The 71,496-nt window shown below is 43.0% G+C and overlaps 4 protein-coding genes across 6 annotated transcripts in view; 2 read left to right on the plus strand and 2 right to left on the minus strand.

Annotated features, from left to right (window-relative positions):
* The first annotated feature begins 2,129 nt into the window (after positions 1 to 2,129).
* On the plus strand, positions 2,130 to 17,775 carry vps41 (VPS41 subunit of HOPS complex). Of its 2 annotated transcripts, XM_021562937.3 has the most exons (28): positions 2,130 to 2,354; positions 2,679 to 2,717; positions 4,428 to 4,535; positions 6,015 to 6,092; positions 6,188 to 6,262; positions 7,634 to 7,696; positions 7,831 to 7,896; positions 10,637 to 10,756; positions 10,983 to 11,196; positions 11,308 to 11,405; positions 11,517 to 11,646; positions 11,778 to 11,893; positions 12,095 to 12,151; positions 12,451 to 12,512; positions 12,654 to 12,735; positions 13,216 to 13,308; positions 13,449 to 13,576; positions 13,713 to 13,857; positions 14,170 to 14,211; positions 14,409 to 14,459; positions 14,600 to 14,737; positions 14,882 to 14,936; positions 15,090 to 15,230; positions 16,098 to 16,234; positions 16,337 to 16,436; positions 16,519 to 16,563; positions 17,261 to 17,340; positions 17,447 to 17,775. In XM_021562937.3, exons 1-28 carry the CDS (start codon positions 2,334 to 2,336, stop codon positions 17,525 to 17,527), a joined length of 2,565 nt encoding a protein of 854 aa, XP_021418612.3. In that variant the 5' UTR covers positions 2,130 to 2,333; the 3' UTR covers positions 17,528 to 17,775. The 2 variants fall into 2 exon arrangements, with proteins under 2 accessions (XP_021418612.3, XP_090055210.1); XM_090199084.1 differs by lacking the exon at positions 11,308 to 11,405 and having other exon boundaries at positions 2,147 to 2,354.
* Positions 17,776 to 19,315: 1,540 nt separating this feature from the next.
* On the plus strand, positions 19,316 to 32,411 carry LOC110489924 (uncharacterized). 2 transcript variants are annotated; one of them, XM_036944218.2, is made up of 12 exons: positions 19,316 to 19,399; positions 20,125 to 24,415; positions 24,534 to 25,517; positions 25,748 to 25,882; positions 26,174 to 26,261; positions 26,589 to 26,658; positions 26,752 to 26,860; positions 27,142 to 27,273; positions 27,507 to 27,596; positions 27,912 to 28,055; positions 28,788 to 28,972; positions 29,259 to 32,411. In XM_036944218.2, the coding sequence occupies exons 2-12, from the start codon at positions 20,126 to 20,128 to the stop codon at positions 29,425 to 29,427; spliced, it is 6,396 nt and encodes a 2,131-aa protein (XP_036800113.2). In that variant the 5' UTR covers positions 19,316 to 19,399; position 20,125; the 3' UTR covers positions 29,428 to 32,411. The 2 variants fall into 2 exon arrangements, with proteins under 2 accessions (XP_036800113.2, XP_090055932.1); XM_090199806.1 differs by having other exon boundaries at positions 19,335 to 19,914.
* A 2,100-nt stretch (positions 32,412 to 34,511) lies between these two features.
* On the minus strand, positions 34,512 to 48,481 carry LOC110489925 (uncharacterized). Its single transcript, XM_021562940.3, has 4 exons — positions 48,379 to 48,481; positions 44,178 to 44,836; positions 43,270 to 43,429; positions 34,512 to 42,799 (listed from the first exon to the last, which is right to left on the minus strand). The coding sequence occupies exons 2-4, from the start codon at positions 44,817 to 44,819 to the stop codon at positions 35,262 to 35,264; spliced, it is 8,340 nt and encodes a 2,779-aa protein (XP_021418615.3). The 5' UTR covers positions 44,820 to 44,836; positions 48,379 to 48,481; the 3' UTR covers positions 34,512 to 35,261.
* A 20,794-nt stretch (positions 48,482 to 69,275) lies between these two features.
* LOC110489926 (transcription factor Sox-17-alpha-A) overlaps positions 69,276 to 71,496 on the minus strand; it is a 4,678-nt gene continuing 2,457 nt past the window's right edge. Inside the window, exons 1-2 of the mRNA XM_021562941.3 lie at positions 71,164 to 71,496; positions 69,276 to 70,647 (exon numbers count right to left, since the gene is read on the minus strand). The exon at positions 71,164 to 71,496 is cut by the window's right edge and continues 2,457 nt beyond it. Coding sequence (XP_021418616.1) covers positions 69,755 to 70,647; positions 71,164 to 71,452 — 1,182 coding nt within the window. The 5' untranslated portion in view covers positions 71,453 to 71,496 and the 3' untranslated portion in view covers positions 69,276 to 69,754. The remainder of the gene's footprint in view (positions 70,648 to 71,163) is intronic.

The raw sequence follows: 71,496 nt of genomic DNA on the forward strand, positions 1-71,496 counted from the left end.
CGAAAAAAAACATTTACATCATCATTTGTTGCAATAAAGAAAGCTCAACAAATGAAAAATCCACCGCTGTCGAATGTATAAAAGTGTTGGCGATCTTTAGAACATTTCTGCTATATCTGCCATTGCCATTACACATATCGAAATGTTTTTTTTGCGATTGCTTTTGTCTAATAAAAATGGGTCAATGGAAACATGGCAGCAAAACTATTTTTAGATTTTTCAGTTATCTAAACTAATCATGGCCGAATACTGACCGGGCACGCAGGGCATGTGCCCAGGGGCTCTGACCTCCTTACTCTCACTCATATATCATTAACATGACATACGTCATGGCAAAATGTGTAGAATTGCATGAAATTTGCTTTAAAACTGCAAAAATGTATCTCTGCCCCATGGCAAATTAAGTAGAATTGCATGAAATATGTTATAAAAGGACAACATGTTCTCTCCACCACCTGGCAAAATGTGTCATCTGCAGAAAGCTTGCTTTAAAACTGAAAAAAAATGTAATTTTATAAGTAAAATTATTTGAATTGCATGAAATTTGTTATAAAATTGCAGCAAAAAAATCCGCCCCATAGCAAAATGTGTAAAACATAAATTTTTCTCTCCGCCGTCAAGAGAGGACACACAAAAAATGTGCCCGCTTGGTGGGGGTATCACTTAGGTATCCCAAAATGCTAGAGCAGGCCCTGATGTGGACCACCAAAACATTTCACAGGATGTCCCACTTGGTAAACATTTTATGGTAAACATCTTTGTTATGATCATGTTGTTTAATTAGCTTCTTGATATGCCACACCTGTCAGGTGGTTACTGTAGATTATCTTGGCAAAGGAGAAATGCTCACTAAGAGGGATGTAAACACATTTCTGCACAGAATTTAAGAGAAATTAGCTTTTTGTGCATAAGGAAACGTTCTGGGATCTTTTCCTTGAGCTCATAAATCATGGGAACAACACTTTACATGTTGTGTTTATATCTTTGTTCAGTATACATAGACTCAACACACAGACATTGATAGGCCTACCCTTGGAGAACCCAGATTTGCCAGCCTACAAATGTCCAGAACTGGATAGAAATATAAAAGGGAAATGTGTACTTATGAGGTGCTTTTAAGGCAAGGTGACAACAAATGTTCCTTCTCTGATACCTGCAGGGCCAAAGCCTCTCGTGTTCACAGTAGACCAGCATGGAGTATTGATTTGTCCAGAATCACTCAGATCTGAGAGAAATGTGTTGATTGTTTCCCAGCAGGTCCCTCTTCTAGTGATGCGGTGGAATAGAAGAAGTAAGAGGCAAAGCCATCTCTGCCAAGATGCAGCTCGATTTAAGGGGTTGGGCCCTAGTGATATAGAGGTTAAAAAGGCATACCACAGCCACAGCATACACAGGTAAAGTTTTCACTTCCTCACCTCGAAAGATGGAAGACCAATGATAGTCTGATAGTCTTGATATCACACCCATACCTGTATTCGACATTACAGAGCACAAGTATTTTAGTTTAATACATTGGGGGAATTAAGCCCTATATATGACTATTTGTATTAGACAATTTTCAGTATTATAGAATTAAAGGAATGGGGGATACCTACTCAGTTGTACAACTGAATGCATTCAACTGAAATGTCTGTTCCGCATTTAACCCAACCCCTCTGAATCAGAGGTGGGGGGCTGCCATAATCGACATCCACGTCTCGGCGGCCGGGGAACAGTGGGTTAACTGCCTTGCTCAGGGGAAGAACTACATCTTCTTTTAGTAGTAGTAGTAGTAGTAGAAGAAGAAGAAGAAGAAAAAGAAGAAGAATTGCAGCAGCCATACAGATGTTGTAGTAATAGCAGCAGCAAATATGTGGTTGCAGTAGGCTATGCAGTGGTTCTCAAACCACTTTTCGAGTCCCCCAGACATTTCACAGTTGTGTTGTAGCCATGAGCTAGCTCACCTGATTCAAGTAGTCAAGGGCTTGACAATTAGTTGACAAGATGGATCAAATGTGCTAGCTCTGGAATGGTTAAATACATGGAATGGCTGGGGATCACTGAGCCGAGGTTTGAGAACTACTGGGCTAGTAAAGACTGGAGGAGGTGCAGTCCATTTGGCAACAAAAAACTCTGAGACCCATAATGCCACACGTTTCTGGTTTCTGTCTTCTGTCATGTGATTTTTTCTTTTGACTGGCACAGTTACGTTTGTCAACAAGGGGCTGCTTTGTGAATACACTGGTATTTGGTGAATTCGTTCAGTTTTCTTTTGAGCAACATTAGCTCAATATCTAAATTGACTAATGGACAGTTGCAAATAGAACGCTGTTTTGCTTTCTCTTCCAATCATCATGGCAGAAGTAGAGGAGAAGGTAAGCCTCATATTGTCTGTCTGACATTACAGCAATGTTTTGCAGTCAATTCGACAATCGACTTTATCTTCATGTATCGGTTTTCCAGGAAATAATTCAAAAATGTAAATGGTTTAATTGCATTTGCGACCTCGTGTGCAATCATGCATTGTAATCGAGAATGCCTGGACATGGCTAAACAATGTAAACAAAGACAACATAACACTTAACAGTATTTTCCTAGCTAGCCACTCTTGTACTCTTGCTCTATTATGTATGTAATGAGTTTGCTCTAGCAGATTGTAAAGGCTTGCCCCTGTTCATTAATAAACACGTGTAATTTAGGGCAGGAAACCAAGTGAAGAATCCACAGATGAGTCTGAGGTAAGTGTTGTGTGCAAACAATAAGACATTTCATTAATTTAGGCTGAAGTAACTGTAGCAAACTTCTATGCTGCCTGCATTGATGCTATCCCAACCTGTAAACATAATACAACAACCTCTTATTTTACAGAAAAAAAACCCGGCAGATTTAGAGAAATGTTCTCATGCAATTTTCTGGATGTTTTCATGTTGTGAAAAAAAAGTCTGGATCAACAGCAGAATATACCATGTCTGACTATGTCAGAGATGCATGCAGTTGTGAAATACACTGTTGCAACAAACATTTAGATTTTTTGGATATGTTTTATAACATCCAGCTCCTTTAATTTTGTGTCTGTGAAGCGCTAAATCAAATATAGCATGCCAGACTGCTAGGGTGACGAGCAGCCTGTCTCTAAATGATACAGAGAATGAAATGTCAGGAATAGCCAGTACATTGAACAATTCCATCCCTACTCCCCAAAAGGGGAGGGGAGGGGGGGGAAATCTCAACCAGTAAATGAAAAGTCTGCTGCCCCCCTATCACCAGTCCACAAACAGAATCCACTCTACTACTTTAACACACAAACACTGACAGGCATCAACAACAAACAAAAAAGCACCTGGGACTGCATGATTGTATGTCCCCTTTGAATTGTTACAAGGCCCTGTTTATTTAGTTATTGTGTTGTAGCTTGCCCGTTTGCTATTCGCCTGACTCTGACGCTGGGTTGTCAGCAGACAACACTCGATGAAGGCAGTGAGAGGGCAGCCGGTGTGTTTAAGGCTTTGCCAGAGATTACTAGATAGGAACCAAGTAACATGCTCCCACCAGTCTCTTGGCCCATGCTCCGTTCACTCAATTTTCTCCCCTCGTGGGTTGTTGAAATATACATTTTCTGTCAGACTCCTAATTTAGCATGCCCTACTGAATATTTATTAATTGAAAAATGTGTTCATGTGGTAGAGCCTCATCAGCCTAAAAAAAAAGAAAAGGAAACTTACCACACTAACAAAAGTCTGCAAAACAGTGCATGTCGTCTCTGTATGGGGCACGAGTTTGTTGTTGTTCTGTGTTATGGCTCTGTAAACCGTGACAAATGCCCATGCATTAGAAATTTCACAATGGGAATAAACAGGAAATAGACATGGTGTGGTGTGGAGTGGGAAAGGATGGTTCTTGGAAATGACATTCTCTCCACACATTGCCAGCCCTCACCTTCTCCCATAGTGCTCATAAAAGCAGTCTTTGTTTTGTGTTGATGCACCATATAGGCGGCCACAGTCTGTGCAGCATTGGTTATAAACTGGGTTATGGGGAATATTCAGGCTGTGACCGCAAATGTACACAGGAGAATATGGCAGCAGTGCATATTCTCTGGATTCTAGGGAGGGCTGTAATCCATTTCAGTTCCTGGGACAGTGTGTGAAGCAGGCAGTAGAGAGGTTGGATGATCTGGTTACAGGTGGAGAGTTGACTGACCTTTGCATTTGTGTGACTGTGTATATCTAGAATCATTTACCTTGCTGATAAGGGAGTGAATTTTGAATGAGATGTATTGAATTCCCTACCTTGCTGATAGGGAGTGGGAATGGAAATTCTATAAATTCCATACAAAATTCCTATTCCCTGTCAGCAAGGTAAATGCATGAATCTGTGCCAGTGTAATAATCTGTATATTATAGATGAATCATGTTGTATTGTTTCAACTAAATCCCTATTTAAACTAGGAGGAGGACAGTGTGGAGGAGCCTAAGCTGAAGTATGAACGATTGGCCAATGGGGTGACTGAAATTCTCCAAAAGGATGCTGCCAGCTGTATGACTGTCCATGATAAGGTACAGATCCTAACCAACCAGGGCTCTTCAGGCTAAACTAAAATAGATTTTCAAATGTAATTGTTTGTGCACATTTGATATATATTCAACATTGATTGGCATTCTCTCTGTAAAGTATGGAGAGGCAGGCCACCACACATTAGCGGCCACCAGCCATTGTCATTTTCCCTTGTTCCATTTCATCCATCTTTTCGCTCCCCTCTTCTCTTTTTGAATGTTGATATTTTTCAGTGGGCCACTCTGAGCTGGATGGCTAATCGTCATGGCACCGAGTGCACTCATGCACGCCTGGACAGAGGACGAGTCATACCTGGTTCTGTCTGCTCACCTGATGTTTTATTAGCCACTATTGATTTTCATTTATTTATTTTTACTTTGAGGATTTTCTTCCCCTTTTTCTCCCTCTTTCATCCTACAAAAAAAAGCAAGTGTGTCAGAGTGAGAGACGAGACATTGCTGTGCTGAAATGCCAGATTTGATCTGACTCTCTTTCTTACCAGTGTTTTTGTGCTTGTGTACCTCTTGCCGGCTACAGTACCTGCACTGTCACACAGACCCCCGACTCAGACAACCCCCAGCACCTTCAAAACCACCAACACCCCGCATTGCCTGATGTTGCCTCATATTTTAAGTGCCTGAATTGGGATTTAATTTGAACAATTCCGTTCTGATAAATCCTTTTAAAAGTCACTCCGCCTCGCAAGGTTGACCCCTTTATTTATTTATTTTTGGTTATTTTATTTGGGGAGATTGCAGGGGCTCTGTCTGACATGCTCAGCTGTGCCTGTAAATATAAGCATTTCATTACAGACTGCACTGAAGCATGGTGGGCTCACTGCACACGCAGGCCTGGGGAGGGAGGGAGGGATTAGGGGGAGGGTCTGAAGCTGGGCCTGGGTGGAAAAGCGCACACTTAATCTAATGCCAAAAAGGTACCCAGTTTTTATAATTTCTTGTCCCAGCGGACCTACACACACACACACTCTCTCTCACACACATACTCAAACACACTCTCACACACATACTCAAACACACTCTCACACACATACTCAAAACACACTCTCACACACATACTCTCATACGTGGCAGAAGCAGGAAACATGGGGAACCAGTTTCTGCTCTGTAGAAAATAATAGCTTTACGGTGGGCAGGAGAGGCGGTGGTTGGGTTGTTGGCGACGCGAGGAGAAGCCAGATGTACAGTGCATTTATTATGTTTAACCCTTTTAATTTGAGAGACAAAAATACCATTTCACACTGTCTGCTTTAATAAATAGGGTTTTCCCTCCCCCTGTAATTTCACAGTTTTTGCCCCAGAGCAAACGGATTCCACCCCACTCTACCCGCCTCCCTCAGCTACGCTAGACAGGGTGCATTTTTAATCCTCTTGCCACAGCTTTCGTCAGTATAACATTTTTGCTAAAATCTTGGATTGTTCCCAGGTGTCTTAAAGATTAATCTCAGGTTCATTCCATTTCAGTTCCTTGCGCTGGGCACTCACTTTGGGAAAGTTTTCCTTCTGGACATCCAAGGCAATGTGACTCAGAAGTTTGAAATTGTAAGTACTCCACACAATCCCAAAAGAGTCACTTGCTCTCTGCCTCAGAACTTTCCCAGTCATTTAGTGTCAATGTTGTTGTGGTCTCTCCTCAGAGTCCAGTGAGGATCAACCAGATCAGCCTAGATGAGAGCGGAGAGCATGTTGGGATCTGCTCTGAGGACGGCAAGGTGAGAGCTCTCTGCTCAGAACTGGTGGCCATAAAGGAGGGCTGCGTCCTAAATGGCACCCTATTCCTATATAGCCCGCAGGGCTCTGGTCAAAAGTAGTGCACTATGTAAGACAGGGGTAGGCAACCCTGATCCTGGAGTGCCGCAAGCACTTCGTGTTTGTGATTTTTCCCGATCTGGAAGATCAGGTGTGTTGAATTTAGGCAATCACTGAACTGATCAATTAGCTCAGATGGTCAGGTGTGGTGCCTAGTTGGAACAAGATCCTGTGGCACTCCAGGAAAAGCATTGCCTACCGCTGATATAGGGAATAGGATGCCATTTGGGATGCATCCTAGATTTCTGCACCGTCATTAGGTGGTATGCATGACACATTCTGACATTCAACATCACTTTCCACATATCCCATGCAATTATACAATTTAATGAACTCATATCATTCATATTTAGGATTTAATAGAACCTGTTACCTGGAGAAAAGTCATTTAGATATCTGTGCCCAATTTCTCAAAGAGGATTTACAAACCAGAAGCTATGTCTTCCTCATACCTGTTTACTTTCATAAATCTACACATTTCTAGGGATTCTGAACAAGCACATGTTCGTGCTCGTGTTGTGAGGGGAACGACTCTCCCATCCATCTGCCTGTCAGTCATCAGATCTCTATGGATACCCTGTCAGTGTTCTCTGCCTTGTTGTTATCTCTCCTCTCCTGATCATTATTACCATCCTTCATGGATCCTGCAGTCCAGATGTGCTCTCTGATATCGCCCCCTCACACGCACTCCAGCAGCAAAACAAGATCTTGTCGACACCGAAAGTGGCGCCGACAATTAAAATTGCCGCCACCGCAGTTGTTCATCCTCGACCAATTCAGTTTGCCGTTAATCCATGTCAATCCTTTCAGATAATCCAGAATCATCTATGCGATTCAAGATGGAGAGTGCAAAGGCCGTGATGTTGTTTATGTTTGCCTTTTTTTGACTCGTGGACAGTCGAGCTGTGGTACAGTATAATTGTTGCATTAGATATTGCTGTAGCTACGCTAACTGCGGCTGTGGTAAAAACCTGGTATCAAAGCACCGGAGGGTTCAGTGAATCAACCTGTCCACTAATTGGTGACCCGGCAGATGGCTATCAGTGATCCAATCAAAGTCTTACTGTCCAGAACTCCCCCTTCATACACAACAGTGACTCTGTAACTCTCAGACTGCTCCCAGACAGCTGCAGACAGACATTAATTAGGGACAGAGATGTATTTTGCCAAAGGCCCTGGTCTATTCAATGAACCCTGTAACTAGGTTGGAGGAACAAGTTGGAAAAACATTTCTTGTCATCCTTTCTTGTCATTCTATCATGTCTTTATTGCAGGTTCAAGTGTTTGGACTCTACACAAGGGAAGGCTTCCATGAGAACTTTGACTGTCCTGTCAAAGTAAGCAGATTTCAATATTCTTTTGACTTCATACTTTTATGACAAGTTGAGAGCATATGTACCGGGTGGTATAATAATAGCCCACACCATAACTTGTATGCGTTCTAAATGGATCTAATTCCCATATTCTCCAGGTGGTGGCGTTACACCCTCGGTTCAGCAGTTCAAACTACAAACAATTTGTCACTGGAGGCAACAAGGTGAGATTGAAAGGGATTTTTCAATGTGGGTACAGTATACAACCCATCTCAACAGTGTTAGCAGGAGTGTAGTTGAAAACTGTTGCGTATTAGCTAATGTGGACAGAACTCTATATTCATGTTTTAGTTAACAAATATTCAGCATAAATTAGCCTTTGTTTTTCAAAAATTGTTCTTGTGAAACAGATTCACTTGACCCCCCCCCCCTGTGCTTGGTTGATGGCTGTGCACACACAGGCCTTTGTTGACTGGTGTGAAAGCCTCCTACTTTCCCCTGTCTCTCGTCTGGAGTGCACTCCGGGGCAAGCGGCCCATTTTCACAAAGTGCTGCTCGCTCAACAGTGTTTGAAAGGCAGTGCTTCACAAGCACACCAAATAGATGTCATTATCAGGAGGACCCATAGTCTTAGGGTCCCGGGTAGGCTGACACAGCAGTCTCTTCTCTAACATACCCATAAATGTGTCTCAGATTCAGAAAACACTTTATGTTAGGTACTAATGTTCCCTTTCCATTGCCAAAGACTGCAGTCTGCCGCAACACCACTTAGTGCAAATGACACAACAGACAAAAAAATCTGTACAGTACGGGACAATCCCCCCCAACAACACTGGAGAAAAAAGTTATATACATACTGTCCTGTCTTTGGCTTTGCTGGATTAAGTGATATGACATGCTATTCTATAAAATAATTTCTCCGTCATCAATATTACCTGATTGAGCTAATCATGTAAATGTAATTAACTAGAGAGTCGGGGCACCACAAAATAATATTTATAGAGCTGTTATCTTCCGAATAACCTCTTAAAGACCTAGTAATATTTTGCATCAATAGCAGTCAATATTAATCGTCATCTTAATTCAGTCTCATCTGAAAGTTGTACATTCTTGGTTATCTGCACGAACCCTGGCTAACAAGTTGAACCAGCAATAAAAAATTGGGTTTAATTATTTCTTTACTAAATACCTAACTAATCACACAGAATTACACAGGTTGGTGGTAGATGGAAGGCCGTGTTGCCCAACAGAGTCCTTTGAAGAATGTCTCTGGTGGTTAATTGGATACGTTGTAGTAACGTCGTTGTGTGATAGACGGGATACTCTGTCTGTTTCTTCCTAACCCTCGTTTGCATCTGCTGTTGCTAACTCAACGGCTAGGTGGTATCACTTCTGTAGTGAATAAGAGTTCAAAGTTCATACCATTCGCAACCAAAGCTCACGCTGATGTTGGCTTCATTCTGTAGTTATTATCTGAACCATTCCGACATCGGACCGTCGTCCTACATCCTCGGAACAGGAGGTTACATTGTCGTCAAGGGCTTATATAGGAAGGGAGAGGAGGGCGTGTTTGAAAAGTTTTATAGCCCATGTCCCTTCACAGGGGCGGGCCACTGATTGAGCAGAGCCCTATCTTATGAAAACCCAAATCTCAAATTTTAGAAGCTTAAATCACATTTCATCCCATCACGAATAATTTCATATTCAAACATTTAAATTGAACAACAATTCCATGTGAATCTGATAACTCTGATGTGTAGACTTTCCACTGTAGAGTTTGTCATCTTATCATTGATGAGAATGTCTCAGATGACAACCAAACTGACATCATATTCATTAAGTACCACTGCATATGTTCCATTGGTCAGATTACCAGAATATAGGTAATTTCCCCCCAACCTCTGATGTTCCCAGAACCTCTATGTTAACCGAGTGTTTTGCAAATGTAACTTCAGTAGGGTAGAGAGAGGAAAAAGGGGGGAAGAGGTATTTATGACTGTCATAAACCTACACCCCCAGGCCAACGTCATGACAATACCTACAACACTGGAGAAGGTAAAAGTGTTTAAGCTGCTCGGCTTATGAAACGCTCATTGTTAGTGTTATTTTTCCATTTTCTCACAATTGGTACTGATTTCTTCTCTCTCCGTGTGCTCAAGACCCTCCATAAAGCACCCTGTGAGGAAAATCAATAAGCCTCAAATGGAGCCACATCCTGTCAAAGGCAATTCAATTCTGTCTCCACAGTTCTTCCAGTGTCATATCCTCTCTTTGTGGAGAGAACTGTTAACATTTCCAGACTGTTGAATTAAAGGCCGGGGCTGTCTCCCTCTCGCCGCAACCCCCCCCCCCCCCTGTTCATAATAACTAAAGGCTATTGTACATCCATCTGTATGACTGTGACACTGAGAGATGCTTTTTATGTATATGGCCTTCTCTGAGGTGAAGCTACAGCCGACTGAAAAGAGGGACTACAGCCATCGTTATGTCTCAAAGCCATTGACGAGAATCAGTGATTCAGAGAAATACCGCGTAGGCCGTCAAACCTACGGAAATAATGAAGTTGTCGAGAATTGATTTTGTCAGTCTTGTACCACAATCTTTCATGCCATCTTTAGTTTACCCTTCCAGTTATTTATTCACATCATGTCATACATAAACATTGATCAGTTAGTTGAATCAGGTAAAGATGGCGTTGAAAGACAATGTCTGTTTTACTTAATATTTACGATAAAGCTCAAGTTGAATACAATCCTCCCACTCTGGGAGACCCACTGACACAACAGACTGTCCTCCTGTCCCTGTGCTCTACTGCCCTCTGTTGGTGGAAATACAAGAACCTCAAACCACTGCTCTAAGGACACGGGTCGCGTGTGCCTGTCTTGAATCCATGGTGGTAAGTTGGATATTAATGGCACGTGGTCCTGATGCGAAATGTTATTTTTTTTATGTTGCTCTCCCAAGCTTCTTCTGTATGAGAGGAACTGGCTGAACCGTTGGAAGACGTCCACTCTGCACGAAGGGGAGGGCACCATCAATAACGTCCAGTGGAGGGCCAATCTCATCGCCTGGGCCAACAATGTGGTAAGGACAGCAGTCAAAGCTTCAGATGCATGGGCTTTACAAGAAACATGGTGGACTTTTTATTGTGTCTGTTTGGAATGATTTTTTTATTATTTTTTTTTTGCATCATACAGCGTGTCATCTTTCAATAGACACCTTGACATGTCTGTCAGAAACATGAAATGCGAAGTGCCTTAGACATGCAAAGACTGAATATACTCTGTTTTTTTGTCTTGGTCTCTTTCAGGGGGTGAAAATCTATGACATCAGCACCAAACAACGAATCACCAACGTCTCACGGGATAACGTCAGCCTGCGGCCGGATATGTACCCATGCAGTCTGTGCTGGAAAGACAACTCCACCCTCATCATCGGCTGGGGCTCCTCCGTTAAGATCTGTGCCGTGAAGGAGAGGGACCACGCGGAGATGAGAGACCTTCCTAGCCGTTATGTGGAAATTGGTGAGGGCGGGGCATGCTAGTCACAGTATTAATGTAACGTCATGTTTTGTGGGGCTTTACTGCAACAGGATGTGGAGGTGATGTGGAGTCGTTTGGGCTTCTCTCTTGCAGTGTCTGCGTTTGAAACCGAGTTCTTCATCAGTGGCCTGGCGCCTCTAGCAGACCAGCTGGTCAACCTGTACTTTGTGAAGGAAAACTCTGACCACGTGGTACTGTTTGGTTAGATACTGTGTGATGGAATGGCTTAAGTGGTCACAGACATGATATTTAAATGTTGATCTGGTCGACATGTTTACGTGTGTGTGTGTGTATTTGATCAGGAGGAGGAGTTTAGAGCGCGGCCTCGTCTGGACATCATCCAGCCTCTCCCAGAGGGCTTTGAGGAGCTCTCATCAGACGCCCTGACCGTCCGCAACTTCCAGGAGAACGAGTGTCGAGACTACCGGCTGGGTGAGTCAGTCAGAAACCTCCCCCCGGCATGCACTACTCCGAGAGACAGTCTGCATTTCCACATTCTAGCTACTTTAACCTACTCTGCAGGATAGATCACATGCTCTGTCCTGTACCCTCGTTGTCAACAGAACATTCTGAGGGAGAATCCCTTTTCTACATCATCAGCCCTAAAGACATTGTGGTGGCCAAAGAGAGAGACCAGGATGACCACATTGACTGGCTGCTGGACAAGAAGAAGTATGAGGTCAGTGTTTTTAAGGATCAAGGATATCAAGCAGACTTGGTATGAGGATTTCAATATTTTTGCTTCGTTGTACAGTATCTTCTCATGTGATCAGTTGAGAGCAGATTTTCAGGAAATGTGTTGCATTGAGATACATATTATAAACCTTATAAGTCATTAGAAGATATGCGTGCTTATAACAGGTAATAATGCATTATACAGGAAGCTCTGATGGCTGCTGAGATCAGCTTCAAGAATGTTAAACGCCATGAAGTCCAGGTACTGTATAGGCATTGGTCATGTTTTATTCGTACCTTGAATAGTGCTATTCACTCTCTATTCTTGCTCCTATTTTACCTACACATGTATTTTACCGGATCCCACTATAAGTCAACCCGCTTTAGCAAATTAACGACGCAAAGGTTAGTAAAGTAACCTTTGTCTTTTCAGTTGGTTGAAATCACATGATACACACAAGATGAAACTACAGAAGATGCAACACTTGATGAAGTTGCAGAAGACACAGTCCATTACTCATGTTTTTTTCCCTAATGGACTTTCTCTTCTGTTCTAATCAGAAAATTGGGATGGCCTACATAAATCACCTGGTGGAGAAGGGTGACTACGACACCGCTGCCAGGTACTACCAGCCTTTTAGTTCTTTCAGTTGTGTTTCTTCTGCAAAATACCAGTACAAGGAGTAGATTAAGTGATTGTTCTCTCTCTCTCGTTCTCTCTCTCTCTCTCTCTCTTGTTCTCTCTCTCGTTCGCTTCAATCCAGGAAGTGTCAGAAGGTGCTGGGGAAAAACATGGAACTCTGGGAGAATGAGGTGTACAGGTTTAAAACCATTGGGCAGTTGAAGGTGAGTCAGTCCACCTTGTGATAGGTCCAGGACAATACCCGTATTCGTGATACTCCCTAGTATCGTGGCAAGGAAATCAAACCCAAAGCAGATTTAACTTTAGGAAAACACCCCTAATGTTGGACACAAACATCATTATGTTGTCATCCAGTCACATGTATTTATTTTCCAAGCTAGAGCACACAATATTTTACATACAGCAGGTTTTAAAGAACCAAAGAGTTTGGTCTGCTTCGTGTTTTCATTTTTGCCATGGAAGAAATATTGCGACACAGGTGTCATCCCGGCCCTAAAAAGTGATAAATCATGGCATTAAAGACTAAGTACTTTTTTAGAAGTAACAATACTCTGTGTTGCCCTCAGTATTAACTGTTGTTGTAAGTATCTCTTTATCATTTTCTCCTCCCCATATATACTCGTATAACTCTCTCTCGTCTCCTTTTGTCCTCCCCGCCTCTCCTCCGGTCTCTGCCTCTCCAGGCCATCAGCCAATACTTGCCCAGAGGGGACCTGCGTCTCAGACCTGCCATATATGAGATGATCTTAAATGAGTTTCTAAAGACGGACTATGAGGTATGTCTGCCTGTTCCTGATGTTATTCTTACTGCCGTGTTGTAGTATTATATCAAGTACTCAAGAAGAACCGAATATAGTTGCAGCAAATATGAACTCATTTACACAGCCTCTCTCTGCAACCTCTCTCTCTCTCCAAGGGCTTTGCCACGTTGATCCGCGAGTGGCCAGGAGAGCTCTACAATAACATGACCGTTGTTCAGGCAGTCGCCGACCACCTCAAGAAGGACCCCACGAACAGCACCCTGCTCACCACACTGGCTGAACTGTGAGTGACTCTCCGCTGGTTTCACAATTTGGATTGACATCACAACCTCTCGATTGTTGCAATGTCCATTTCCCGTTTAAATAAATTGAGAGCGTTTGAAGTGCCACTAAGCTGCGCCTTTGTAATGTCCATGCAGGTATACATATGACCAGCGGTATGACCGAGCCCTGGAGATCTACTTGAGACTGAGGCATAAAGATGTTTACCAGCTGATCCACAAACACAACCTCTTCTCCTCCATAGAAGACAAGATTGTGCTCCTCATGGACTTTGATAAAGAGGTGGGTAGCCGGAACATCATGCATAATCTTTTGAAAAAGTCAACTCCTTGCTGTATCATAGGACCTTGCACCTGTATTGCTGTGTTGTGTATACTTGTCCTTACTTGAATAGTAATATCATCTTGCCTTTTTTTTTTATTTTTTAAGTCTGTCTTTGGAGTGCTTTAAGCTGTGCAAAAGTCATGGAAAACCTTTGCCTTGAGTCATCGTGCCTCGCACACCTCTTAATGCATTTGGATTGGAAGACAACAAAGGTCATAAGTCACTTTGTGTTTATCCCTGTCTGAAGAATGGGTTTATTTGTGTTGTCAGAAAGCTGTCGACATGCTCCTGGATAATGAAGACAAAATATCGGTATGTATACCTTGCTACCCTTGATCTTTCATAGAATTATTATTTATATATATATATATATATATATATATATATATATATATATATATATATATATATATATATATATATATATATATAAAAAAAAATATATATATATAAATATATATATATATAAAAAAACTGCTAACCACGTTTCTGTCTTCGATGTGCTACAGACCGAAAGAGTAGTGGAGGAACTCCGGGACAGACCTGAGCTGCTACACATTGTGAGCCACACTTTTTTTCACTAGTCGAGTTATTTTCGTGATTTTAAAGTTTCTCGTTTCCTGTGATAATCTTGATTTGAAAATGGTATGACTTTAATAATGCAGCCCCCCCCCCCCCCCCCCCCCTCCCCTTCCCTCAGTACTTACACAAACTGTTCAAGAGGGACCACCACAAGGGTCAGCGGTACCATGAGAGACAAATTGGCCTGTATGCTGAGTATGATCGGCCCAACCTGCTGCCATTCCTCAGGGACAGCATCCACTGCCCACTAGAAAAGGTACTTAGAGACACTTTCACACTGCCCGCTCAAATACAAATGTCCATGAAGTACATTTCTTTGAGTTGACATTCATATGATCTTATCAAGTATGTCAGATATATTAGAACCATGATGAATCATCTTACGTGTACAATCCTTCAGGCTCTGGAGATTTGTCAGGAGAGAAACTTTGTGGAGGAGACTGTCTTCCTGCTCAGTAAGTGTCCCCGTACAGTTTATGTTCGTAACGCTCATGAATAAGCCATTTATAAATGGGGGGGCAAGCAAGCTGAACTAAACCACCAGCCAGTCAGGTAATTGACTGCATTTGGTCTGAGGAAACTGACCCACTGTTACTTGCCCCTCATAGGCAGGATGGGGAACTGTAGACGGGCCCTTCAGATGATCATGGAGGAACTGGAGGATGTGGACAAGGCCATAGAGTTTGCTAAGGAGCAGGATGATGTTGAGCTGTGGGAGGATCTCATCTCCTATTCTATTGATAAGCCACGTAAGTCACATGAACACACAAGCACTTTCAAACTAACGTGGTCCAAGCACACCAAGACAGTCGTGAAGAGGGCACAACAAAACCTATTCCCCCTCAGGAGACTGAAAAGATTTGGCATGGATCCTCAGATCCTCAAAAGGTTCTACAGCTGCACCATCGAGAGCATCCCGTTGCATCACTGCCTGGTATGGCAACTGCTCGGCCTCCGACCGCAAGGCACTACAGAGGATGGTGCGAATGACCCAGTACATCACTGGGTCAAGCTTCCTGCCACCCAGGACCTCTACCATGCCCAAAAATTTGGCAAAGACTCCAGCCACCCTAGTCATAGACTGTTCTGTCTGCTACCGCACGGCAAGCGGTACCGGAGTGCCAAGTCTAGGTCCAAGAGGCTTCTAAACTGCTTCTACCCCCAAGCCATAAGACTCCTGAACACCTAATCAAATGGCTACCCAGACTATTTGCATTGTCTCTCCCCCTCTTTTACACCACTGCTTCTCTCTGTTGTTATAATCTATGCATAGTCACTTTAATAACTCTACCTACATGTACATATTACCTCAACTAACTGGTGCCCCCACACATTGACTCTGTACCGGTACCCCCTGTATATAGTCTCGCTATTGTTATTTTACTGCTGCTCTTTAATTACTTGTTACTTTTATTTTTTTTACCCTTATTTTTTTTAACTGCATTGTTGGTTAGGGGCTGTTAAGTAAGCATTTCACTGTAAGGTCTACTACACCTGTTGTATTCGGCGCATGTGACTAATACAATTAGACTTGGATTTGTTTAAATAAGCAGGTCTACAACATAGTGTTTCCATCACTGTCATTTTAAGTTCCTCTTTGTATCCTCTTTCTCAAGCCTTCATTACTGGTCTCCTTAATAACATTGGGACACATGTGGATCCCATCTTGCTCATCCACCGCATAAAGGAGGGAATGGAGATTCCTAACCTCCGAGATTCTCTAGTCAAGATCCTACATGACTACAACCTGCAGGTCAGAATATCAGCCATCACATATTGCACCTAGAATATCACCGTAACAACAGATGAACAGTCCAGCCTCACCTCTTCTCTTATTTGTTTCTCTGTATCTCAGATCTTGCTGCGGGAGGGCTGTAAGAAAATCTTAGTGGCTGACTCCCTCTCCCTGCTCCAAAAGATGCATAGGACTCAGATGAGAGGAGTCCGAGTGGATGGTGGGTAGATGGTCAGATTGAATATGTGTTAATGTTTACTGCTTAAGATTGACTTAAACCTTGTTATTGTTGACTTTTTCAGAAGGGAGCATCTGTGAATCCTGTCACACGTCAATATTACCATCAGGTGGGGTTACCTTTAACATTATACAGTATTATGTTTTATATTGTTATACAGTGTCTACACTACAGTATCATAATTGGGACGCTTCTTACCATCATTATATTTTAAGCTGTTCAACACACCTCTATTCAGTAATGGCTCTAGCTAATAAACTCATCTGATGAGGCTTGCTGGGTGGAACTAGATTATTTAATGCTGAATTAGTCTCAGACATCTGTTTGTTATTGAAGAAATAACATAAATTGCACAAACTCCAAAGCAAATCAGGGGGAGAAAAGGTTTATTCAGAGAGGACAAATCAAGATGTTATGCTGGGAGGTAGATGATCAGATGTCAGTCTCCACTGTCCTCAGCTTTTCCCCACCGAACAAAGGAACAGGATGCCATTTATAACCCCCCACCCTAGCCTGGGGTTGCCAATCAGAAGTACTTGTAGTACAACTTGGCCAATGGCCAAATAACAAGCATCCTGCCCCCGACTTAATGTACAGACCAATGACAACGTGGCACATGCCGCTCTGAGTTCAGGAGTGACGTTCCACAGATCCCAAACAGATGTTGAACTGAAACCCAACTCCTATTTACAATTCGCTATTGACCATTAGTACTCTAGTTTTTAGTCCTCTCATCCTCTGCGTTGTGTATTAATCTTCAAAATATTCTTATACTTCCATTAATGCATTTGCTCCTTTTGCTGTAGATATGGCTCAGAACTTCAGTGTGGCTGTCTTCCACTGCAGACACATGTTCCACAAGGAGTGTTTACCTTCTCTTGGAACAGTAAGTATCTACTCCATCATCTCCCCTTCTCTTTCTAGCTCCATATGGACTTTCAGATAAGAGCAGCAGACTAGGGACTAATATGGCTTTTGCTTTTCACTTTCAGATTCCTGGAGTCCAGTTTTGCAACATCTGCAGTGCAAAGCGGAGAGGACCAGGAAGTGGGATACTGGAGATGAAAAAGTGACAGGAAATGCCCACCTTATCATGCCATCGCTTCGTCTTTCACCAGTTGGGATGAATGGCAGTCTCTGGGTTGATAGATTTGATCTTTCTCCTTTGCTACGGTGTGATCTTCTGAATCAATGCATAATATATCATTATATTAACTGTTACCAAAATAAAATAATAAATGTTGCACTATGACCTCTTGATACACTTCTTGCAATTTGCTTTGGAATCCAAATTCCAAATAAAAGGCTATTGAAATCTCAATGTGTGCTAAAAGTGATCTATGATTTTAACTGTAGCTCATTGAAGAATATATTTGGTCCTACAAGGAAAACATTACTTTTGGTCTTCAGTGACAACACATTTGTGGCTCAGTCGGTAAAGCATGGCACTTGCAACACCACAGGTTGTTGGTTCGATTCCCATTGCGGCAATCGTTAAAATGTATGCATGCATGACTGTAAGTTGCTTTGGATAAAAGCTGTCAGCCTCTTCAAACCTTCCATTCAGAGACTGGCTACCCCTGACCGAAACAGAGGCTGGCAGGAGCAGCCTAAACCAACTGACCATACCAAAGTCGAACTGAATGGTACCCATCCCATATTTCTGCTAATTAATGAATGTCACTTTAAGACCGCAGGACATTTTTGATTTATTAGGAGTTCACAGTGAAGCAAACTGGTTTGCGACTATGACTTCCCATTGTAGCCAATTCAACCGCATAATTATAAAAAAAAGATTGGTCAAATTACTCAAGCATAGATTGACATGTTTTTTTCTAATTTGGCACAGAAAGGCCATGAGTAACTTGGTCAAAAAGAATGGCACCGATTGGCCTATAGGTGGCAGTGTTATAAGCAGTCTCACTTAAACCTTCATATCTGTCACCCTTAGACAATTGAAACTTTGTAGGTGTCTTTTCTCATGCTCAACAAATTTGCCTAAAGGTCCTCAGGATCATAGAGAAGGATAGAGGCCTCTAGTAGCCAGAAGGCGGTGTTAGCATGGGCAGCACCATTGAGGGCTTCCACCATTATAGCGTCTGTGACGGCTATCTTCTTCAAGATTGGCTGATACCTCTTGATGACCAGTTGGACATGACTCCAACAGGGGCCCCAGGGATTAGCCAATGATATTGGAAGTCCCAGACAAAAGATTGAGGTCACTTAGAAATGTCCTTGTTTTCCATGAAAACATACATGAAATGAGTTAGGATGAATAGGAAAAAAATGAAAAAATGAATAGAAAATATAGTCAAGATGTTGACAAGTTTATAAATAATGATTATCTATTTGTGTATATATATGTAGATGTATATGTGTATATATGTATAAATATGTGTGTATATATGTGTGTATTTGTGTATATATATGTATATATGTGTGTGTGTGTATATATATATATATATATATATATATATATATATATGTATATGTGTGTATATATGTGTGTATATATATATCTATGTGTATATGTATATATGTATATATATGTGTATATATATGTGTGTGTATTTGCGTGTATATATATATATATATATATATATATGTATATATATATGTGTGTGTGTGTGTGTCCATATTGTTTACTTGTGGATATATCGTATGTTTCAAGAGAAAATAGCCTAATTAAAGAAAAAAGCATCTAATCAACAATGGCATTCTTTTCAATGAACTCTGTAACTCTCCCAACTATTGACTTATTTCACAACTGCGGTAACCCTGTCACTAAGGTATAACTAAGGTAGAACTGAGGTATAATGATTACGCTCTTAACACACCCTAGCCCCGCCTCCTCAGTTCCGGCATTTTTGCTCCGGAAGTACACCAAATCTTTGGTTCACAGGAAAAGGAAAAAAACAGCTGTTGTTGGGAAACAAAACAGTAAAGTGAGTTTTAGTGACGAATGTGTTTATTTTATAGTTTTACTATAGGACTACGTATCATAACAAATGACGAGACGTGATTTAGTTAAGCATTTTTGTTTCTTGCAAATTTTAGCTAGCTAACATTATTAGCTAGCTTGGTACGACACTAGGCTGTAGCCAATTCTTAAGTGTCAACGTTATCGACTGAAAAGCAGTGATTTGCTTGCAATCTATTCATTATCAACTAACTGGCGTCCTAATCTTTACCTGCATTGTGAATGGACGTGAGTTTGATAATTGGAGTAACTAGATAGGTGGCTAGATAGATAGCTAAGTAGCTAGCTTTCTTGTTATTGTTGCAGCTAACAACATTAGCTAGCTTGCTAACTGTCTAGCCATCCACTTAGCTGTTGCGCTCATTACAGCAGGCTAGCTAGTTAGTTTTCGTGCTGTACTTAGCTAGGTTACATATTCCAATTACTAGCTTTATAGGCTACAGTACAAGATTTGAGCAATAACCACATACCACGCTTCGAGTAAGTGTTTTAATTTGATAAATATTTCTGTCATTGGCTGCTTACTCTGATAGTTATGATTTGACACTGTCACAGAAGCACATACAGCTTACCAATACTCCATGTAGCGTGGTTATTATAGTCTCAATGGTATTGACTGTGTTATACTTTTTCAGTAATGACAACAAACACCGATTGCCATTCATACATTGCATCACCTTTTCTTCATAGAATGCCTGCCCCTAAAAGACAACAGACTTCTCAGGATCCTCAAACTAAGAGAAGAAAGTTGGATCAGAATGAAGTGGCCATGCCATCTAACAAAATGACACCAGCCTCTGCAACATCAAGCAAGCCCCATAGAGAAGGACCTTCACAGAGAAGGAATAAGAAAAAGTCCCCAGCACAACGAAAAGACAGAAATAAACCATCAAAGTCCGGCCGTCATTCCTCCAAGACAAGATCAGCCCAAAAGGCCACCACAAGGACCAAGTCCAATCCCCCTGTCAAGAATGCTAAGCTGCCGAAAGCCACAAGTACCTCATCAAATAATCCCAACTCTAAAGGAACCCTAAAAAGACCAGCCAAGATCTCAAAAACAGCTTCCACAGAGTCAGATGAGGAGCTTATCAGAACTCGCAAACCCGATTGCATCAGAAAATACTCTAATGGGGATAGAGGTAAGCGTAAAGGGGCACAGACTAACCCAAATGAAGCAGCCTTACCCTCAGACCCTGTGCAAATGGATCACAATTATGGTATACCCCCTGCATCTCGTGGTAGTCATTCTGAATGTGATCAAAGTCAAACGAAGGGAGTCGCAGAGTCCACCAGAAGCCCAGAGAGCCAGAGAGATGTAAAGATGGGAACTCAAGCATCTTCAATGAAGGCTTCAGATCCTGTACCTGGACAACCTGAGCAGGTGAACCAGAGCAGTGAGACACAGGAGATGCAGGGAAATTCTGTGACTACTCCTACAGATGAAGTTAATGAGAGTGTAGAGACCAAGCCTGACACACAAATAATGTCTCCCGCTATGTTAGCATCCTCTGAGAAAGCTTCAGACCCCATCCTTGAGCAGTTGAACCAGAGCAGTGAGATGCAGGGAGATTCTGGGACTACTCCTACAAATGAAGTTAATGAGAGTGTAGAGACCAAGTCTGACACACAAATAATGTTTCCTCCCGCTATATTAGCATCCTCTGAGAAAGCTTCAGACCCCATCCCTGAGCAGTTGAACCAGAGCAGTGAGACACAGGAGATGCAGGGAGATTATGTGACTATTTCTACAGATGAAGTTAATGAGAGTGTAGAGACCAAGCCTGACACACAAATAATGTCTCCTCCCGCTATATTAGCATCCTCTGAGAAAGCTTCAGACCCCATCCATGAGCAGTTGAACCAGAGCAGTGAGACACAGGAGATGCAGGGAGATTATGTGACTACTCCTACAGATGAAGTTACTGAGAGTGTAGAGACCAAGCCTGACACACAAATAATGTCTCCTCCCGCTATATTAGCATCCTCTGAGAAAGCTTCAGACCCCATCCCAGAGCAGTTGAACCAGAGCAGGAAGATGCAGGGAGATTCTGTGACTACTCCTACAGATGAAGTTAATGAGAGTGTAGAGACCAAGCCTGACACACAAATAATGTCTCCTCTCGCTATATTAGCATCTTCTGAGAAAGCTTCAGAACCCATCCCTGAGCAGTTGAACCAGAGCAGGAAGATGCAGGGAGATTCTGTGACAACTCCTACAGATGAAGTTACTGAGAGTGTAGAGACCAAGCCTGACACACAAATAATGTCTCCTCCCGCTATATTAGCATCCTCTGAGAAAGCTTCAGACCCCATCCCTGAGCAGTTGAACCAGAGCAGGAAGATGCAGGGAGATTCTGTGACTACTCCTACAGATGAAGTTAATGAGAGTGTAGAGGCCAAGCCTGACACACAAGTAATGTCTCCTCCCGCTATATTAGCATCTTCTGAGAAAGCTTCAGACCCCATCCATGAGCAGTTGAACCAGAGCAGTGAGATGCAGGTTGTTCAGGAAGGTTCTGGGACCACCCCTACAGTTCAAGTTAATGAGAGTGTAGAGAGCAAGCTTGATGCATGTATCAAGTGTGCAGACCCTGTATCTGAACATAGAACCAAGATGCAGGAAAATGCGACGACCACCCCTGCAGGTCTTGTTAAGGAACGTCTAGAGACTAAGGTCAATGCGGAAATATTATCTCCTCCAGCTAAAGGCCTAGTAGCATATAGCAGCAGTAGTGATTCCGAAAGTGAAAGTGAGGAAAATGAAAGGAAGGCAGTCGAAGAGTCAAGAGATGTGACAATGGAAACTCAAGTATCTTCAGAGAAGGTTACAGACCCTGTACATGAACAGGTGAAGCAGAGCTGTACGAGCCAGCAGATACAGGAAGATTCCATGACCACCTCTACATATGAAGTTAGTGAAGGTCCCATGACCGCCCCTAGTGAGAGTGTAGACACCAAGCTTGATACAAATATAAAGTATCCCTCTATAGAAGCGTTTTCAGAGGACGCTTCAGACCCTGTCCCTGAACAGGTTAATCAGATATGCATCGAAATAGAGGATATGCAGAAAAATTCCATGACCACCTCTCCAGATGAAGTAGTTGAACATTTAGATACCAAGGATGCAAAAATAGATATCCCTCCACCTCTAGAAGCGTCCTTTGAGGAGACCCATACAGTTGAAGTCAGTGAGAGTGCAGGGACCACGCTTGATGCACATATAAAGGGTCCACACCCTGCAACTGTACATGTGATGCAGAGCACTGAGATGCGGGAAGATTCTGCGCCCACCCCTGCAGATCAAGTTAGTGAGAGTTTAGACACCAAGCTTGATATCGAAGTAAAATCTCCTCCGCCGGTGGAAGTAGCCTCAGAAGAGACTTCGGACAATGTCTCAGAACAGGTGAAGCAGAGCGCTGAGAGACAGGAGGTCCAGGAAGATACCATGACCATCCCTACAGATAAACCTCTGGAAAGTTTAGAGACAATGTCGGGTGCTAAGATAAAGTCTCCACCCCTAGAAGCACTTTTCAGCGCTCTGAAGGAGTCCAGTCTTTGCAAACACCCCCTGTCTGACACAATGCGCTCAAATGTCAAAGAGTTTCTGGAAGTAGAGGATTCCTTAGAAATCATGAATACAGACTGTGACTTTGGTGTGACGGAGAGCATTGAGTGTACCTTAGACCTGGAGACCCCGATTATTGTTGAGGATATGGAGATCGGTCACTGTGTTGTGGAGGTGGTGGGAGAGAATGGGGAAGATGTGGATATGGATAGTGATCTGGAAATCATAGACAACTCTAAGGAGGTGCCAGAGAAGACAGTCCAGCTAACCAAAGGGTCTGAAGATGAGTGCCGTCTAGATAACAGTGAAGCTGGTACTGAAAAGAAAGGCACACATTCCTCTAACCAAGACAGCACAAATAGTGTCAAGAAGGAAGTTGTCAAAAAGACACAGTGTAGCCCGGAAAAACCTAAGAAACAGCAGATGAACCCTCAGGCCCGGACTAAAGCCCGACTAGCGGCGCTAGCTGAGCAAAAGGCCGCCGCCTCCAAAAAAGCGAGCAGGCAGCTCAACCTCCTTGCCTTATGTGAGGAAATAGCGGACGATATCGCCACGGACACCATGCTATTAAAGACGGAGGAAGAGGATGAGCAGGTTGTAACGGTTGAAGCTGAACCCAGCAAGGAGCGAGAATGCCCACAGCCTTTCACACAGACTGAGACTGTCCCTATCCCTCCAACTCCTGCCGGGCCCAACGAGCCCTCTACCCCAGTAGCACCCGTTGCTGCAGTTTCTGCTCCAGCCAAGCCCCCAGCTCCAGAGACACCACAGAGGCGCTTTTTCATCAGCCAAGTGACGGTGCCCCTCAAAATCCACGAGAAGAAGAAGCTTACCAGGTTCCAGAGGCTGCGGCAGGTGGAGCTGCAGCGAGAGAAGAATATGTCCTGGACCATGGTGAAGAAGCTCAAGTCCGATCAGGCCAATCAGAAGATGTTTCCGGAGACAGAGGCTAAACCTGCCCCCCCATTACTGTCCACTCCAGCAGTAGCAGCACCCATCCCAGTGACCACAACACCCTCACCCCCCTCAGCCAGTCCAGCAGCACCCACAGTAGCTGCACCCTGTCCTACCCCAGCCGCAGCCAGCCCAGCAGTAACCCCTAAGCTTGAGCCCCCCAAAGTTGAGCCCCCCAAAGTGACCCCAAGTAAGGGACCCACCCTTAGAAAGAGGACACTTCCAGCAGTACCCCCACCGATGCCCAACGGGCTGAAAGCTCAGAAGGCCAAGCCTGTGGCGGAGTATAAGCCTTACAAAGCCAGGCCCAAGTACTCTTTTGATGACTTTCAACTGGATGACGAGCCGAAACCCACAGTGCAGAAGGCAGTATTACCGACCGTGCAGAGGGCAGCATTGAGACCTACATCTACCACCATTCCGAGGGCAGCAGTGACACTTACGACAGCGGCCAAACATGAGGTAACTTTCTTGAATGATGATCTTAAATGATAAAATGCACAGGTTAGTTTTTGTGTGGCAAAAACTGTATTGAAATTAATTCTAGAAAATGCATTTCAAACCTGTTCTCCTTCCACAGGACTCAAAACCTACCGGCCAGAAGACAGCAGTGCCTACCATGCAGAAGCCAGGGGTACCTACCGGCCAGAAGACCGCAGTACCTACCATGCAGAAGCCAGGAGTACCTACCGGCCAGAAGACGGCGGTACCTACCGGCCAGAATACGGCGGTACCTACCGGCCAGAATACGGCGTTACCTACTGGCCAGAAGACAGCAGTACCTACCGGCCAGAAGAAGGCGGTACCTACCGGCCAGAAGACGGCGGTACCTACCGGCCAGAAGACGGCGGTACCTACCGGCCAGAAGACGGCGGTACCTACCGGCCAGAAGACGGCGGTACCTACCGGCCAGAAGACGGCGGTACCTACCATGCAGAAGACGGCGGTACCTACCGGCCAGAAGACGGCGGTACCTACCGGCCAGAAGACGGCGGTACCTACCGGCCAGAAGACGGCGGTACCTACCATGCAGAAGACGGCGGTACCTACCATGCAGAAGACGGCGGTACCTACCAGCCAGAAGACGGCGGTACCTACCAGCCAGAAGACGGCGGTACCTACCAGCCAGAAGACGGCGGTACCTACCAGCCAGAAGACGGCGGTACCTACCAGCCAGAAGACGGCGGTACCTACCAGCCAGAAGACGGCGGTACCTACCAGCCAGAAGACGGCGGTACCTACCAGCCAGAAGACGGCGGTACCTACCAGCCAGAAGACGGCGGTACCTACCAGCCAGAAGACGGCAGTACCTACCGCGCAGATCCCGGCAGTACCCACCGCGCAGAAGCCGGCAGTACCCACCGCGCAGAAGCCGGCAGTACCCACCGCGCAGAAGCCGGCAGTACCCACCGCGCAGAAGCCGGCAGTACCCACCGCGCAAAAAATAGTTGTACCTAACACTCAGAAGACCGCACCAACTGTGCAGAAGGCAGTTGTGACAAATCCAACAGTGCAGAAGGCAGTAGAGACACCGACCCTTATGCCCGGAAATGGCAAACATGAGGTAACGTTCTTGTTTTTTATTCTCCTTGAAGTAACTTTCTTGGTTTTTATACTATTGAAAACGACTTATAGTACAATGAGTGCATACAATTTTTTTATATCCCTGTGGGATTTGAACCCACGACCTGCTAGAGCTTTCCGCTAGCAATGCTCTTACCCACATCCTTATAATTGATCTAAAAAATATTGTCTTGTGTGGTACAAATGTCTTCATCTCCCCTCCTCCCACAGGACTCCAAACTCACTGTACAGAAGGCAGAAGTGCTTAAACCCACTGTCCAAAAGGAAACCTCGGTACCTACACTTACCCCTCAAACTGAGCAGAAAGCGGAAGCATCACCTACGCCCAAAACTGCCAAAGATAAGGTAACATCCTTGGACTTGTTCTTTCTTTATTAAGATGTAAGAATGGTATTTTTGTTCATTGAATTATATTGAAATCTATTCAATAACTGTACAGGAGCTGGCTTCCCGAAAGTATCTTCGGGATAAGTTCATCATATGAACTTAGCCTTAAAATGCTTTTCTGAAACTTAACCCTGGTAACTTCAGTGACACATTTAGAAGCAGTGTGGATGATCATATAGCTGTTTTCATGCCTGGCATAGTTTTGGGGATGCAATTTATCCTTCAATTTAACCTCTTGTCTTTCCACAGGATTCCATAGCACCAGTGTCTTCCCCTCCCTTTGAAGAGACCCCACGAGATTCTGTTGACAAGGATCAGTGTGAAGAAAAGCCTGCTGGTACCCTCATGTCTGATAACATCCAACCAAATGACATTTTGAACAGTGTTATAACTACGGCTGTCAGAGTGCGTTATCAATTTACCTGATTTTGGTAACCGTTACTTTGGACCAAATCAAGACGTCAATATCCTGGTAATGCTTTTTGTCGTAAAAAAAATCTGAAATTAGAGCTCAATTTGAGAACATTCTGAATTTGCGATTAATCACAGCAATCCTGCAATTAACTCGATTATGTTTTTTTAAATAGTTTGACAGCCCTAGTTATAACATGTCGTCATAACCTCAGTGTAACATGCTTTGTTATAGAATCTGTCTCTTTCTTAGTTGCTGAGATTAAACCGGCATCCCCAGAGGTCAAGACAGAGGGCACGACAACAACGGAGTCCTCTGATTCGTAAGAACCTGCACTCAAATTGCAATAAATCTTTCCCACACAAAAAACTATTTTCCAGAGTTAATTCAAACAATTTCTGTGTTTCCGTGGTAGTGTGGTCGTGCAATCAGCAGATAATAGCAGTCCCCTCTCTGACGCATGTCTGCAGAAAGAGATAAAAAAACTAAAGGAGGCCGACAAAGATGACAATCAAACCACCACTGTGAGTGTTTTGGTCTTTTGCCAAATACTACCCACTGTATTACTGTACTTTTGTAGAAGAGGGGTGTTATCCAAAGACTATATATATTCCTACCATGGTCCCAGATCTGTTTGTGCTCTTGCCAACTCACTCGCTGTCATTGCCAAGCATTTGGCATGACAACGATTGACAAGGAGCTGATAGCACAAACAGACTGGCACTCGAGTAAGTTCCTGTAATTGTATAGAATCTAGGTACCGTATTTATGTCAGAACTGATCCAGTCTGCGTGTCGTCTCCTAGGATGCAGGGCAGAAGCACTTTGGAGCGGTGACCTGCGGTGTGTGTGGGATGCTGTATTCCGCTGCCAACCCGGAGGATGAGTCCCAGCACCTGCACTTCCACAACCAGTTCATCAGTGCTGTCAGATATGTGGTGAGAACTAGCGGTCTCCCACAGCATGCATGCGTCCAAAATGGCACCATATTCCCTTTGTAGTACACTACAAGAGTAGTGCAATACTGTATATAGGGAACAGGGAGCCATTTGGGACGCTGCCCTTGCGTGCCAACTCTACCTAACGCGTCACCTCTGACTCAAACAGCATCTCTCACACACATCATGCATCTCTCATCCTATAAGCCACTGATTTGTCATGTCGTCCACAGGGGTGGAAGAAGGAGAGGATTCTGGGAGAGTACCCCGATGGCAAGATCATCCTTGTCCTTCCAGATGACCCCAAATATGCACTGAAGAAGGTGTGCTTCAGGCTCGAACTTTACACATTATCACATATGGAAATACCTTTACTGCAATACAATCGAAATATAACAGCATTATTGATCTTAAATATACTTTGAAGCCCCTGATACATATCACAATAGTTTATTCGTCCTGTAGGCAAGGGTTATATTCACTTGGCATCAAACGGACGAAAACTCACCGGAACGGGGAGGGATAAGAAACTCTGGTTTTCGTAGCGAAGCGTTTTCTGTTGCAAAACCTTTTTGGATACGACGTGCAGTAATGACTAGGAGCTTGCGAGGGTGTCTCACAGTTTGTTGTGCTGTCAGGTTGAGGAGATCAGAGAGATGGTGGACAATGACCTGGGCTTCCAGCAGGTGGAGACCAAGTGTCCCTCCCAGACCAAAACCTTCCTGTTCATCTCCAATGACAAGAAGGTGGCTGGGTGCCTGATCGCTGAGCACATTCAAGAGGTGAGCAAGACGTCTGTGTGGGTTGGGGCTGTACTACTTCCTTCTCCCCTAGTACTTGTTGAGTGTCGTAGTATTCTCTATAGAGCTCAGTGGGAGCATTTCCCAAGCAGTCCCAAGTATAGGGATATCACAGTAGACTGTCTGCTCAGTCTGATTCAGTATAACACTAGTAATTAGTCAGTCCTATAATTAGGACTGCAGGCAGTTTGTTTCCAATTTATTTCACCGTAGGTTCATGTCATTATAAAAGCCTTATTGTTTCCCAGGGAGCCCATGTAAGTGATCACGTAGTACTGGATGCAGTATCCATCATCTAGCTTGTATTGCAATAACAAAACCAGGAGTATGTCATTGGCTAATTACTGTAGAAGCCATTTTGTTGTCTGATTGTAGAAGTCTGGTACCGTGGCCATTGTGAGAGCAGGCTAATTGAATAATAGTCAAACGAGTGAATGAGTGGGTGTGTGGAGTGATTTACCGCACAGAGGAGTGTGCTTATCTCTCCCTCTGCCCCATGGTGGAAGCAGGGATGTCACCAGGCAGATTAGAAACTTGGCACAGCTGATACAGAGCTCTATAAAATGGAAGGGGTGTGGGACCTGTGTTTCTGTCCATGAATGTGGGTGCTGGGATGATCTGCCTTTATGGGAAGTGTGTGTGGGAAGGGGTTTGAGATGGAGACTTTATTGTAATGATGTATTTGCGTGCGCGTGTATGTGTGTGTGTGTGCAGGGCTACAGGGTGATCGAGGAGGCGGTACCCGAGGGCTCGGAGGGAGAGAAGGTGATGTTTGAGCGTCAGAGGGCCTGGTGTTGTTCCACTGACCCAGAGCCAGCCCTCTGTGGCATCAGCCGCATCTGGGTCTTCAGCATGATGAGACGGACGGGCATCGCCTCGCGCATGATCGAGTGTCTCAGGTCAGTCTTAACTAGCTGCAAGACTTTTTTCTTTTTTTTTGTGAATCTACAGAATTTCATTGTGTAGTGCAGAGCCTGTGGTTTAGGGGTATAACGCTCGCTCCTTCAGTCACCTCTCCCCACCGGAGACGGTTAAATCGCTGCGTCCACCTTTCCTGCTGTACTCCCACTTGCCTGTTTACACCTCTGTTTCGGACTGTCCAAATAAGTGTCAAAAGTGTGCTTGTAAAATGTCAAAGAAATGTATATTTAAATCTGTAGTTTCTTCTCGTATTGCCCTCCTCAGGAACAACTTCATTTACGGCTCCTACCTGAGCAAGGAGGAGATTGCCTTCTCTGACCCAACGCCCGACGGGAAGCTTTTCGCTACACACTACTGCGGCACCTCGCAGTTCCTGGTTTATAACTTTGTCAGTGGGACTCGTTCAGACCAACCAAGTCTTAGCGTGGTGTAAGTAATCGCATCAAGGTGGATTTATTGCTGAGGCCCAGTGAGACTTGCCCTCACCAACTAACCAACCAATCTCTGGATCTTGTCGTGGGGACAGCCTGTCACAAGCACATTGTGGTTCTTTTAGACTGAAGAGTTAAGACTCAGACTGACTCTTCTGAGGGGGACATCTTGGTTTTTAATCTCAGGTTGAAAACAACAACTTGTTGTTTGAAAAATATTTAAATTCTCCCTTTAATCCCTGCATAGTATTTTGAGACAAATAATATTTTTCTTTATGTTTTTTAAATAAGAAACAAGCGTTTTATTGGAAGTATTAAAGCGTTTACATGCATGAAACTTGACAGCAATAGAATACAAAGAGCATTTCACAATTCATAGTTTCCAAAAATCGGAGAGATACACTACATTTTACTCAAACGGTTCTAAAACAATGCTGTGGTCCTGTTCTAATAATGCATTGAATTAATTTTAGCCTCTTAAATCAGGTTAAAAGTTGCTGTACTAAGGTGAAGACTTATTCCTCTTGTGTAGGGGATGTTCTTGCACACATCATGTTCATCATCTCTTGGCATTTCATGCGGTGATATTATGACCACAGAGGTTCCATTATGTGATGGGGTACATTGCTAAACTCAGCAAGAAAAGAAACGTCCTCTCACGGTCAACTGTGTTTATTTTCAGCAAACTTAACATGTGTAAATGTTTGTATGAACACAACAAGATTTAACAACTGAGACATAAACTGAACAAGTTCCATAGACATGTGACTAACAGAAATGGAATAATGTTTCCCTGAACAAAAGGGGGGGGGGGGGGGTCAAAATCAAAAGTAACAGTATCTGGTGTGGCCACCAGCTGCATTAAGTACTGCAGTGCATCTCCTCATGGACTGCACCAGATTTGCCAGTTCTTGCTGTGAGATGTTACCCCACTCTTCCACCAAGGCACCTGCAAGTTCCCGGACATTTCTGGGGGGAATGGCCCTAGCCCTCACCTTATGATCCAACAGGTCCCAGACATGCTCAATGGGATTGAGATCCGGGCTCTTCGCTGGCCATGGCAGAACACTGACATTCCTGTCTTGCAGGAAATCATGCACAGAACGAGCAGTATGGCTGGTGGCATTGTCATGCTGGAGGATCATGTCAGGATGAGCCTGCAGAAGGGTACCACATGAGGGAGGAGGTGGTCTTCCCTGTAAAGCACAGCGTTGAGATTGCCTGCAATGACAACAAGCTCAGTCCGATGATGCTGTGACACACCGCCCCAGACCATGACGGACCCTCCACCTCCAAATCGATCCCGCTCCAGAGTACAGGCCTCGGTGTAAAGCTCATTCCTTCAACGATAAACGCGAATCTGACCATCACCCCTGGTAAGACAAAACCGCGACTCGTCAGTGAAGAGCACTTTTTGCCAGTCCTGTCTGGTCCAGTGACGGTGGGTTTGTGCCCATAGGCGACGTTGTTGCCTGTGATGTCTGGTGAGGACCTGCCTTTACAACAGGCCTTCAAGCCATCAGTCTAGCCTCTGTCAGCCTATTGCGGACAGTCTGAGCACTGATGGAGGGATTGTGCGTTCCTGGTGTAACTCGTGCAGTTGTTGTTGCCATCCTGTACCTGTCCCGCAGGTGTGATGTTCGGATGTACCGATCCTGTGCAGGTGCTGTTACACGTGGTTTGCCGCTGCAAGGACGATGAGCTGTCCGTCCTGTCTCTCTGTAGCGCTGTCTTAAGCGTCTCACAGTACGGACATTGCAAAGTGTTGCCCTGGCCACATCTGCAGTCCCCATGTCTCTTTGCAGCATGCCGAAGGCACGAGTCAGTAGAAAGAACACTAAAGAGGCCTAAGATTTCATAACTGTGACCTTAATTGCCTATCGTCTGTAAGCTGTTAGTGTGTTAACGACCGTTCCACAGGTGCATGTTCATTAATTGTTTATGGTTCATTGAACAAGCATGGGGAAACAGTGTTTAAACCCTTTACAATGAATATCTGTGAAGATATTTGGATTTTTACGAATGATCTTTGAAAGACAAGGTCCTGAAAAAGGGCAGTTTCTTTTTTTTGCTGAGTTTACAAGAGTTCGCTCTCACACAATTTCTCATAATGTGTTTGTTTGATTCTGGGGAGTTCTTACTCACTATTTTCTTCACATGAAATTGTCGTTCTCACTCTTGCTGCCATGTGTCATAAAAGGGAGATTCCTTTTTTTGGATAGTTATCCCTCGGCGGTAGCATGGACGGACTAGCAGGCAGGGAAACAGAGCTAATAACGTTGGTTGGATTTCTAGATGGGGCATTTTGCTGTAGTGTTCCTATTCAAGGCTCTTTACCCAAGTTGCCTCAAATATATCTAACTGTACAAATGTTAAATTTGAGCCATGATATAAGTGAATTGGCAAGGCAGTGAGCAGTTGCTTGTGTCCTCCGCTGTGTATGATTGTGCCTGACTGATAGACCGACTTGTGATACTGTAGACTTCCGCAAAAGTTCTCGTTTAAGCTGCCCTCAATGGAGCATTTTTTCCCCCCTGAATTCACATTTTTTACGACATATTATTTCTTCTATCGGTAGAAAGTTTTATCAATGTCATGCATTGTCCTAAATGCGAATAATAACTAAGAATTCAAAGTAAACCATGTGACATGAATTATATCAGCAATGCCATTGAAAGGGTTTAAAAGCTTAAAAAAGTTTAAAAGCTTCGTGTTATTTGGTTTTTGAGGGAGTTGAAAACATCCATGTCAAATATTCTTATTATTTTTTTTTTACTACAGGAAACCAAGGAACTGTTGCTCAGCCATCACAAAGGGTTGTGATTTATACATTTTCATGTATCAATGTGATGCATTTAATCATCACATTGCCCTTCATGTTAAAACATTTTCTTTTTGAAAAATTGTCACGTGGATGAAAACAAAATGGATTTATACAGAGCTGTCATGTAAATAGTTATTTAAAAATAAAAAATTTGAAAAACTATCCTGCTATTGATTTAAGTTGCAATGTCTCAGTTGAGTGTTTTGAACATGCATGCAGCAATCATAATATTATAGCTGACATTGACAAGTAAAAGCTTCGTGCTTACATATCACATCTATTCTATACCACCTTGGAATAGGTTGGGTGATGAAAGCTTCTTCCACCACCTAGTGGACACAGTACATGTCAACATATTTTCTCTGTTCTGTGTTACCAGTGGTGTCCAGTACAGACAAAGCCCAATGTTACCAGGAAGTTTGATGAGATATTTCTGTGCATATCCTATCAGTCACGGTGGCTCTGTTTGACAGACAGGTTTCTATCCGATTTGCTGTTGAATGTTCTAATTTAAGCCACAATCATTATTACCCCAACAGCACGAGTGGGTGGGTGTTGTATTACTGTCAGTCCTATGTGTCAGAATAGGCAGTCGCACGTTTCCTTATGAGTTTCATATCAGCTCTCTGAGACTGGCTGATACTAGAACAGGAAATAATTGATGCTTCAACACCAGTCATAACTCAATGGACCCGGCCCGGCAACCATCCCGATTTAAATCCCCGAATCCATCTGGCCACCATGTTCTCATTCTGTTTCTTTGTAGATGGAGCGACGTAAACACTCTCCTGTTAGTGCATTCCGCGGCTCTCCTGTCACAACACCGGGCCTGCTCGGAGGTTACTTCAGAGAAACAAAATAACCTTAGAACAACATGGACACTTCCTCAGACGGTGGGCGTGAGAAAACACTGAGCTACGTTGATCCTCAGAGCTGCTCTGATACTGATCAGGAAAAATTGTGGAAATGACTGAACGTTTAGAACAAAAAACAGACCGGGAAGAACTGCTCAGTAAATCTGAAAATATCAAAACCAGGAGGTCAATCTCTATTACAGTGTAATACTTTACTACTTCCAAATGCTACATAGGGGAAATATAGTTAATATAATTATTTCCACAAATGTAGGGTCTACTGATTAGCCACTAAACGTGACCACACACATCAGTATATTCACCCAAAATGTGCATCTACAGTAGACGATCCCTTTACAGATTAATCTTGTACACTTGTCAACCTGTGGCTACATTAAACACAGAGAATATACAAACAGCTTGGACAAAAACAGGTATAGCTTTTGTTTTTATTTATAAATGACAGAAATTCAGTAAAGAAAACACTCAATAGAATAAATCACAGCTGCCAGAAATGTACATCTATGATAGAAGTGGTGTGATGAAAGTTTGTTATTGCAAGTTGTGCTTATGGCTATTGTTTATAAATGCAAAGCTAGCGATGTATGCTTTCTGAATTAATTCTATACTTTAAGAATTCACTCTCATGTAATGATGCAAGAGAAATGCATTTACACAAATAAATTAACTGTACAGTTAATACACTATACAATGCTATGTACCAGGGGGTTACTGACAGACAATACATTTCTAGAGCTTGTGATCAAGCACCGTTTTGACCACACTGCACAGGCATGACCATGAACCCGGGGGGGGGGGGGGGGGGGGGGTCGGGGGTCGTTCCACCAATTCGTTGCCTTTTGAGTAGTGTAACTTGGTGAAACAAAACAAACATTTTGTTTCACCTAATTGAAAATGTCTGTCATAAAGAGCACATGTTCAACTCAATAAAAAAAGTGTTTTCCCATCTCAAGAGGTTAAAACCCTGTTACAAATCACCATAACAGGGTTGACAGCTTTATCTTAAATCATCCATAAATCCCCTTGTGACAGGGGGAGGCAATTGAATGCTAGCTTCACAATTTAAAAAATGTATCGTTAAAACATTTATAGCCTGTCTATCTATGGGTAACAGCGTTGATGTGTTATGCTAGAACTGCTCAGTTTTCCACCGCAAATTGCTCCAAATGGTAGAACCAGCTCGCCTGCTTTTACACAGTTTGAATATTAGATGTTCAGTGTTTAAAAAAAAAATCTTTAAAAAAGATATAGAAATTTTAAAAAGGAATTGTTTACCATATTGAGTTGAGTTCACGTTATAGGGCTCACCTTAAGAGGGACAGTTTTTTTTTAATCTTAAAATGAATCACTAATCACATTAAATAAATAACCTTTATTCATATAAAAAAAAATCTGATTTATTGAATTTTCTATGTGGTCTATATTAAAGGGAACTTTATTTAATATAGCAGACTTTTAAATGCTATACTTGTGCACAGTTTCTACTTAACATATCAAAGGGACGCAAAAAGGCACTGATTTTGTGGTACGACCCAGAGGCATGTTAGGTTCTGAGTGAAGGGGATTGCCATTGCGTGACATCAGTGAGGACCTGATCTGTTTAAAGCATTTTAAACAAGATTACAGTAATGCACAGGATGCTCATTCTTAGGACAGCCCACCTACCTAGTGCCAATGGAGGGTGGAAAATACACAGTACACAGAAAATACACAGTCAAGGTGTTATTGTAAAAATATGTACAGATGCAATATTTACAGAATATTTTAAAAGGTATTAAAAGTTGAACATGGCATAACAGATTGTTGAGTAAAATGTTTTTTGAAAATTGTACAATTCACATGATATAGAAAAAACTAGTGAAATAAGTTTCACCCATTAGTGTTGTCTATTCCACCTAAGTTATTGTAAAATGTATATTTTCTTAACAATCCATTACAATGTGTTATGATATCATGCAGTATAAGCCATCATAGTGGCAACGTTAATGTTCAGGCACAAAGTATTCATTAATAACTTTATCCCACAGGACACACTGAGTCTTATCCATCTTAAAGAAATATACGACATCTCTTTGTACCTTGAATGCCCTCCGTAATGAGCTGACTTTAGCAGAGAGCCCATATTTAAGTGTCACAGTCAAAGGATGGGGCAGTGCTGGCCACAGGAGAAGTAGAGCATCTCTAGTGCATCTGGCTCCTGTGGAATTTTCTTGACATCTGTCTGACCTTTGCCAGACTGACCTTTGCCAGGCTGGACCACCACAACCTTTCCACCTCCCGGGCCTTCAATCAGAGGGTGCACTTTATTATCTGGCATCTTGAAGTCAGTAGGGGAAAAATCTGGCAGGGTTCCATTCTTCTCAGCCCACAACTTGGGTTCCTCTGCATTGTCTTTACTGTCCTTCGATACGTCACCCATGGCACTGCCCTTGCTGACAGAACTTAGGTCATCCTGGTACGGGTCTGAGTCACAGCCATGAGGCAGGTTGAAATAGGTGCACTTTGCCACAAAAGGCTTCACAGTCTTCACCATGTCCTCCCGATCGGTGTGGCCGAAAAGGGAGTATGGAACATCTTCTTTTGCATCTTTGCACTCATCTTCCGTTAACGCAGATGTGTTCTTGTAAATATTAATAGGCTCTGAGACAGACTTTCTGATCACGCTCTCTCTGAGGAGCCAACTGTTTTCTTCTATCGGGACACAGTCTCCAGGCCCGACCTGTGTATTGAAGGCGATACACCGCGTTGGCTCACTGTATGTGTCAAAAGAGCTTGTGGCATTGAAGTATGATAAGTCCAACATTACTTTGGTCCGTGCATTATGGAATGGGGAAAGGCTGATCTTACCAGGAAATTCTCTGGACTTTGGTCTTGGGACAGATATTGGCTGACTTTCACTGGCAAGGACTTTTTCATTTGTATCTTTCTTCCCATAAAGCCTTTCAATAGTTCTCCTGACAAAGCCTTTCGTGATGGATTTCTTCACAGAATCCTCCTCACCACTGGACATCTCAGTTGACGTCAGTGATCGATGACTACCGTCAGAAGTCCCTGGTCTGTTGTCAGACAGATCTGAGCTGTTTGGGCTGGTTAGTCTTGTTTGTCCATACTGAATGTCCACAACGGTTTTTGCCATAAACATTTCCTTTATTTGCTTGACCCTATTTCCCTCAGGCTCTCTAGTTATACAGCCATCATAGCTAAATGCTAGCGAGGAGGATTGTGGAGCTGGGGGGGACATGACTACAGTTTCTGATGTATTTATAGGCCACGTTGTCCTTTTACAAGTGTGCACAGGAGCTTTGTCTTTCTCTTTGACATCCTTAACAACATAATTGGTTGTTTGCATCTCAGATGCTTCCTCCACAAGCTCGGCTTGTTCATTAGATAGATGGGATACGCTTGTTAAATCATTGCCATCTGAGAAAGCGGGAACCTTAATGTGGGCAAACGGTTTGATGCCAGTTGTCTCTAATGTAATGCTTTTCCTTTGCTCTACATCAGCAATCTTCTTATCCAGTAGTTTTACTCGCTCTGCTACAGATGGTAATGGTTCCTCAAAACGGTTGGTTGTTTTTGCCTCAGTCGTTTCGTAATTCGTATCCTCCTCAAACGGCTGTTTCTCTACGAAGCTTTCCTCATACTCTGCATAACTCTCATCCTCTGTATATGGCTCATCCTTTACGCCAACATGTTCTGCCTCAGAGCTAGGCAGCTTCTCTTCACAGCGTACTTGCTTCTTCTCTGTGCCACGCCGATTATCCTCAACGTTGGCTTCTTCTACTGTATCAGACTGTTGTTCAAAGCTAACATGCTGCTCACTATCCTTTCCGCTGTCCTTATCCATCCTGTCATCGCTAGAATGCTGTTTGACCAAGCTAGGCTTCATTTCAATGACAGTGGACACTATTTCCTTTTCAGTAGTCTGCTTCATCCATAAGTGAGTCTGCTCATCCTTCACGTTAATGTGTGCATTTGCATTGGGAAGGTTGTCTGCACGGTTTTCCTCTTCCTCGTCTAAGCTAGCCCGGTCGTCTTCAGGGGTATACTCTCTTTCCTCTCTACTAACCTGCATCTCTATACATTTAACCCCTTTCTCTTCGTGACTTGGTTGGTTCTCAATGTGACATTCGAGCTCTTCCTCTAAGCTAGCCTGCTCTTCTTCAAGACTAGACATGTTTTCCTCACTGCTAACCTTTACATCTGTACATTTAACCTCAGGCTCTTCATGGGTTGGTTTGCTCGCAACATGACGTTCCAGCTCTTCATCTGAGCTAGCCTGGTCTTCTTTAGGGGTGGACTTTCCGTTCTCACTGCTATCCTGCAGGTCCAAGCATTTGACCTCTGGGTCATCATGGTTTTGGCCTATGTGACACTCACATTCTTCCTCTGAGCTAGCCTGCTCCTCAGGGGTGGACTCTCTTTCCTCACGGCTAACCTGCAGCCCACAATAGCTTGGCTGATCATCTATGTGACATTGTTGCTCTTCCTTCAACCATTCCTCCTCCACACATTTACTTTCTGACTCCACATGGCTAATTTGGTCCTCAACATGACATTTCTGTTCTTCCTCTGAGCTAGCCTGGTCTTTTTCTACGCTTTCCTTACAGCTGACCTGCAGCTCCATAGATGTAACCTCCTGCCCCACATGACTTGGTGGGTTCTCAATGTAGTATTCTTGCTCTTTCTTCAAGCTTTCTTCCTCCTCCACATAGCCTGCTTGTATGTCCCCATCCTTCTCTCTAGCATCCACAGAACAGGCTGGCTTGTCCAAATAGCCATCATGCAATACTAAACTGTAAGCTTGCTCTATCTCTGAGGATGTCTGTTCTTCATCATGGTTAACCTGTTTGTATGTACATTTAGCCTCCTCTTCTTCCCAGTTGTCCTGCTCAAGTTCAGCACCTTCCTTATTTGCTGCCTGTCTGTTTCTGTGGCAAATATAATCCTCTTTAAAGCTGTGTTCTTTTGAGGAGAAGTACTGCTCTTGCCTACTGCTTGGGCTCTCTGGGATTGGTGACACTGTATTTTCAGCCACCTCTTTGGGATGGTGAATATTTGTAAATGTTTTAATGATGGATTTAACATCAACAGTAGCCTCTTTATTAAGCACATTATCTTTTTCAGCCTCTTCCTTAGGGACTGCGGTTGAATTGGCATTTACCCTTCCCTCTGGGGATGACTCCACTTTTTCATTAGCTTTTTTATAAATGTTTATTTCATTCCCATCCATGCTCATGCTCACACCTGTTGAAAGGGCTGCCAATGCTTCCTTAACCTTTTCTGGCACATCAAGCTCATTTATTAGCTCATTGATATCCAGTGCTTTTTCTTTAATGTTGTAGTCCTCCACTGGGCATGTCTCAAACAAGAGATCATGCTCTGAACTGTTCAGCGCTGAGCTGCGACTTCTGACTTTGTCATTGAGTTCCTGGAAGCCCTTCCAACTTTGCAGCAGTTGTGAGGAAGTAGACTTTTGTAAATCTGACAGGCTAGCTTTCAACTCCTCTGCATCCTCTATGTTTGCAATTTCTCTCAGAGACTCTATCATTTTCAAAGCCTCAGCACAGCTTACACTGTTTGCATTCAATTCAGGTATGTTCCAGTTAGTGAAGCTTTCCTTTAAGGTAATAACAGATAAGAATGCCAGGAGAGCTTTGGAGGATGACCCAAATGTAGAGGCCACATGGGAGGAGAAATCAGGTAAGCTGTTTGACTTTTCAAGACAAGATGGACGATTGTTGTGTGTGATTTGTCTAATTGACCGAATTGAGAAACAGAGCTTCTCTAGCACAGGTTTCATGTCTGGCTGGGGAGGTAGTTGTTCTCTGTATGATGGTATCTGTGCTTTTGTTAGAGGCTCCTCTGCTGTTACTTTTGTACTGTCTCCCTGATCCGAATTGCTCAGGTTATCATCACCATTTGTCTCTTCGTGATTCACCAAAGCGGGACTGGGAGGTGTTGGTGTCTTCTTCATGGAGGAATTGAGATGTACTGGCGTTGACTTAGGCGATAATGGCGTTTGGCTGCTTTTCCTTGGTAGAGGTGACCTTTTCAAGGTGGGACTTACTGGGGACGGTTCGATTGCCAGAGAGTGATTTCTAGATACTGGCTTTTTTTTTGCCTTGAGTCTCGTAGGTGGTGACACTATTTCTAAAGTCTGAGAATATGGTGACAGTCTATTTTTCAATGTGCGATTACTAGGTACTGGTATCTTTTCTGAAGAGAGATTACTGGGAGCTGACTTATTCCTCATCATAAGAGTGGGTAAATTTGTTCTTTCAGGTGAAAAATTGTTGGGCAATTGTGTTTTCAAAGAGATATGTCTTGGTAGTGGTGTCCTTCCTTGTTGAGGACTGCTAGATAATTGGGTATTTTCTGAAGTGGAGTCACTGGGTAATGAAGACTTATTTGGTGGCGATGTCTCTTCCAATGAGTGGCTGTTCGGTAGTTGTGTTTTGTCTGCTGTGATTTGAACAGGATTTGATAACTGGGCCTTCTCCAAAGTAGGATTATTGGACAATGAAGACTTATCCACTGACAATCTTCTGAGTGATAGTTGCTTTTCTAGGGAGACATTACTGATCAATCGTGTCTTCTTCGTTGGGAGTTTAGGTGATGATGTTTCTCTCAGAGTGGAGTGGTTGAACAATGTTGTTTTTTCCAATACATGGCCAGTGGGTGATAGAGCCTCCTCTGATGGGGGGGAGATTGATAAGGCTCTTTCATCTGATGTGCGATTAGTAGGTGATGTCGAGATGAAACATGAGGGACTACTAGCTAATGAAGCGTCATTTAAGACATTGTTGGATATTAAGGTTTTAGCAGGATGTGATGTCTTGTCAGATGAGAGACCATTGGAGATTGGTGCCTTATCCACCAACACCTTTTCCACAGTAGGATCACTGGATATTGAAGACTTTTCAGCTGAGGCTTTCCTGAATGATAGTTGCCTTTCCAGGGAGAGATTACTGAGCAATCGTGCCTTTTTTGTTGCGAGTTTAGGCGATGGTGGTTCTTTCAGAGTGGAGTGGTTGAACAATGTCTTTTCAAATGCATGGCCAGTCGTTGACGGAGCCTCGTCTGATGAAGGACTGCTTGATAAGGGTTGTTCTTCATCACCTAAACTACTAGGTGATGAACACATTAAATATGAGGGACTGCTAGCTACTGAAGACCCATCTGAGACTTTGTTGGACAATGGTGTCTTCTCTGTTTGTGTTTTAGCAGGCAGTGGTGTCTTCTCTGTTTGTGTTTTAGCAGGCAGTGGTGTCTTCTCTGTTTGTGTTTTAGCAGGCAGTGGTGTCTTCTCTGTTTGTGTTTTAGCAGGCAGTGGTGTCTTCTCAGGCGAGAGACAGTTTGAGACTGGGATCTTCTCTTTTAAGGAGCTATTTGGTACTGATGTATTTTCCAATGACAGATAATTTGGGATTGGTAGCTTCTCTACTGAGATCTTGATGGGCATTGATGTTTGTTCCAACGAAGGACTGTCAGAGGGTGATGGCTTTTCTACCGAGATTATTGCAGGAGGAAAGACAGAGAAGCCATTGGAGAGAGGTGGATTTTCAGCTGAGGGATTAGTGGGCATCATTTCCTGTATAGTATCAATGTGTAATGGGGTATTTTGCAATGATTGGTCAGAAGGACATGGTAATGTTGTGTTTTCCATAGTCAGGTTTGTCTGTGTTGCTATATTTTCAAATGTTCTATTTGGAAATGCTGCTGTTACCAAAGATGGACTACTTGGTATTTGTGTTTTTTCTTTCAAAAAACAAGACTCATCTTCTTCAATGTCCATTTCACAATTGATTTCTGACACATCTGGAACAATGTCCCCCTCAGTTTCTACCTGAGACATTGTTGGTGTCTCCACATTTTGAGTTTCCTCCACTGGGTCTGGGTACACAGTTGGGAGGGCTTTCTCTAGCCAGTTCTCAACATATTCATTGATATTAGAAGAGGACGAAAGGAGTGCAGGCAGTGACAAATCATGACACTCTTTCGCAATCCTTCTCTCCTCGTGCACGGACCTCTGCCTTTTCAGTGTTCCCTTCCCCTGGGCCTCCGTAGGAAATGAAACGTGCAATAATTTCTTCTTTACTGAAACTGATGTTCCATTTCCATTTTCACTAACATTTAGTTCTTTCACTGACAATTCCTTTGGGTTTTCAATATTTAATTTGATTTCCTTTCCTTTTAGTTTATTTTTCATTAGACTTCTGGCAGGTTTTGGTCCATAAATTTTCCTTATCGATGCATTGCGGCTAAACCCCCCAGTTTTCACTCTTTTATTGTTTTCAGGACTATTTGCACTACTCTCTTTACGTCTTTTGTCTGGTGTTGTACTCTTACGAACCTGGTACTTTCTCAACTTGGGCTTAGAGAACCTTTTCTTGACTTTCTTTACAGCTTTAGTGGTGGAATTTTCTTTGCTTGCTTCAGAGACCAACTTTGGGGTCTCGTTGTCTTTGGTGGGCTTGGAGAGACTGGTTTTATGGACATTTAGTACCCTGTTTCTTAGGACAGATCCTCCAGCCTTAAATGTGGGTATGGTGAAGTCAGATGACAGAGACTGGTCAGCCCTCCGCACGCTGATTGACTCTGAGGCTGTAGAGAGTCTTTCCAGCTCCATCTCTAAGTCATTACTAGAGGAGAAGCGGGCTGTTTCCGAGGTGGCTGGTCTCCCATACATCAGACCATACGTGGACACACCCTGGACACTGTACTGGCTGTTAGCAAGGAAATTGTCCTGACAGGTCTGCTGCTCGTATATCTGCATTACACTTTCTCTGACTTCCTCCTCGCCATTTTGGATCTGTAAGATCTCAGCCGCCCCTGATTTAAAAGTGGATTGAGTCTTATTGTAATTGTTGATATCCATAGAGCCAACTCTCCTTGGTTTAGGGACTGGCCTGCTGCTGCATTGTCTGACCATGCAGTACTCCTCTTTGACCTCTCCATTCTTAGTTGTCTCTCTGTAGGAGTATGATCCCACAATGTTCTCCTGAATCTCATCTCCTGATGGTGTGTTGATGTTTTCCAATGAGGCCTGCTTCTGTCTGGATCTCCTGGGTCCTGGGGTAGGAGCCCTCTTGAGAGAGACCTCACTGACATGTATTTTAGAATTATCCTCATCATCTCCTTCCACACTGGTAAGTCCACTGGCCTCCGGAGACATATCATCCTCATCATCATGATCATCCTTTTTAGCATTGTACCCATTGATGGTGCCCATGGTGTTGGGTTGTGTTGGTGGTAGGGCATTGGACTCAGGAGATCTGATCTCCAGCTCAGACTCAGCCACACTGAGCTGGCTGGCCACACTGGACCTGGTCAGGGTGGTGGTCCAGTGGATGGTCTCCTCCTCCTTGATGGTCAGTCGTACCTTCATCTCCACCGTCATGCTGCCATCCTGGTTCACCCGAAAGGACTTCTCAATGTCATCATCACCGGGCATACAGTTGTCTGCCCCTTCATGTCCGTTGTAGGTGTCGGCGTCCGTTTCAGCAACTGACTCCAGAAAATGGCCAGCCTCCAACACCACAGATCCCGTGTTGTTACTGGGGAGGTCACACTGACTTCCTGCAACGGAGTGGTGTATCTGATTCACAAAGTATCTCTCTGACGATGAGGAGAAAAGATGTGATTTGCTGCTGGACACGGACTTCTTTTTCCCTTTGGAGTGGATCAAAGGAGAGAATGTGAAAAATGATGGATGGACATTTTTTGGAGGCAAGGATGTTTCAGCAGGTCATCAAATCCCCCAGAAGCAAGAAGAAAAAGAGAAGAAAAACATTAGTTAGAAAACCAGATCCACTGTCCACACTGTTCTTACTGCATCATGACGGGCTGCATATGAAGAGAGTAGGTCTATGTAGGTCATCCATGGTATTATGGATGAAACTAACGTCTCAGCACTTTCCCACTGCTTATCCTGTAAAGGTACGTAGACAGGGAGGGGATAGATTACTGCTAGACAGACAGCACTGTAGATGTGACATACATTCATGTCTAACAGTGCATCTTCATATTCTCAAAGTAATGTGAAACATGGCAGTTAAAAGGGATATGCTGTCAAAATTCTATTTAAAACATCAAGGCAAAAAAATACAAAATGTTGAGTGAACATAGCTAATTAGACTTACGGGGTGCCGGTTGTTTTAGTCTTTTAGATGCCATTCGTCTGGCTGGAAGCCATGTTGGAGCAGAAGATCTCTGTGTCTTGTAGTTTCCAGACTTAAAGGCCTCCCGACCGGCAGCTACTACAATTCCAGAGCATAGAATCAGAGCAGGGAGCCCATCCACCTGCAGACAGACAAATTAAATATTTTTTTTTGTACTCTAATAGTAGTGGAATTACATTTTGATGGGAAAAACGGAAAAATCTATTAATTATTAAAATAGCCCACTTGTAAAATCCTGCCTTAAAGCTAATACTGTATTTATCCAAATTATTTTCACCAAATACCTAGTACCTAAATCATGTAGGTACCTAAATCATGTAGGTACCTAAATGATGTAGGTACCTAAATCATGCACAATTTGCTAAAAAAAATAGAAGTAGAAGAGTTGAAATTATCAATTGAATTGTTTGTAATTGATAAATTGATAATTCAATAAATATTGGACACCAAGGCCAAATCAATCTCATGACACATCAAAAAAAGGTGAACTTTCTGAGGTCCCTACTCCCTAGAAACAGTATCCCAGAATGCCCCCTCAGTTAATATGATTAACAATTAAGGAGCTTAGGACTTTCTCTTTCTCTGGCTGTTATGTGTCAGTCAGGCAACATGCTACCAATCAGTTAAGGCTGGGTCACCTCCAGTCATGACGTGAGGGCAACACAGGATAATACCAATGTTGAGAGCCTGAACCTCTAAAGGAGAGGCACACGTGTTTGGTTACAGTATCAGCTGTGGTGTCCTGCTCTAACTGGAGCTTGAGGTTGAATATATGAAAGAAGTGTTACTGAACAATAACAAGCAAATCTGAAATTATTATTATTATTAGCAGTAACTGTAGTGTCCATAGGCATGGAGAGAGCACTTACCCTTCTTCCATCCGGTGTGTGTAGTTTGACCACAGGAAAGTGCATCAACTCGGACACGTAATCCAGCAGCGCCTCAAAGGTGGGTGTGGTCCTCTTCTGTAGCATCATATTGTGCTTGACACTTGGGTCCCCATTCCGAAACACCATTAGCCTCTTAGGTGTGCGCACAGTCACAGGTTTTTTTTTGCGCATGGGCCTGCCAGGGTTCTGTTTGGCCAGTTGAAAGGCCCGACGGCGGGCGCTCATGGGCCTGGCATGGTACCAGGGCGGAAGCTTCTTACTGGCTGCTGCCATGTTGATGGGTTTGACCTTCCGCTGGTCTGAGCAGATGTAGGCCTTCCCATCCTCCAGTTCATCTAGTGTGTGCACCGCATGGACACCCCGCGGGGTGGTGATGTTCCTCACACCGAACGGCAGCGGGACCTTCTTGGAGAGGCTGTCCAGGAGGGCATCGAAGGTCTTAAAGGTGCGGCTGTTGATGGCCATGCGCAGGCCACTGAACTGAGGGTCCCCGCTCTTGTAGAAGCAGACGTGCTTGGAGGCGATGGGTTCTGTGATATAGGGGTGACGTGATGTGGTCACTGTGTGCCCACTCCCCGAGGACTGGTCCTGGGGGGGCCTTCTTGGACCCACCTCACTCATTATGGCTGGTTAATAGGCTATGGGGAGAAAGAGATGAATGACAGTTGGTCATTTAATTAGAAGAAATCATTGTTAACAGTAGATTGATTATTATCAAATCACATTTTATTTGTCACGCGCCGAATACAACAGGTGTAGGTAGACCTTGCAGTGAAAATCTTACTTACAAGCTCTTAACAAACAATGCAATTTTAAGAAAATACCAACAAAAAAAAGTAAGAAATAAAAGTAAGAAATAATTAAAGAGCAGCAGTAAAATAACAATAGCGAGGCTATATACAGGGGGTACCTGTACAGAGTCAATGTGCGGGGTCATCGTTTAGTCAAGGTAATTGAGGTAATATGTACATGTAGGATGAGTTATTAAAGTGACAATGTATAGATAATAAACAGAGAGTAGCAGCAGTGTGAAAAAGAGAGGGGGGGGCAATGCAAATAGTCTGGGTAGCCATTTGATTAGATGTTCAGGAGTCTAATGGCTTGGGGTAGAAGCTGTTAAGAAGCCTTTTGGACCTAGACTTGGCGCTCCGGTACCGCTTGCCGTGCGGTAGCAGAGAGAACAGTCTATGACTATTGTGGCTGGAGACTTTGACAAGTTTTAGGGTCTTCCTCTGACACCGCCTGGTATAGAGGTCCTAGATGGCAGGAAGCTTGGCCCGAGTGATGTACTGGGCCATACGCACTACCCTCTTTAGAACCTTGCAGTCGGAGGCCGAGCAGTTGCTATACCAGCCAGTGATGCAACCATGCTATTGATGGTGCAGCTGTAGAACTTTTGAGGATCTGAGGACCCATGTCAAATATTTTCAGTCTTCTGAGGGGGATTGGGCTTTGTCGTGCCCTCTTCACGACTGTCCATGATAGTTCATTGGTGATGTGGACACCAATGAACTTGAAGCTCTCAACCTGCTCCACTGCAGCCCTTCGATGAGAATGTGATTTTCCTGTAGTCCACAATCATCTCCTTTGTCTTGATCACGTTGAGGGATAGGTTGTTGTCCTGGCACCACACGGCCAGGTCTCACCTCCTCCCTATAGGCTTTCTCATCGTTGTTGGTGATCAGACCTACCACTGTTGTGTCATCTGCAAACTTGATGATGGTGTTGGAGTCGTGCCTGGCCAGCAGTCATGAGTAAACAGGGAGTACAGGTACAGGAAGAGACTGAGCACGCACCCCTGAGGGGCCCCCGTGTTGAGGATCAGCGTGGCGGATGTGTTGTTACCTACCCTTACCACCTGGGGGTGGCCCGTCAGGAAGTCCAGGATCCAGTTGCAAAGGGAGGTGTTTAGTCCCAGGGTCCTTAGCTTAGTGATGAGCTTTGAAGGCACTATGGTGTTGAACTCTGAGCTGTAGTCAATGAATAGCATTCTCACATAGGTGTTCCTTTTGTCCAGGTGGGAAATGGTAGTGTTGAGTGCAATAGAGATTGCATCACCAGTGGATCTGTTGGGGCGGTATGGAAATTGGAGTGGGTCTAGGGTTTCTGGGATAACGGTGTTGATGTGAGCCATGACCAGCCTTTCAAAGCACTTCATGGCTACAGATGTGAGTGCTACAGGTCGGTAGACATTTAGGAAGGTTACCTTAGTGTTCTTGGGCACAGGGACTATGGTGGTCTGCTTGAAACATGTTGTTATTACAGACTCAGTCAGAGACAGGTTGAAAATGTCAGTGGAGACACTTGCCAGTTGGTCAGCGCATGTTCGGAGTACACGTCCTGGTAATCCGCCTGGCCCTGCGGCCTTGTGAATGTTGACCTGTTTAAAGGTCTTACTCACATTGGCTAAGGAGAGCGTGATCACACAGTCATCCAGAACAGCTGATGCTCTCATGCATGCTTCAGTGTTACTTGCCTTGAAGCGATCATAGAAGTAATTTAGCTCGTCTGGTAGGCTCGTGTCACTGGGCAGATCGCGGCTGTGCTTCTCTTTGTAGTCTGTAATAGTTTGCCAGCCCTGCCACATCCGACGAGCATTGAATCGTACTGCACCAGCTCCAATCTTAGTCCTGTATTAACTTTTTGCCTGTTTGATGGTTTGTCGAAGGGCATATATAGATTTTTTACAAGCTTCCGGGTTAGAGTCCTGCTCCATGAAAGCGGCAGCTCTACTCTTTAGCTCAATGCGGATGTTTCCTGTAATCCATGGATTCTAGTTGGGGTATGTACGTACGGTCACTGTGGGGACGACGTCATCGATGCACTTATTGATGAAGCCAGTGACTGATGTGGTGTACTCCTCAATGCCATCGGAAGAATCCCAGAACATAGTCCACTCTCTCCTGCTGCGTTTCGATAAGTAAGGATTCCAGGCATATGCGTTGTTAGTGGCTGGGACGTAGGGTTCAGCCAGGAGTTGATGGACAGTCGGAAGATCGAATGAAATGGTAGGAGGGACATCCCAGCTTCAAGTGGTGTCAGATTTCACATCCTGCTTCACACAGGCAGAAGAGACATACTGCTGTGTCCGTGAGAATCAGGGCTATCGCTCAATGCAAGCCATTTCGATTTATAATAAAAAATGTTGGTTGGAACCAGAACAGGTCCCCAAAACAGGGGGCTTTACACCTAAGAGGATTTAAAGGGCTGTGAAAATATTTTCAAAATTAGTAATACATCATACAAGTGGGAGGTAATGCAACAATTATCTTTCCTTATGTACTTGAATGAGTATGCTATTTCAATTATTTAAAAAAGTATATATATTTTTGTCTATTACAGTGGGGCAAAAAAGTATTTAGTCAGCCACCAATTGTGCAAGTTCTCCCACTTAAAAAGATGAGAGAGGCCTGTAATTTTCATCATAGGTACACTTCAACTATGACAGACAAAATGAGAAAAAAAATCCAGAAAATCACATTGTAAGATTTTTAATTAATTTATTTGCAAATTATAAGTATTTACCAAAGAAGAAATGAACACATGACAATTATGATTACAGAATTAATACAAGAGACAGGCCCCATTAGCAATGCTCATTACGCATAAAGGACATCAACAAAATCACATTTTCCTCGTTAGGCCTAATTGTTTACTGGTCCGATTAAACTGGTAACAGATTGAGTGACGTCTTGAGGGCATATGTTGTTTACTTCAAGGGACATGGTGTTATCAGGCTTAACAGACTACTGCCAGACTACAACAATGAATGAAACAACATTGTAATTCATTATATAGGATACTTTGCTATTTCAGGCTATTGGTTAATATTAAAGTAGTTGAAAATAGTTTAGTCTCTTTGATCCAATTTCTGATCAGGAATTTGTACAAATAAACATTTGTGCCGATAGTGTAACTATTTATCACATAGGCCCTTTCATTTCTATCACAAAATATTATTGTAAAGTAACATTGCCGACACTGTTATATGGTAGAAATATACACCTTTATCTATATTTTATCTACAAGGTTATCTATGTGTTACCTACAAAGTAGCTGGGCTAAAGGTAGATTAATTTGAACAGAGGTATGTGCGACAGCTCAACTCCTCTCATCGACAATAAAACTAAAACAAAAGTAAATGAACATATCATTAACATAAAATATTGAGTAAACTCACCTAATATCCCATGATAAAAATGTCAGTTGGTGTATCCACAAAAGTATCAACAAAATGTTGTCCCATGCTCTGCATTATGGCTACTGTTGGCCAGCTCTGTGCTGGGAGCTAAGGGTTATTTAGGGAGGCTACATCATGATTAATTTGCTTAATCTTTGCTCAAAGATAATCTCCCCTAGAACAGTGTTGTGTGTGAAGAGAGTGACTGTGTGTGATAGGCCTATACACTGCCCAGATCAAAGAATATAATTAATTCAGCTGTCATTCATTGTTTCCAGGAAGTAATTTGAGAGATTCCCACCTGAGGTGATAACGTACTGTACTTTTTGAAAAAAAATAAATAAATAGGGGCTAGATCAGCTTTAATATTGCATATAGATTGTAGCTTCCATCAATGTAATTGTCTGCGTCATCTCCAATCACCCATATATTTTTGGGTAAATACTGTATATACAGTACATTGATACATACATATAAACAGATACATACATATAAACACACATACACACACACACACACACACACACACATATATATACAGTGCCTTGCGAAAGTATTCGGCCCCCTTGAACTTTGCGACCTTTTGCCACATTTCAGGCTTCAAACATAAAGATATAAAACTGTATTTTTTTGTGAAGAATCAACAACAAGTGGGACACAATCATGAAGTGGAAGGACATTTATTGGATAATTTCAAACTTTTTTAACAAATCAAAAACTGAAAAATTGGGCGTGCAAAATTATTCAGCCCCTTTACTTTCAGTGCAGCAAACTCTCTCCAGTAGTTCAGTGAGGATCTCTGAATGATCCAATGTTGACCTAAATGACTAATGATGATAAATACAATCCACCTGTGTGTAATCAAGTCTCCGTATAAATGCACCTGCACTGTGATAGTCTCAGAGGTCCATTAAAAGCGCAGAGAGCATCATGAAGAACAAGGAACACACCAGGCAGGTCCGAGATACTGTTGTGAACAAGTTTAAAGCCGGATTTGGATACAAAACGATTTCCCAAGCTTTAAACATCCCAAGGAGCACTGTGCAAGTGATAATATTGAAATGGAAGGAGTATCAGACCACTGCAAATCTACCAAGACCTGGCCGTCCCGCTAAACTTTCAGCTCATACAAGGAGAAGACTGATCAGAGATGCAGCCAAGAGGCCCATGATCACTCTGGATGAACTGCAGAGATCTACAGCTGAGGTGGGAGACTCTGTCCATAGGACAACAATCAGTCGTATATTGCACAAATCTGGCCTTTATGGAAGAGTGGCAAGAAGAAAGCAATTTCTTAAAGATATCCATAAAAAAGTGTTGTTTAAAGTTTGCCACAAGCCACCTGGGAGACACACCAAACATGTGGAAGAAGGTGCTCTGGTCAGATGAAACCAAAATGGAACTTTTTGGCAACAATGCAAAATGTTATGTTTGGCGTAAAAGCAACACAGCTCATCACCCTGAAAACACCATCCCCACTGTCAAACATGGTGGTGGCAGCATCATGGTTTGGGCCTGCTTTTCTTCAGCAGGGACAGGGAAGATGGTTAAAATTGATGGAAAGATGGATGGAGCCAAATACAGGACCATTCTGGAAGAAAACCTGATGGAGTCTGCTAAAGACCTGAGACTGGGACGGAGATTTGTCTTCCAACAAGACAATGATCCAAAACATAAAGCAAAATCTACAATGGAATGGTTCAAAAATAAACATATCCAGGTGTTAGAATGGCCAAGTCAAAGTCCAGACCTGAATCCAATCGAGAATCTGTGGAAAGAACTGAAAACTGCTGTTCACAAATGCTCTCCATCCAACCTCACTGAGCTCGAGCTGTTTTGCAAGGAGGAATGGGAAAAAATGTCAGTCTCTCGATGTGCAAAACTGATAGAGACATACCCCAAGCGACTTACAGCTGTAATCGCAGCAAAAGGTGGCGCTACAAAGTATTAACTTAAGGGGGCTGAATAATTTTGCACGCCCAATTTTTCAGTTTTTGATTTGTTAAAAAAGTTTGAAATATCCAATAAATGTCGTTCCACTTCATGATTGTGTCCCACTTGTTGTTGATTCTTCACAAAAAAATACAGTTTTATATCTTTATGTTTGAAGCCTGAAATGTGGCAAAAGGTCGCAAAGTTCAAGGGGGCCGAATACTTTCGCAAGGCACTGTATATATACACAGTTGAAGTCGGAAATTTACACATACCTTAGCCAAATACATTTAAACTCAGTTTTTCACATTTCCTGACATTTAATCCTAGTAAAAATTCCCTGTCTTAGGTCAGTTAGGATCACCACTTTATTTTAAGAATGTGAAATGTCAGAATAATAGTAGAGAGAATTACTTATTTCAGCTTTTATTTCTTTCATCACATTCCCAGTGGGTCTGAAGTTTACATACACTCAATTAGTATTTGGTAGCATTGCCTTTAAACTGTTTATCTTGGGTCAATGTTTTGGGGAGCCTTCCACAAGCTTCCCACAATACATTGTGTGAATTTTGGCCCATTCCTCCTGACAGACCTGGTGTAACTGAGTCAGGTTTGTAGGCCTCCTTGCTCGCACACGCTTTTTCAGTTCTGCCCACACATTTTCCTTAGGATTGAGGTCAGGGTTTTGTGATGGCCACTCCAATACCTTGACTTTGTTGTCCTTAAGCCATTTCGCCACAACTTTGGAAGTATGCTTGGGGTCATTATCCATTTGGAAGACACATTTGCGACCAAGCTTTACCTTCTTGACTGATGTCTTGAGATGTTGCTTCAATATATCCACATAATTTTCCTTCGGCATGATGCCATCTATTTTGTGAAGTGCACCAGTCCCTCCTGCAGCAAAGCACCCCCACAACATGATGCTGCCACCCCTGTGCTTCATGGTTGGGATGGTGTTCTTCAGCTTGCAAGCCTCCCCCTTTTTCCTCCTAACATAATGATGGTCATTATGGCAAAACAGTTCAATTTTTGTTTCATCAGACCAGAGGACATTTCTCCAAAAAGTATGATCTTTGTCGCCATGTGCAGTTGCAAACCGTAGTCTGGCTTTTTATGGCGGTTTTGGAGCAATGGCTTCTTCCTTGCTGAGCGGCCTTTCAGGTTATGTCTACATAGGACTCGTTTTACTGTGGATATAGATACTTTTGTACCGGTTTCCTCCAGCATCTTCACAAGGTCCTTTGCTCCTGTTCTGGGATTGATTTGTACTTTTCGCATTAAAGTATGTTCATCTCTAGGAGACCGAACATGTCTCCTTCCTCAGCGGTATGATGGCTGCGTGGTCCCATGGTGTTTATACTTGCGTACTATTGTTTGTACAGATGAACGTGATACCTTCAGGCGTTTAGAAATTGCTCCCAAGGATGAACCAGACTTGTGGATGTCTACAATTTTGGCTTATTTCTTTTGATTGTCCCATGACGTCAAGCAAAGAGGCACTGAGTTTGAAGGTAGGCCTTGAAATACATCCACAGGTACACCTCCAATTGACTCAAATGATGTCAATTAGCCTATCAGAAGCTTCTAACGCCATGACATCATTACAAATAAATTCATTAAAAATCCTACAATGTGATTTTCTGGATTTCTTTTACTCATTTTGTCTGTCATAGTTGAAGTGTACCTATAATGAAAATTACAGGCCTCTCTCATCTTTTTAAGTGGGAGAACTTGCACAATTGGTGGCTGACTAAATACTTTTTTGCCCCACTGTACGTTTTCATTTCAGTATTCTCCATCTCCACTAACCTAAACTAATCGTATGGATTGTTTTTCTATTAATAATGTAAAATTAACAGCTGTACAGAAAGACTCATGTGAAGGCCTAATTACAGAGGAAGAACTTCTTGATGCAATTAAAGCATTTAAGTCTGGGAAAACTCCAGGGCTGGATGGCGTACTAGTGGAGGTATACCAAACTTTTTTTTCATATACCTAGAGGACCGTTATTAGCATGTTTTAACCACTCCTATATAAATGCTTTCATATTTTTTGTCTGGACGAAGTGTTCGCGCCTCATGAAGATGGATTACTGGGCTGAACACGCTAACAATAAGTGGCTATTTGGACATAATTGATGGACTTTATGGAACAAATCAGTCATTTATTGTCGGACTGGGATTCCTGGGAGTGCCTTCTGATGAAGATCATCAAAGGTAAGTGAGTATTTGTAGTATTATTTCTAACTTCTGTTGACTGATATTTCTCTGTCTGGATTGGGCTCTGAGTGCCGTTCTCAGATTATGCTTTTTCCGTAAAGTTTTTTTGAAATCTGACACAGTGGTTGCATTAAGGAGAAGTCTATCTTTAATTATGTGAATGACACTTGTATCTTTTATCAATGTTAATTATGAGTATTTCTGCAAAATCACCGGATGTTTTGGAATCAAAACATTACTGCACATAACGCGCCAATGTAAACTGAGATTTTTGGATACAAATATGCACATTATCGAACAAAACATACATGTATTGTGTAACATGATGTCCTATGAGTGTCATCTGATGAAGATCATCAAAGGTTAGTGATTAGTTTTATCTATATTTCTGCTTTTTGTGACTCCTCTCTTTGGCTGGAAAAATGGCTGTGTTTTTTTGACTTGGCGGTGATCTAACAATCATATGTTGTGCTTTCGCTGTAAAGCATTTTTGAAATCGGACACGATGGGTAGATTAACAAGAAGTGTATCTTTCATTTGCTGTATTGGACTTGTTAATGTGTGAAAGTTACATATTTCTAAAAAATATTTTTGAATTTCGCGCACTGCCTTTTCAGCAGAATGTTGTCGAGGGGTTCCACTAGCGGAACGCCTGCGCTAGAAAGGTTAATGAACATGCACCTGTGGAACGGTTGCTAAGACACTAACAGCTTACAGACGGTAGGCAATTAAGGTCACAGATATGAAAACTTAGAACACTAAAGAGGCATTTCTACTGACTCTGGAAAAACACCAAAAGAAAGATACCCAGGGTCCCTGCTCATCTGCATGAACGTGCCTTAGGCATGCTGCAAGGAGGCATGAGGACTGCAGATGTGTAAATAAACTGTACTGTGAGAAGCCTAAGACAGCGCTTCAGGGAGACGGGACGGACAGCCGATCGTCCCTGCAGTGGCAGACCACGTGTAACAACACCTGCACAGGATCGGTACATCCGAACGTCACACCTGCGGGACAGGTTCAGGATGGCAACAACAACTGCCCGAGTTACACCAGGAACGCACAATCCCTCCATCAGTGCTCAGACTATCCGCAATAGACTGAGAGAGGCTGGACTGAGGGCTTGAAGGCCTGTTGTAGGCAGGTCCTCACCTGACATCACAGGCAACAACGTCGCCTATGGGCACAAACCCACTGTCACTGGACCAGACAGGACTGGCAAAAAGTGCTCTTTACGGTTTTGTCTCACCAGGGGGGATGGTTTGATTCACGTTTATCGTTGAAGGAATGAGCATAACACCAAGGCCTGTACTCTGGAGCGGGATTGATTTGGAGGTGGAGGGTCCGTCATGGTCTGGGGCGGTGTGTCACAGCATCATCTGACTGAACTTGTTGTCATTGCAGGCAATCTCAATGCTGTGAGTTATAGGGAAGACATCCTCCCTCATGTGGTACCCTTCCTGCAGGCTCACCCTGACATGACCCTCCAGCATGACAATGCCACCAGCCATACTGCTCATTCTGTGCGTGATTTCCTGCAAGACAGGAATGTCAGTGCTCTGCCATGGCCAACGAAGAGCCCGGATCTCAATCCCATTAAGCACGTCTGGGACCTGTTGGATTGGAGGGTGAGGCCTAGGGCCATTCCCCCCCGAAATGTCCTGGAACTTGCAGGTGCCTTGGTGGAAGAGTGGGGTAACATCTCACAGCAAGAACAGGCAAATCTGGTGCAGTCCATGAGGAGATGCACTGCAGTACTTAATGCAGCTGGTGGCCACACCAGATACAGACTGTTACTTTTGATTTTGACCCCCACTTTGTTCAGGGACACCTAATTTAATTTATGTTAGTCACATGTCTGTGGAACTTCTTCAGTTTATGTCTCAGTTGTTGAATCTTGTTATGTTCATACACATATTTACACACGTTAAATTTGCTGAAAATAAAAGCAGTTGACAGTGAGAGGACTTTTTTGGGGGGGGCTGAGTTTATATCTCACTACATACTGTACCTTGTCATTTCGTATCTCTCCAAAACCATGACAGTGACTGCATTGTAGGAGGTTAAAGGCAACATTTGAATTATCGCAAATCGAAACTTTGGCTACCAGCTGACAACAGACAATACATTAATTTCATACATATTATGTCAAATATTGCTAAATTAAAACAAAATATATAGTTTTAAGAGTGTTAGCCTGATAATTCAAATGTAAAATAGAAATTATATAAATATATAAATTACACTATAAGTGAGAATAACATTGAATACTGATAATATAAAGTGTAATTAGTAGCACATTTGTCTGGAATCTTATAAAATGAAAGCAGGTTTGTCCATTCTGACCAGTAGGGCCAGCAGATGGTAGCTTACCCATTTCTAATTTTCCAGCAAGGCAAGGTAAGGCAGTAGACCTAATCTCATTCTTTAGATGATAAGGATTAGGGGGATTTCCATTAGAATACCCTCAGAGAGGAGCATTTTATTCTCGGTGAGGTGTGTAGGGCACGCACGTCACGCCATGCCATGACACGGTCATTTCTGGGATACACTCACCTTTACGTTGAGTTTAGCCCACCTTCTCACGTTGTTTAATTAATACACCTGTATCTTGTTTATGCAATCAGTGGCGCCAGTGCATGCAATTTACCTTGAATATCTTTGACGTTTGTGATCCCACATTTTCCTATAGAAACTATATTTATTATTAAAACACATTTTATTTTTGATATACGTCTAACTTTCAACAGATTACAGAGTTATCAAGGTTGTAGAGTGGATTAGGGTGAAATCTGAACTGAGGGTATTAGCCGGTTGTTTATGATCATCTGTATATCTGCACTTAGATGTTATGCAAAGGCGACCAAAACTGAACTACACCAACTATTTATAGTGAGAGAGGGATTTACTCAGGAGGTGGCTTCATTCCTGAGAAGCCCTGCTATGTAAGGCCTTGATCAGTATAGTAAGGGACCAAAGGAACATTCTAATGCCAATTTTACTTACAGTAACAAATGTTTCAAAACAAAACAATGTCAGAGTGACATGATGTAACAGCAAACATCCATTTTAAAATGATAATTTTGTGTGTGTGGGAGCAGCATGTGTTTCTGTGAGTGTGCGTGTGCTTGCTTGATATTCCAGGAAAGAATTCCTGCTGAGCCTGACCAGACAGACGTGGAAGAATTCAGGAATGCCACTGCAGCCTCCCCGTGCACCCACTGTGTGGCCTGTTCCCAAAACAATACGGAGCAGAAAAATTTGACAAATCCTTAAAAGGAAGCTGGAGTGAACAATGGAGGAAGGCCTCCAAGTAAACAGGTAGGCTTGGAGCCTGCATACCCCTCATTTCAATCCTCTCCTCCCTCCAGTGATAAGAGACTGGGGTACGTTTAAAGCAGGGGGCTTGGGTTGGGGGGGGGGGGGGGGGGGGGGCACACAGATAGAGCAGCAGAGATCCTGTCCCACAACTGACATGTCTTGTTCCTACCCAAGCTTCAAACTTCATCCACCTTCATTGTTAACACAAGGGTTCTGTTTCTTTAACTTTCTCAGTCAGATTCTACTAAACCAGATGTTAGTGTGATCATTTGTGTGTTTTCTTCTCTCTTCTTCTTACAGTCCCGATTACACTTAAAATCACACTGTCACAACATCTGTCACAACAGATTCCAAGTGCATTGCCACTCATACCATACCCTTAGCATCTATAACTAATTGGTGACAAGTTAGATTCAAACCTATTCTGTTAACGGGAAAAAATGTGTGATATGTTTTGGCCATTGTACCCTCTCTATATTTGGCCTGGTGTTCTCTATGCAGCTGCTCATGCAGATCTGTTTGGGCATACTCACGTCAGACACCTCTCTACGATGTAATTCCTCAATCCACGGCCACAATCCTCCAGTATGTCACACACTAAGTGTTGGAGTCAATTCCTGCTCTTCAGGTCAACAACACTCAGCATTCACAGAAATAAACACCTTGGTTTTGCTCTTTGTTCTAATGAAGTTATGGGAGGCAAGAAACAAAATCTTATTGAGTGCATTGTTTTGAATTAGAATATGCCTATATGGCTGAAGTGGGTTCCTGGGAAGATTCTAACCATCGCAGCTGCCAGGCAACCAATTATATGTAACTCAACTGCAATCTCACCAACGAGTTACGACTACGACTGGCCATTCCAATTAAAAACCAAGCAGCTGGTCAAGCTCCTATCTAAGCTATGCTCTGTAACATACACCAATGGAAAAGTTTTGATATTTTCAGAGATTTCTTAGTTGAGTATGTAATGGTACAAAAGACATTTATCCTGAGAGGACAGTTAAATGTGGAGTCAAGTAAAAAAAAAAGTCCAGCCAGCCCACTTTGTTAATGTCCAAAAAATGCCTGCTATTCAGAATTCCATCCGACTGACATCATGCTTATATAGGGTTGCACTTTTTTCCCTTTTTCATCAGCGGAATTCCTAACTTTTGAATGAGCAGTGTCTGCCAAACAGGACTCGAGGTCACTCCACCCATTCGCACATGCATGTATACGCACACACACTTCCCATATCGACAGATCCTCCCAAAACACACATTTGCGGACAGAAACACACTCAGAGGTCCCACACCCCTTCCATTTTACAGCGCTCTGTATCAGCTGTGCCAAGTTTCTAATCTGCCTGGTGACATCCCTGCTTCCACCATGGGGCAGAGGGAGAGATAAGCACACTCCTCTGTGCGGTAAATCACTCCACACACCCACTCATTCACTCGTTTGACTATTATTCAATTAGCCTGCTCTCACAATGGCCACGGTACCAGACTTCTACAATCAGACAACAAAATGGCTTCTACAGTAATTAGCCAATGACATACTCCTGGTTTTGTTATTGCAATACAAGCTAGATGATGGATACTGCATCCAGTACTACGTGATCACTTACATGGGCTCCCTGGGAAACAATAAGGCTTTTATAATGACATGAACCTGCGGTGAAATAAATTGGAAACAAACTGCCTGCAGTCCTAATTATAGGACTGACTAATTACTAGTGTTATACTGAATCAGACTGAGCAGACAGTCTACTGTGATATCCCTATACTTGTGACTGCTTGGGAAATGCTCCCACTGAGCTCTATAGAGAATACTACGACACTCAACAAGACTAGGGGAGAAATGACTGATAAGCATACAGTAATTTGATAATCTAAACATGTTTCTATTACGCCCCATTGTAATGTTGTACATTTCACAATCTTGAAGTGTGCAGGGTAGACCTCTCTTTTGGGTCGGTTGGGAGACAACAATCATTTAATAGCTCACGCAATCATTCAATAACATTGTAATAAAAAAGCAGAAATGTGTCTCTGTCACCGTGTGAGTACTGACCCCAGGGCTGAGTGCCACACGGCTGTTAGCTTTGGAGAGAAGTGGGGCGGGCGGAGGGCCAGTCTGCTGCCGGGACGGAGGACGGCCTGGCTATGTTGCGCCCCAGATAGCGTCCCGGGGTGAGGAGTGATTTATCCGTCTATGTTTGGGATGGGGCCACCATCAGACAACCTCCCTCTGATTAGGGGTCAGTCTCAGACAGAGCAGCCAGCCAGCCATGAGTGGAGCAGAACAGACCAGACGTGCAGCCTGCCTCCGTCGCGTCCGAGCCCCCGGATGCATCCTGACCACCACACAAATGGAGTTTCCATACGCTGCCCCAAACACACACACACACACACACACATCGGTGAGCCAGGAGTCAACCCAATTGAGGTGGCCTTGACATTCCCTCAACCCAACAACAAAAGGATTCGGTGAATCTCAGTCCCCCACTGGTTAACTCCTGTCCCAGTGGAGTATTTAATACCACTGTGTCTTCCTAACACTCGGGGTTCACTTGCAGGTTACTGCCGCCCCTGTTTTACTGCGGCCTTGGATCCATTGTAGGCATTTTCTGAACATTGCAATAGCTGACCCTTTCAATATAAAGGTGAACCCCTTCAGTTCACTGTACCTTTCATTTGTAATCTTAATTCCATTGCTACAACTATAATTATGTATTTAATCAATTATCAGTATTTATTATTTTTATTTCATAATCAGTGCTTTGAGCTCAATGTATAAAGTGGTTTATATATTTTATATATATATTTTTAACATGATTTCCTTTTGTTTCTTGCTGAATTTGTATAATTACAAAAAAGTATATATTTTTTGTACTCTTCCATACAGTGTTATAACAAAGCAATGTGCAGTTTTCACGTAGAAAACTATGTCTTCAGAAGTCATTTTCCAGTCATTCAAGGAAGTGACTGCTAATCAGTACAGATTAAAACCTGAACAATACATTGTAAACTATCTACACAACTATACCGGGACTGTTCATAAATCTTACAGCCATAACTACCATCTGCATCGGAGTTTCTGTTCTACAATATACAGGGAAACAGAGGGCTGGACAAAGCCTGGAAATATACTAAACGACCTCATACAGAGTACATGCAGGATATTTACTGCCCATTTCTATGAGAGATTTACAGTCCTGTATAGATACCAGGACAATAAACTATGATTGATCAGACTACATATACATAGGGAAATGTGATGTAATTCCATTGAAGCCATTCAGGCTTTATCCCATCAAACTGTAGCCTACTGTACATTCAGCCCACAACACTCAATTAAATCATACACATTCACAAACAAACACATACACACTCTCCTGCCTCTCCTCTACCCCTCGGCTCTTTCTCTCCCCTCCTCTCCTCTGTATCACTCTCTATCTTTCTCACTGATTTCTTAACACCCCTGTTCCAACATGAACATGAAACAGCATACAGGTGTAAGATCTTAATTTGACCTGTATTTGTTGCTTGATCGGTGGTTAGGCTATTAGCTGGTCAAAATGAGGGTACATGAAAAGTGGAATACTGTTAATATAACTGCGTGTTAGTACAGGTTTTCAGTAATTGTATGTAAATCCTCAGCAACAAAAAAGTGATCCAATTAAGTTCTTACATCTGTATGCACACAACAGCAGAGAATGAAATCACCCTGTAGGAATGCCTTACAAAAACAAAATCACTTTTCAGATCTATGCAAATAGAGCACATATGGGGAAGTCTAAAACGAAAAGGTGATCCTGTATTGTCGTGACCAAACAGTGAGCTGTGCTGGGGATTACAGGGCCAAGGATACCCCTCCTTCTCCTGCATGCTCCAAATAGGACCGACTGGTGTTCACGTGCTGGTTCTCTCCATTACCTCCCAACTCCGTGTCTGCAAATCCCAACTTTACCTGCACACCTTCCGGCCCTGACGTCTGACACAGACCATGTGACACATACACTCACCTACATATTTATTTGGACAGAGAAGGTCAAATTTTTAATCTGGCTCTATACTCCAGCATTTTGGATTTGAGATCAAATGTTTTATGAGGCAACAGTACAGAAAGTAACCTTGTATTTGAGGGTATTTTCATACATATCTGTTTTACCATTTAGAAATGAATGCACTTTGTGTATCTAGTCCCCCTATGAAGGTGCCATAAGTACTTGGACAAATGCACATATAGTGTGTTACATTTTGTCAAAAGTTTAGTATTTGGTACAATATATTCCATGCACACAATGACTACATTAAGCTTGTGACTCTACAAACTTGCTGGATGTATTTGCAGTTGGTTTTGGTTGTTTCAGATTATGTTTTTGCCCAATATAAATGAATGGTAAATAATGTATTGTGTCATTTTGGAGTCATTTGTATTGCGAATAAGAATATCATGTTTATTAACACTTCTACATTAATGTGGATGCTTCCATAATTATGCATAATCATGAATGAATCGCAAATATTGTTGAGTGAGAAAGTCACAGATGCACAAAGATCATGGGGAGTATGATATTTATGCTTCTGTAACTTTTTCACTCATCTTTATTCACAATTCATTCATGATTATCTGTAATTATGGTAGCATCCACATTACAAATGAGACAACATTTGGTGTCATTTGCCAGTCATACAGAGCCTGAAGACAAAATGCTCAACAACAACCACAGTGACAACATAGTATATAGCCTGGCCTACTTCTAGCCTATTACTACTACAACAACAATACAATAGTCAAGTGCGACATTTTAGTTGATTCTCCCAAGCTATGTCTTGGGAGTGAAAATAGTGTGCTCATTGTTTTTGCTATTATTAGTAGTAGCCTAGGCTAACACGGCTAATACAATTAGCCAGTTAGTCAAATACCGACCCACCCTCTCAGAATGTCTAGGTCGAGAAAACAACATAAGTATGTACTGCTCAATTGTCACCGTGTGTGGATTAGGAAAACGTCGATTAATTTAGGCAGACTGGTGAATTTCGAGTGAAAATAAAAATAGAGAGTTTTGCTGTCCTGTGTAACCTTCCCATTTCAAATTGTAAGTGAACCATTTGCTAAGGATGGAGTTTGGTGACACACTAATCATTTTTGCAAAGTGCAAAGATGTAGGTAATATAATCAGCAGCTGCACCTCACCGTGTAGAAAGGTTCCGTTGAAAGGCTGCTTTGCTGACAAACTGCGCGAGACTGCCCTCTGGCGGGATTTTTTTTAATTAGCTGGTGCAAAAAAACGGCACAATATTATATTAATTATATAGAACTATAAACATAAAACGAATTGCATGTAGACACATCTGAGAAAGCAGGATGAGAGTAGCCTTCAGTAGCTTAATGCCTTTTGAATGGGTGTCAATTTATGGATAATAATACACTAGGCCTGGATACTGGAAAGGAGACTGTACTTGAAAAAGGGAGGAACCCGCCGTCTGCTCTTGGGGAACTGGAAGTAAACTGTTTGCTATTCTAATGACACAGTGTGTTTATAATTTGTTTGAAGCTTATAGTATCTCAAAAACATAAATGGAGACTTACTTTCCTGTCTAGGACACACTCTAAAAAAGGCCTCTGTTAAAAAAACAGAAGACAGACCTAACATATATTCACTATTAATTCAATACTGTGGAGAAACCTAGTAGCACATTTTGATTGAATGAATTTGTTATATTTCAATTCAAACCCTTGAACTTGAATAATACTGTTCTAAGTTATTATTAGTAAGATAGTCCTTGAACAATAATGCGTAACGGAGGTATTTAGCTACCAAGCATAAAAGTATAGGCGACCTACCTATGCCACAGATGTCAAAGTGAGAAAAGAATAATGGCAGCTAGGGACTATCTGTTGTTGCAGATGTACCAGTGTGGGTAAGTCATGTTACTGGCGTTCTCAGCACTTGGTGTGAGTCTAGTTCCTTGTTGTTTATCCTACGACAGTGTTTTTAATATCGCACCTGAACTGACACACACACACACACACACACACACACACACACACACACACACACACACACACACACACACACACACACCACACACACACAACAAAGGGGCCTGACCCAGGTCATGACACTCTGACCTCTCTCACTCTATTTAGATTTTATTTTCATGTTTTTTTTTTTAAGTTCTTTTTTAGGAAATCCTACCGGTGATCCCAAAATAGGAAGAGCGGTGTGAATTTTATAGAACAAGGTTTCCTCTCGGATGGAGGATGTTCCCAGCCTATCTTTCATGGATAGAGCAAACAGGAGTCATTGGGGCGAGGAAGTGTGGACAGGTGCTCTCGGAAATATTCAAAGATCCACAGAAATAAAACACAATGGTCCACTTTAATCATATTATCACTGCCACTAAACACTATACCAAATTTCAAATTATTATAAAATTAAAGTATTTTACGTATGAAATTATTTATTTATTTAGAAATAAATACTTTCAGTGATTTGTAACTTGTCCTTTATGGGTGGTTCTATTCAAAGCACAATTGTTTATGAAATAAAATCACTGTATTTTTTTCCTGGTTATGGTGAACCAGTGGAGGCTTCTCAGAAGGGGAAGAGAAGGACCATCCTCCTCAGTGAATTTCCTTTTTTTTTAAATAGTGAAACATTAAAAAAGGTATGATTTTCAGATAAAAATATACTAAAAATATTCACGTCACCAAACAATTGATTAAAAGACACTGTTTTGCAATGAAGGTCTACAGTAGCCTCAGCAGCACTCTGTAGGGTAGCACCATAGTGTAGCTGGAGGCAGCTAGCTTCTATCCTCCTCTGAGTACATTGACTTCAATATAAAACCTAGGAGGCTCATGGTTCGCACCCCCTTCCAAAGACTTTCTACCAGCATGTCACATGTGCAACCAGAGGGGTAAAAAACTCTAGAGCATCTTTACTCCACACAAAGAGATGCATACAAAGTTCTCTCTCACCCTCCATTTGGCAATTCTGACCATAATGCTATCCTCCGGATTCGGGAGGGGTTGAAATATATTATGGATCACAAAGGGAAACCCAGCCGCGAGATACCCAGTGACGCGAGCCTACCAGACGAGCTAAATGCCTTTTATGCTAGCTTCGAGGCAAGCAACACTGAAGCATGCATGAGAGCACCATCTGTTCCAGATGACTGTGTGAACATGCTCTCTTTAGCCGATGTGAGCAAGACCTTTAAACAGGTCCACATTCACAAAGCCACAGGGCCAGACGGATTACCAGGATGTGTACACAAAGCATGCGCAGACCAAGTGTCTTCAGTGACATTTTCAACCTCTCCCTAACTGAATCTGTAATACCTACATGTTTCAAACAGAGCACCATGGTCCCTGTGCTCGAGAAAGTGAAGGTAACCTGCCTAAATTATTACCTCCCCGTAGCACTCACGTTGCTATCCATGAATGCTTTGAAAGGCTGGTATTGGATCACATTAACACCATCATGCCAGAAATCCTAGCCTAGACCCACTCCAATTCGTATACCGCTCCAACAGATCCACAGATGACGCAATCTCAATCGCACTCCACACTGCCCTTTCCAACATGGACAAAAGGAAGAATCCTGTTCATTGACTACAGCTCAGCATTCAACAACATAGTGCCCACAAAACTCATCACTAAGCTAAAGACCCTGGGACTAAACATCGCCGTCTGCAACTGGATCCTGGACTTCCTGACGGGCCGACCCCCAGTTGGTAAGGGTAGGTAACAACACATCTGCCACGCTGATCCTCAACACTGGGGCCCCTCAGGGGTGCGTGCTTAGTCCCCGCACAACACCATCACAATCATAAGTTTGCTGACGACATAACAGTGGTAGGCCTGATCACAGACCACGATGATACAGCCTATAGGGAGGAGGTCAGAGACCTGGCAGTGAGGTGCTAGGAATACAACCTCTCCCTCAATGTGAGTAAAACAAAGGAGCTGATCGTGGACTATAGGAAAAGGATGGCCGAAAAGGTCCCCGTTAACACCGACGGGGCTGAAGTGAAGCGGGTCGAGAGTTTCAAGTTTCTTGGTGTCCACATCACCAACAAACTACCATGGCCCAAACACACCAAGACAATTGTGAAGAGGGCACAACAACACCTTTTCCCCCTTAGGAGACTGAAAAGATTTGCCATGGGTCCCCAGATCCGCAAAAAGTTCCTCAGCTGCACCATCGAGAGCATCCTGACTGGTTGCATCACCGCCACATATGGGAACTGCTCGGCATCTGCGCTACAGAGGGTAGAGCGTATGGCCCAGTACATCACTGGGGCCAAGCTTCCTGACATCCAGAACTTATATACTAGGCAGTGTCAGAGGAAGGCCCAAACAATTGGCCCAAAAGCTTACTCAGTCACCCAAGTCATAGACTGTTCTCTCTGACACTGCCTAGAATATAGGTCCTGGATGTCAGGAAGCTTGGCCCCAGTGATGTACCGGAGCGCCAAGCGGTACCGGAGTGCCAAGTCTAGGACCAAAAGGTTCCTTAACAGCTTCTACCCCCAAGCCATAAGACTGCTGAACAATTAATCAAATGGCCACCAATTAATCAAATGGTCATTAATCAATGACCCCCCCCTTTGTTTTTACATTGCTGCTACTCACTGTTTATTGTCTATGCATAGTCACTTTACAAATTACCTCGACTAACCACCCCCGCACATTGACTCAGTACCAGTACCCCCTGTATATAGCCTCATTATTGTTATGTAATTTTCTTGTGTTACTTTGTATTTGACATTTTTTTACTTTAGTTTATTTAGCTAATATTTTCTTAACTCTGTTTCTTCAACTGCATTTTTGGTTAAGGGCTTGTAAGGAAGCATTTTATGGTAAGGTCCACCCCTGTTGTATTTGGCACATGTGATGAATAACATTTGATTTCATTTGATTTGACTTACACAGTAATTATGACAACTTCCATAGGACGTCCTCCAACCTACCAGAGCTCTTGCAGCATGAACTGACATGTTGTCCACCCAATCAAAGGATCAGAGAATGTATCTAGTACTGAAAGCACAAACTACAGCTAGCTAGCACTACAGTGCATAAAATGTGGTGAGTAGTTGACTCAAACAGAGAGAAAGGCAATAGCTGAACAGTTTTCTTCTAAAATTAAGGAGAAGCAAGAGAGAGAGAGAGAGTGAGAGAGCTAGCTGTATTTTGTAGTATATATTTTCTCACTTCCACTTACTTAGCTAGCATCAAATGGAGCTATCTAGTTTAGCCTACTTAAACACCTGGCTCAAACAGAGAGAAATGCTATGTTAGCTAGCTGACTATGGCTATACAACACGGGAACTCTTCCAAGTCAAGGTAAGCTTTTCTTTTTTTTAAATGTATTACCACCGGGGCCTGCTGGTGTAACTGCTAAACTGCTTGCTGCTGACTGTACACTGTACTGCATGATTGTAGCGGTTTTACAAACTCATTAGTTCTAGTAGCTGGTCACAGACAGCTGATGTCTTGTGCACTGAAGTCCACATGCGAAGGGAAAAGGTGAGAGGAGTAGAACGTGTAGATAGACGAGAGAAGGAATTATATATACTGTTCATGAGCTGTTTGTATGTGGCTGCTATGAAAGTGAACTGTGTTTGTTTGTGTGTGATCAGGGGTGTATTCATTGCGCCAATTATTTTGAAAAATGTATCTTAAATGGAAGCAAACGTAACAAAACAGGGATAACCATACCTGAATATGTCCAGTAGAAACTATAGTTTGCTGTTGGACTAATGATCGCACCCTAGATCAGCTAGATGCAGGCAAGAGTGTGCAATGCGGTATTGAATGTGTCACCTTGATTACTCAAAATTCTCTCGACCTGTGCACCTGCGTTGTAAACTTTAATTCATAGGCGTTGTAGCAACCTCATAATGGGTACAGGGTCAATTTGAGTATCATGTAGTAGCCTAACCCTATTGATGTTACATTGAGCTGGGTGAATGGAATATAAATGACAGTCATCCAATATGCTGTAATAGACATAAGGCCATGTTCGTTAAAAAAGAACCACCCTCCCTCATCTAAAACGGTACCGACCGCCACTGTGCTGAACCCGTCATATTATTGGTAAAAGTTAGTAGTCACTGTTTGTCAATATAATGTCTGTTGACAGACATGCACAGGGGTACAAAATTGATCTCTGATACTATTTCCTGAGGTTTTCCTTAAGTATTTGAGGCCTTGACGTACAGGGGGTAGCTGTGAAGAAAAGATACTGGGAACAAACATCAACACTACCCCCAGTAATTTGTGGGCTCTACCACAGCCTCGCCTCCCCATACCCCCACCTCAATCCCTTTCTTCCTATGGCAAATAAGCCAAGAGCTAAATGTTTAATATACAGTATATACATTCACAGTGTGTGCTCTGCTGTTAACATTTTATATATTTTAGTGGTAGTATTTACTGGTTTGATCATGTTGACATTTCCCCTTTTCCTTCAGGCAGAAATTAGTGCATTCATATAGCACAACTCTATAAAAGGTGTATAGATTTTTTTTTATAAAAGTAAATTGTAAGGCTACTCTTAATGTCTCTGAAAATGGTGCTGTAGTAGAACCACTCAGCGAATCACTGATATAGTAACTGAGGTCATGTCAAAAGGAGAGGGACCCACATTATGTTTCTTCACCACCCACACCCACTCCTGTGAGAGCTATTTATAACCGTATGAGACAAGGCAAGGGGCAGAATCAGAAGAAAAACTAAACGATTGAACCACTGCATGGAACAGAGATTGACTTGATGTGGACTATATTTAGTGGCAACACAACTGGACCCTGGTCGTTCTGACAGGCAGGGGCTATGAAACCGATCAGTCCCCGAGAAGGAGGGCATTTGCCTGGGATTATAGAACAACCCTCCACCCCAAACCCTGGTTTAGACAGGGAACAGACACACCCTCCTCTGTGTCTGCAGCTGTCTCACATTCTGTATATGCAATCCACTATTATTGACTTCATTGGCAGCCAGGGTTGCTTACTATCAGTTTTACTGTCCTTTCTTTCTCTTACTTTCCTTTTTTTAATGTGATTTAATTGCACAACCTAAATATTCCAACTGTTCATGACCAAGAATAGTTTGCAGGGAACTGCTTTGATTTTGCTCTTGCATGTTCTCTGTCTTCCTGGGTGCCAGTTATGACTTAAAGTATGCAGGTTTTGCTTTGATTGTTGTTCAGATTAATAGATTGTATCTCATTAGTTTGTTTTGTGTGTTTTTGTTGTCATAGTAACCCTTACCAAATACTCAATTGGAGGCTTAGGGCAAAGCCAGATTATTCAAGGCAAATGTTATTCATAAGACATAACATGGGTCTCTTCTGTCTGTTACAATACAGAGACAGAGGATTTTCAACAGTGTTAAGTTGTGTCAGATATTGGGGTATCTATTTATTTATGTTCTGTACTGGTTAAAGCTGTTTGTGACTTTATCTGTGAGTGGATGAAACTTGTTTTACCATGTTTGTGGTAAATAAAGTCATATTTCCCAAGTTGTTAGTGTTTGAATAAAGCTGTATTTGTGAAAGGCAGCTAGCTACCTGAGGTAAGATTAGTACATTGCTGTGATTAAGTGCTCCTGTGTTAAAGTAGGGAGCCACCCGGCCGAGCCTAGAGGTAATCTCCCTGACTACTCCCCTCCCTCCCCTTCCCGGCCTGGCCGGCCACTCGCTGTCAGATAGGCCTCAGGAGACTTCACCACCTCTCCTAGTACACAGGAGCACCACATAAAGCTACTCTTTCTTGGGCTGTAGGGTACGTCTATCAGTGTGTTCTCTCTCTCTGTCTTGTTCTCTCTCTCTCTCTCTCTCTGTGTCTTTTCTTATCCATTTTCCTGCCCCCCCAAACCATCCCACTCCCAGTCTGTGCAGGTGACCCCCCACCCACCCACTCTGTTGATCTTGCTGTGGGGATAATGGTCTGAGCTGGTCGGTTATGCCATTAGCTATCCCAACAGAGCTAAACCCAGCTGCAGACTGAATTTACACAGATTCACACCAATTAGACTGGATTCTCCAGTCTAGCCCAAAGGGAAGTGTGTCACATGTTATGAAGGGGGGAGGGGGTGCAAATGTTTCACCTGTTGGGCGAAACATTTGCCTATCTGTGTTTTGTGTGTGTGTTTGGGGTAGTACTGATGTATTACAGTATAAAGAGAAAATGGCAGTCATATGCAGCGCTGGATTAATGACCATCGTGGATGTTTTAAGTGGAAAAAAGCACAATGTGTAACAAATTAGATTAATAAAATAGGACCGGGACAGAGCAAGTCACCCGCACTCGGATATGGTTTATCCATATGTTTAAAACAAGCCTTTTATTGTTCTTGAAGATTTAAAATCTCTAAAATGAGAGCATCATTATGAGTGTGGGAAGTACAGGGAATAACCTTGAGCTCCAACCTCTGCTTGTGTTACATGGGAGAGATTTCAAAACATTGGACATGAACAAAGTGGAGGAATATACGGCTTTGGAACATGCTTCCTCTAGAGCACTGAAAATGTTTTCTGAGGTCAGGGGGATTGACCCCTTAGAGAAGAACCTCTTCCTTTCAAAAAGGAACATTTTTATTTATAAAACGGTACCCAGTTGTTCAACTATAAATACATCTGAATTGTTGTCTTGATGCACTTCATAATACCTTCCTCATCCTTTCAACATCAAATGTCCATATTCTTTATCTGTTTTCTAAATGAATCCATGCTATAGATATACTATCTGTTGAAAAACTTAAACATATACCTTTTATTTGGCTATCAAAATATATTTGTATAAAAATGTTTAGTATTGTATGACTCTCCATTGTCTAGCATGGGTGTAGTAAATATACTCAAATTTAATGGCCTCTGTCATTAATCAGGGGAGACTAAATCACTTAGAAACAGGATGTCCGGGACATAAACTGTATTCCCATACTGTGAAAACAAGGCGCCATGTGTAAATCAGACCCTGAGATCACCTCTATTCTGAACGGGGCAGGAAGCTGGTCCAGAGTCTTCCACTGTGGATGAACTTAGTTGCCAGGTGATCTGTTCCACAACATTCCACAATGATAACGTCATGAAAAAAAGGTGTATATTTGTTAGATTTTTTTTTTTTTTTTTTTACATTGTTGTGAAATTAATCTAGACTACCACTAATGTCTACACAGTATACAAATAAGTTACTGCTTCAACACATTTTCAACAAACTTTAAACACATGGTCTATAACCTCCACAGACGAAGTAAATGTTGCTATATATAAACAATGAAAACATTGCACCAATAACTAAATATGGCTACCCAGGTGCATGAATATACTGTAAGAGTCGATGTGGTACAGTATTTCAACAATGAAAAGAGGAGGTCATGTAATTAAAAACCAAAAAACAGAGAAGGGAACATCTATTTTGGTTCAAAACTTTATTTTTTAAAAGTGCAAAAGTATAAAACAGCTATACATAAAACCTTCAAATAGTAACTATACATTATTTATTATCACAAAATGTATTTATATTCCTGCTCAGGAGCTTTCCCCTTTGCACAGTGTGTGAAACTATCATCATCACAATTCAAATGTCCTATAGCTTCTCAGCTCATAAAGTGACACAAATTGAACGTCCTTCACACAAAAAGAAAATAACATACTGCATTTAAAACCTCAAATTAAAGAGTTCCCACTGTTCCCACTTGCCTTTAACGGTAACAGAATGAAAGAGAAAGACAGAGCTAGACAGGGAGGGAGAGATAGCGAGAGAGAGAGAGAGAGAGAGAGAGAGAAGATAGAAATAGAGAGAGGAAACAGAGAGAGACATTTGAGGTCAGGTTATGTACTGTAATAGCTGCAGTAGTAGAGACGTGATTGACAGACAGGGCGGACCAGGAGGTTAGGAGTTGTTGTAGTTACAGTAGTACACTGTGCTGGCGTCAGAGAGCACAGAGGATATCAGGCTCTCAGGTCCCTGCATGTTGGCCTCATGCACCCCATAAGACAGGCCTGTCATGTCTCCAGGTCTGGAGGAGCTCAGGTACTGCTCAAACTCACTGCGGTCCACCTCCCCTATCAGCTCTGAGGGGTGCATCTGCTCCACCTGGTCTGCTGGGTGGGGTTGGGAGTCTGGGGGAGGGGAGAGCTGTCCTGCCACATGGCCTGGGTGTCGCTTGGGGTGACTGGGGCTGCAGTGCTGGCTGTAGTACATGGCCAGTTGGTTGAAGGTGGGGGGCATGGGGCCAGCCTGGGAGGCTTGCTGCTGCTCTGTGGGGGAGGAGTGGTGTCTGTGGAGCATGGGGTTGGCGTGGTGGTTGGAGTGAGGGTCCTGAGGTGGGTACTCTGCCCCCTGAGAGTGGTAGGCATACACGGGCATCATGTGGCACTCCTCCTGAGAGTGGCTGTGGAAGAACATGGAGTCTGTCTCCACGGCATCCAGCGGGGATGTGTCGGGGGTGGGCAGGCAGTAGGATTCGTAGGAAGCCCCTCCAAGGGCCTGGGCTTCGCGGTAGTGGCCGAGGGATTGAGGAGATACTTGGTAGCCATGCTCATGGTGGTAACCCATGCTCTCCATACACACCCTACCTTCCCCACCCAGGGAGGTGCTCTGCTGGTTGGACATGCTGTGGACCAGGAACCCCGAGTCCAGGCGCTTAATCCTCTTCGCCTGCTTCCTCCTCCGGGGTCGGTACTTGTAGTTGGGGTGATCCTGCATGTGCTGCACCCGAAGCCTCTCAGCCTCCTCTACAAACGGCCGCTTCTCCGACACAGGAAGGGCTTTCCACGACTTCCCTACAGATCAACAACAAAGCCCACGTCAGTTATAGCGGCATCAGGCATGCAGTCTGGTGATGCGCTCCAAAATAGCTCATCATCAATTTAGTAACAGCAGAACTTTCATTTCGAAATAACATTAGTGTTATTATTGATCGTACATTTGTTGTGATTGATTCATTTGAGTTACCTAGACTATTTCAATGGCCAGAATAAGGGCAGGGCGTTAGCATCATGTGCTTTTTCAAGATAATTGTGCTTTTTCAAGATAATTTGGCCCTATGTAAATAGCCTACTACAAACCAAAATCATGGAAGTATAGGAATAAAAATAATATTTATAATATTGCTGCTCAAATAAATGCAGTATGCTTCCACGTGGTAACACACTGCTTAAAATTATACAAATTCCCTAGCATTTGATCACTTATGAAATATTATTGAAATACTTGCTAAACAAGAAATTCCCATTGGTCTTTACAAATATCACGTCAGTAACAGGCCTACACAATCAATTGCTATTTAATTTCCTTACCCAACATTTTGCTCAACTCCGCATTGTGCAGGTCTGGATTTTGTTGTGCCAGCCGCTTGCGCTCATCCTTCGCCCACACCATGAACGCATTCATGGGTCTCCGGATCCTCGGCTCATTCTTCCCACGGTTCTGGTTCCCGGAGCTGGACTCGCTCTTCTCTTTGGTGTCCCCGAGAGGGCTCAGGGGGTCTGCCCAGTGACAGTGTCCCATTCCAGGCATCATGATTGAGATCGCGCACCTAGCCTGGTTCTGATCGTCACTGGCGTAACCCGCATCGGGACTACTCATCGCTGTTCACCTTCGGGCTATCGACACCAACCGGGCAGCAACTC

This window comes from Oncorhynchus mykiss, chromosome 15 (genome assembly GCF_057628025.1).
Source record: "Oncorhynchus mykiss isolate SJ-2025 chromosome 15, ASM5762802v1, whole genome shotgun sequence".
NCBI lineage: Eukaryota > Metazoa > Chordata > Actinopteri > Salmoniformes > Salmonidae > Oncorhynchus > Oncorhynchus mykiss.

Bases quoted from the DNA above. Each gene is read 5' to 3' on its own strand.
- LOC110489924 (XM_036944218.2), top strand. From the start codon at position 20,126: ATGCCTGCCCCTAAAAGACAACAGACTTCTCAGGATCCTCAAACTAAG. The intron at 26,262-26,588 runs GTACCCTCATGT...TCTCTTTCTTAG, and splicing joins GTGTGAAGAAAAGCCTGCTG to TTGCTGAGATTAAACCGGCA. The intron at 28,056-28,787 runs GTGAGCAAGACG...GTGTGTGTGCAG, and splicing joins TCGCTGAGCACATTCAAGAG to GGCTACAGGGTGATCGAGGA.
- vps41 (XM_021562937.3), top strand. From the start codon at position 2,334: ATGGCAGAAGTAGAGGAGAAG. The intron at 13,577-13,712 runs GTGAGTGACTCT...ATGTCCATGCAG, and splicing joins CTCACCACACTGGCTGAACT to GTATACATATGACCAGCGGT. The intron at 16,437-16,518 runs GTGGGTAGATGG...TGACTTTTTCAG, and splicing joins GAGAGGAGTCCGAGTGGATG to AAGGGAGCATCTGTGAATCC.
- LOC110489925 (XM_021562940.3), bottom strand. From the start codon at position 44,819: ATGAGTGAGGTGGGTCCAAGAAGGCCCCCCCAGGACCAGTCCTCGGGG. The intron at 43,430-44,177 runs GTAAGTGCTCTC...GTCTGTCTGCAG, and splicing joins ACACACCGGATGGAAGAAGG to GTGGATGGGCTCCCTGCTCT. The intron at 42,800-43,269 runs GTAAGTCTAATT...TCCACTCCAAAG, and splicing joins ACTAAAACAACCGGCACCCC to GGAAAAAGAAGTCCGTGTCC.